This window comes from Candoia aspera, chromosome 7 (assembly GCF_035149785.1).
Source record: "Candoia aspera isolate rCanAsp1 chromosome 7, rCanAsp1.hap2, whole genome shotgun sequence".
NCBI lineage: Eukaryota > Metazoa > Chordata > Lepidosauria > Squamata > Boidae > Candoia > Candoia aspera.
In genome coordinates, this window is record NC_086159.1 from 33,265,553 (window position 1) to 33,337,641 (window position 72,089).

Here is a 72,089-nt window from a genome sequence, read left to right on the forward strand (position 1 = left end):
TACTATGACATGTACATCCCAGAATGTAATGCCTGATAATATGTAGGATTACCTTACTATGGCTATCCCAGCACCTCTACATTCTTCTCTACTAACAAGACTCTAACCCACCCTGATGACAGATACTAACACCATGTACCATAAACAATGGTATTTATTGTGCCCATATACTGCCTCCCTTTACACCAAAGAAAAGGCAACAGTCTGCTTTCTGTAATTTCTCTCTTTTCTCTCCAGGGTCTTCTAGAGGCTTTAGCTTGCCTGCTCCTTTGTAGGTCTGTGCCTTTCTTCATGTTTATCCCAGGTATAGGTCATCATACACGATAACCTCCACAACTGTTACTGTCATACACAAAGCTTTTCTTTGCAGAGGCAAGTATCTCTTTCGGAAGGCCAACAGCATCAGTCTGTTAAACTCAAAGGAGCCCTACCAAAAGTTAACTGACAAGAATCGTGTCAGTTGACAAATTGTCAGTTGACAATTGACAAAGTAAGTCAAAATGAACTCTTCTGCTTGAAACTGTGTAGGATAGGTTAGGAGAAGTAATCATCTAGCAATCTAGATAATCCAGTCTTGTTTTATTCTATCAGCTATATTCTTCCCTCCCTGTCTCACCAAAAATAACCGAGGATATTATATCAACACATGTCTGTTATTCAGAGTTTTGAGCTCTGACCAGAGTCTTCTAATAACTCAGAAAATTAGCATTATCAGTTATCTTTTGACAATTTGTCAAGACTCAGACCTTATAAAGCTTAATCCCAGATAAGTGTGCATGGAACTGTGTCCTTAATTGATGCTTATTTTCAATTGTTTCCTTAGGCATTCACTCCCACCTAATGGCTAAAAAGGGAAAATCTGTTTTTCTGACTTCCTCACCACAGAATCCCAGAAGAGCAATGTAAATGAACAAGCACCCATTTTGTTTCACCATGTAAATATTCCAAATGCTTTATCAAACAAATCTTGAAAGAATAAGGGGCAATACATTTTGAAAGCCAATAAAAATGTTCACAGAGTGAATAATACTCCTAAATGATAATTTGTAGAAAAAATGTTGAAATGTCTCATGCTAAAGGCACAAGAACAGGCAGAGCAAGTTTTTTTTTTTCTTTGCCAATTAGCAGTGTAATCCAGAAAATGTTTCTGATTCCACTTTCTTAATTTTATAATTTTTTTAGAGAAAATGTATAAACAAACACAAATAGAAAACAGATAAAAAGAATGAAAGAGTAAAATACAAATCAATGAACAAGGGATCTAAAAATGTCAACGTGGCTATAGATTCCTGGTATATCATTAGTTAAATATGATGAATGAGTTAATATATTCCTATTAATGACTAAAATCATTATTAAACTTTAAGCAAAGATAAATATGAAGAACCATGGTTAATACAATATAAATCATCAAATAGCTACAATAGATTGAGTCCAAGGTGGGATTCTGCTGTTTTAAATATCCCATAACATTAAAGTATCAACTCTATACATAGAAAAACTCAAATTTTGAATGATGTACAAATACATGAATTAAGCTATAGTCCAAGAATGGTTTCCAATTTGAATTAAATTCTGTATCAGATTTACTTTTAAGGTACAGAGTTGTTTTGGACATTGAATGATCTGATTCCACTGTTTCTGAGATACCCATTGTCCCATATAACAAGCCACTTCATGGGCAATGAACAAAAAGTATTTAAAATAATAGAGATTAGAAGAAGAGACATAGATCAGAATGCTTCTTAGATTAACGTGGTTTTAAATATTTAAATGGAGAGAACATTTATTATTCCATCATGAGCAAATACCTCAACCAGAAAATAAATATGTTGTGTGATTATGTACATGCCAGTTTGCTCAGAGCCCAGAAGGCCAAGTGATTCTGGTTTCCCCAGGAGGGGCATCAAATTATTCCATAGAGCAGAGTTTTGGAAATCTGAGGGTTTATCAGAAATAATGTCCAACATGTCAGAAAGGCAGTAGCTTGGAGAAGGCTGTTTTAGGAAGGGTTTCTCTGATATGCAGATCACATTAAGTGAAATGTAACACCTCTTTCTTGAATAGATCACATTAAGTGAAATGTGAAAGTAAACTGATTGCCCATATATATGCAGACTCCTTAACGCCTTATGTGCTCTTTTGGGAAAGATAAACTCCACAAAATTGGCAGAGTTACAGAGATCTGGAACTGGATGCTGTGCAGCAGCAACCGGACCAGTAGATCTGTGGCAAGCATTGTGTCATGTTAAAAGTTGGATAGGAAAAATGTTGTTGTTTGTGTGAGACAATTTTAACATTAAATACTATCCCACAGTCATTTATGTTGCATCAGGAATGTTTCAAGTGGGGTTTGCATCCATTCCAGGCAGATGTTATCTACAACACAAGTCCATTTAAACAAGATTGCTGCTACCATTTCTATTTATAGGTCTCTTCAAAAGGCATCCTTTCCAAACCATGATGGTTCCTAATCAGGAAACAAGTAATCAGGAACTAGTTGTTGCCAAATTTAGATAACCTACCCCTGATTTGGGGTTAAACAAGAAGATCATGCACAACTCTTTAAAACCCTTTAAAATTAAAATTACTCAAGTAAACTACATACAAACAATTCTATCAAATAAAATAAATAATAATATGTAGTTCCTGAGTTTGAGGTTTCTGAGGGAAAGCTGTCAATTTGAAAACTGTGATACAATTTCTAAGCACCTTTTATTATGGCATTTATATCCTACCTTGGCCTTCGGGATGGCTCTTCATTTATTATAATGAACTCCAAGTGGAAGGCTAGGTTGCATGGATAATTATTAACTTCACCAGGTGAGCTTTCTGGCCAAGTGAAGATTTGAGCATAGATCATCTTTAAGGATCACAGCATATCTGGCAATGCTTCTTCAAGTAATTGAGATATTCTGAAGAGGAACTATGATGGCCCAAGAATGCTAGTCAATGTTTATCGAAAAATGTTCATTTTTATTTTAACAATGAATTATTATGATGTCCTTCAAAAAATCATGGGAATTAGACATTAGATAACATGATCAAATAAAGGGTTTGAAGATAAAGAAAGAGGTCTTCAAATTGAGGGCCTTTGCTGATGATTTAGTTTTGATATTATAGGATCCCTTGAATATTGTTGAACACCTGATAAGAAACTGAAGGAATCTGGGTCATTAGCTGGCCTTAAAGTAAATAAACAAAAAACAAAGATGTTGATCAAGAATGACTATACACAATCAAGAAATGTTGATGGGTAAGACTGGTTTAAAAAATTTTAAAAATGTCAGATATTTGTGGGTGACATTATCAAATATGAATTGTGTGTTGTTTCAGAACAATTATGTTAAACTTTGGAATGATATAAAAAAAGACTTGTTAAGGTGGGAAAAATTACAGTTGTCAATGATGGGTTGGATATCTGTGATTAAGATGAACGTTTTGCCTAGAATGTTGTTTTTGTTGTTTTTGAGAATACCGATTTTGACAACAGATCTACTGTTTAAACAATAGCAGAAAGATATCTCTAAGTTAATCTGGCAAGGGAAGAAACCAAGAATTAAGTATAAATTGTTACAAGATGCCAAAGAACAAGGAGGTTTAAGTTTACATGATTTGAAAATGTACTTTGCTGCCTGTTCTCTGCTTTGGATGAAGGATTGGATGATTTTGAAAGACAAGAAATTATTGGTATTAGAAGGATTTGATCTCAGATTTGAGTGGCATGCCTACTTTTTTTTTTTAATGGCTAAAGCTAATTAAGATTTTAAAACCCATTTTGTTAGGTGTGTCATATTGAGGGTTTAGAACAAATATAAATCAATACTGTCTCCTAATGTTCCTACAGTATGTGGTTATCTCCTCAAGAAGCTTTTTTCAGAAGAGAGATGGCAGGCAAACCAAGCTGGTTGAGATATGAAGATTTGTTGAATTTTGAGGAAGGTGTACCTAAACTTAAAACAAGGAAACAATTAGAACTGGAAGTCATGCTTGTCACTGGTTTACTACTACAACTGTCAGAACGGTTTAATTTGGACAAGAAGGTATATATTTTTGTTAATGAAAAAATACAATTTGAAATGGAACTTTGTACAAATGATGAACATCCTATTAAGAAAATGTATAAAATGTTGTTGCAACTGAACTTAGAAGATGTATATGTTAAAGACTGTATGATTAAATGGGCTAAGAATTTTGGGTATATATTATGCTTGAACAATGGGAGAATATATGGAACAAACATTTGAAATTTACTTTGAATTACAACTTGAAGAAGAATTTTTACCAAATGATGTACCGCTGATATTTAACACCTGTTAAGTTGTCAAAAATGTACAATGGGTATCAAATGTTTGTTGGAAATGTTTACAGGGTGAAGGAACTTTCTATTATTTATTGTGGACTTGTGGAAGAGCTAAGAAATTCTGGAATCAAATATGTATTATTATTCAAAAGATTCTAAAAGTGGATGTACAAATGAAACCAGAGCTGTTTCTCTTGGGTGTGATGGATCAACAGTTCACAGAGCAGCATGGGACTCTGTTCTTACACATGATAACAGCAGCAAGACTTTTATATGCTCAAAGATGGAAGGATGCACAAATTCCCTCAATGGAGGATTGGATGGTTACATTAATGGAACTGGTGCAAATGGCTAAATTGATAGCACTGATAAGAGAAAATACCGTAACTGGATTTGTTTCTACTTGGAAACCGCTTTTGGACAATTTGCTTATATCTGAAAAAAATGAAGTTCTGATTTTGGGTTTTAATGGTTAAATGGTTTGATTTTAGAGAAATAATGTTACTAAATGTTTAATTAATAGTAAGAGATTAATTTTTTAAAATATGCTTTTATATCTGTGTTGAAGAAGGTCAGAAGTCACTCATCTTTTATGTTTTTCTATCTGTTTTAGTTTTTCTTGTTTATTTTTAGTCTTGTATTCTGTCTGTTCTATATTCTATATCTGTCATGAGTACTGATGGCGAGCTGGAAGGGGCCTCTATCCAGGGGGGAAAACGCATGCATAGTACTGAGGAATTAAGCAGCCATTCAAAGAGACACAGATCAGACCCGCCTTAACTTTTGGGGTTTATCTGTCTGGGTTTTCCCACACTTCTTCAGTTTGTTAGATTCTGTTTTATGTAGCAGTAATAAACACTAGAGACCTACTCCTCGTCTCAGCGTGATTTCTGACTGTTAGGATAATATTTTGTATTTTAATTATACTTTGAAAAATTAATAAAACATTAATTTAAAAAATCATGGGAATTGTAACTGGTGAATATTTATTTATCCTGAGAAATTCTGGCATTCCCCCAAACCCTTTACTCCATGCCACCTCTAAGAGCTATACCTCCTACAAATTCCTTGGGAGAACATCTATTAAATGTCTTTAACTCTGTAGGGCCCTTAGAATCTGATTTGCTTCTTTGCTCAGACTAAAAACTACCAATAAATGCTCTCAAAACATCTAAGAGTAGAGTGAATGTCATCATGATTCTGTTATGCTGAGAAGTAATGTTATCTCGCTTTTTTATTACTGAGACATTACGCACCATAGATCAGCTTTAAACTGCAGTTTGTCATCCCTAAGAGAATTAAACCAGAACTGTCTGGATAGCCAACAATTGCTATCAGCATTGTTCAGTCTGTGTGAACTTGATATTGGATTTCAATTTCTATAGTCCCTAGTCAGTATGATCAAAGTCCATGCTAACTGAGGGTTATGGGAGTTGCAGTCCAATATAACCAGAGGAAGAACATATCCACAATGAATGTTACTGAAACACATGTTCAAGGAAACCAGGGTCTTTCCCTTGTTCTTTCTGATAAATTTCTGATTTGGATTCTTTCTATCTATCTATCTATCTATCTATCTATCTATCTATCTATCTATCTATCTATCACATTTCTATTACCGCCCATCTCCCCCCAAAAGGGAGACTCTATCTCCTGGTTGTTCTCAAGCTTTATGTTACCATGTGTGATGGTATGTGGGAATGACCTTGGGAGACAGGAGGAAGAACCACAGCCTAGGCAACAGTCTGATAAGAGGCAACTCAGTCCGCAGCTGGAAGAAAAACAAGGGAAGCATTTCAGAAGGGACCCTCTGTAGTTTTCCAGAGACTAAAAAGAGAGAAGGGGAGAAATGCTTTCAGTCATGCAAGGTTCTGTTTACCTTACAATAAAGATTGTGCTGATACTCCTGGTTGTGCTTCTTGTCTGGATTACCTAAAAGGGCTAACATTATGTCACATAAAATAATGATATTGGTAACACACTCACACATGCCAAATAAAACTGTTAGACTACATTCTGATAAGGTTCCAGCTCAACCTGGACAAGCCAGAATAGTACACCAAAACTGAAACTCTATCAGAACTCAATCCTGAGGCAGGGCTGTCCTCCAATAGCTTTTGTTCCAACTGTACCTGGAATAGCTCCAATTTGCTCCTGAGAATCAGTTGAACTGGTCTCCCACTGCCACTTCCACTCCCTATCACCCTTCTGCAAGAATTAGAAGAGACACAGACAGATTGTCTGAAGCAGACAAGGAGCAGTACCAGGACCAGCCTAACAACCCCCAGAAAGATCCACCCTTGGAATAGAAAAAAGGGGGGGAGGAGGAGGAGGAGGATTTTAAGGCCGTCAAATCAAGATGCTCAAAATTAGGCAAGAGCACGTTGATCTGGCTTGATCATCTTGGGTGGTGCTCAGGAAGGTGGTGCTAAGATTGTTGCAGTATTTGTTGCTGTGAATGCAAAAGCCACTGAAGGGGATCCTTGGCACCTGGATCCGTCTGGATCCCACACAGTCTGGCTCAGCATCAGTGGATTGAAGAAGGCCACCAGCATCCAGGCAATATGGGAACAAGTGTGACACCCCGCTCCATATGCTCCCAATCCACAGCTTGAGAACCTCTGGTGTAAGGGAACAAAATAGGAAAAGTGGGGATCATCCTCACTGAGCGCTATCAAGCTGAAGTTTCAGAGTGGTAAGTTTCTTTTGCTTTTGCTTCCATATATAACTGGAAGCACATGACCCATTTCTCTACAACTGATTTTTTTTGTTAGCACCAACCAGTTTACTCCCTGCCACCATTCAAAAAAAGAAAAAAAAGAGGAAAACATTTTTTTAAGAAAGGTATTTTCCTGTTAAGAGCACCCTGGTGTATGTCAGTACAACCAAACTGATAAGGGAAGACTAATTATGTCTTTATCCTCCATGTACTTTAAAATTCCTGACATCAAAAGTTCTTTTCAGCTAGCTGGATAACATCTTTCTGGTTTACCTAACATACTATGTTAGAAGACGATGTGGCTGGCAAATGAGCTATCAAAATTGCTTGTTATAATCCCCCTTCACTGCAGCATTTACCAGGTGGTCTTAAGGAAGCCATAGATCCCCTCACCCGGCTTTTCTGTCCCATTAATCACAACACAGACATTCACCAGTAACTGTTTTTTTCTGCTGTGGCTTCATGATGGTGCCTTCATCTCATCTCCAGCCTTTCCCTGAGGCAGCTTAGCATCAACTTTAATCGTTTCAGGTTTAAAGTAATGTTTTCCTCTTGTTCTGTTACAATTTTTGCTATGGATACGTTCTAGCATGCTTCCCTACCTCTTGGTCAAGGGTGGTCTCTGCCAACAAGAGGTGGGGTGGGGTCCTCTCTCTCTTTTTCTTGTAATTGCCTCTAAGGATTCATGCAAGAGCACTGCAGCTATCACCCAAACAGGCATCAGTCTCTTTCAGCTGCGGGTTCTTTGGTTGTCATGCAATTCAACATGGTTACTTATATTCCCTTGGTGTGGGGGCAGGCACAATTTTTCCCATTCCATTGTGGTTTTGGCTGGATGAAGTGCCATTGTGATGACTGTTGTATTAACACATGCACCAATCACAATTACACAAATCTGGAATTCCACTACATTCAGCAACTGTTTCCAGGTGCCGCTGGCTATGAGAGAAGAGCAGAATGCCTTGGTCACTTTCTGCCAGAACCAGCATTCCTTTGCAGCACTATTCAGGGATGGAGATTACCCATTTTCAGTCACTCCCTTCTGCTTCCTCCTGATCCCCCCTTGTTCTGTTTACCTATCAGCCAGGCTATTTTTTCAATGTGTTCAACAGATGCAGAAGAGCGGTTGTGAGGGGCACAGGGAGAGTTCCTCCTACTTCAAAAACTGGCCCCATTTAATGCCAACTACCTGTTAGTCAGACAGCTGATAGGTGGCTAAACCTGACATTCTTGCTCCATCCCAAATTAGAGAGAGTGATTGCCGATTGTTTTCCCTTTGATAAGCAGTGCTTCGGGGGGAATCCACCAATTCCGTGCCTTAACATGGGCTGTAATATTTATTTATTTATTTAGTTAGTTAGTTAGTTAGTTAGTTATAAAATTTATATGGCCGCCCAACTCACACAGAGTGACTCTTGGTGACTCTTGGTGGCTTACTTAATAACTAAGTAAGGATCACACCATTTGCTATCCTCCATGCTGTAACAGAATAAGGCTTGGCAATAGAGGCAGCACACTGTCCTCTCAAGGAACAGTGCACAGCCTGTTAACTTGGCCACAAGGCAGAGTGCATCGCTGCTTGGTGCCAGATATTCCAGCAAGAACTAAAGCTGCCAGATGCAGCCAACTACCCTCTGATGTCTGATTATGGAGATTTAAGTCTAATACATATGGAAAACACCATGTTGAGGGGCTTTATGTGCTTGCTATATTTTATCTTTTTATTTTAGATAGCCTTATCATACTTTTACAGCAAAAAAAAATTACATAAACTACTAAAAACAAAATGTTGCAGTGTGGAGGATGCAGGGCCTCGTGTCTCATTCAGTTCAACTGAAAGCAGTTCCAAGAGTTAGATTATTTTTTCCTGCTGCCATTAATTTGTCATAATCTGCATAAGCAAAGCCAGCAAGAGTTTGTTTTGCATGAATTCATTTTAAAAGTGCTTCTAAATTGAGATTCATCATATTTTGCAAAAAGTGGAAGTTCTGTTGCTTTTGAGGCATAATTTGGAATGAATTTACTGTAGCATCTCAATAAATAATTATTAAGCCATTAAAAAAATCAAATAACTGGAGATCTGGAGACCACTGGCTTTCCTCTAAAGCTAAATCGCTGAGTTAAATGCCTTGCAAGAAAAAGAGAGAGAAATGGACTTCACTTTCAAACTTGGAGTTTCACATGATGCTGACAAATACACTTGGGCCTGAATTTGTTTTCTTCGTATAATTTAATCTGCACTGTTGTATTTTATTTATTTTGTTCAGTTTATTATACTACTTAATATAATTTTATTTTATTTTATTATATGTTACTTAATTATTAGAATTAAGATCTCACCTATAGGATTCAGTACTATGTATTATAAAAATGCAGTGTTCTTTTTAAATTTTTTAATGTTTCTTCACACAAGTGAATAAACTGGACTCCACTTTTCAAGGCATCGGGGTGCCTCTGCGGTGGGATCTCCCAATCAATTATCTCTGAGTGCTTCTAGACTGAAAGCTTCTAATAATACCCATCCAAAGGGATTGTGTTTTTTTACTGTTTTTTTACTGTTTTTTTCTTCTTAGTAGATTTTTTTAAAAAAATATGATGAGTGATGGTTTTATTGTTAGGATAAAACAGGGGGAATGAAATCACCTAAAACTTTTCTAAGATTCCTGAAACAAGGTAGGATGATTGTGCAAGAAAAGTGGAATCACCTTTCATGGCACAATCCAACCTAATAATGCCTTATACAGCTCCCATTTCAGGGATGTGGTTGAATCCACCAGATAAATTATGTTGAGCTGTCCCTCTGGATTATGCACTTTGAATGTGGGGCTTTTTAGTTCCTACTGAGTCATTTCCAATTTCAAAACCTCTGAAGTGGATGGTGTCTTTCATACTCTCAAATCTGTAAAAACTAACTGTATTTTTCCATTTAAAAAGGTAGTTTCGGGCTAGAAATGCACATCTCAAGTTTATCACCGAAGAAGAATTAAAGAGACAAATAAAGATTACAGTCCGGGTGAAATAATTTTGTACTCGAGCCAAAAAGAGGAAGGAAAAACCCATCATTTACAGTCTGCTGCTGGTTTTGAACGGATTGGGCCTGTTTACTATGCTGATAGGTGTCCTTTCTTCTAGATGTCCATAAAGAAAAGGACTGTTTTTTTCTCTAAGATATATTTAACCGAAGAGACCAGTAGAGAACTTGAAGGTTGGAGGCAACAGAGTTGCACCTGGTGAACTGGGAGGCCAGTTCCAGAGTTCTTCTATCAGCCTGTGCCTTTAACTTCCTCTCTTGTGGTGTTTCTGTTCTTCTGAACTCACCCCTTCTCAAGGCTACTGGAGAATCCTCCCTGAGAAATTTTATATACACCTCATATACATCTTCACCTGTATATGAAGCTGTGAAGAGCTGTGGCATCTCTGAGAGACACTGGTGGAGAATTGCTTTATTTCCTGATTTGTGCCTTGGCTGGCTAGGACAAGAAAGACTTCCTTAAGCCACTGCTAGGAACCATGGATTTAGCAGACCCAATCCCAATTATTTCTAGTTCAGGTTCTCTGAACCGGCCACTTCCTCCCAGCCCGTACAGTAAAGGAAATGACTGAGGGACCAGCAGAGGATGTTTTGTGGTTTGCAGTGCTAGCTTCTGATTGAAAGCCAAGGGAAATCTTCCCCAAGCTGATGCTCACCAAATGTGTTTCAACTACAGCTCCCAGAATGAGAGAGTAATTATGGGGGTTGTAGTGCCAAAACATTAGGAGGTTAGGGATAATTGTTCAGAAAGCAAAGTATGGGGAACCAAAGAATTGGCTGTAGCAACAACCATCTGAGCAGGCTTTTTAGATGTGATAAAGGCAATACAAACCCAGACTCCAGTATTAACATTGGTGCTGCAAATACTTATAGCACTGGAAATATTTAGTTATTTTATTATCACTTTCATTAATATCAACAACTTCCCAGTTCAAATATTTATCCACTATTTAAGATCATGAGAATAGGAAGATCCCCATTCAAACATGACATGAAGTTTTAAAGTTCATGAGATATCACTGTGCTTAAAAATGATTCTGTAAAAAAAGTAGCCTTTGGATGTTAACCTTTTGTTCTGCAATTTCCTGTTCAATTTCTCATGTAAAAAGAAATTATCATAGGATATCCATTATTTGCATTGTTGTGCATGAAAAGGGATAAATAGTGTATTTGAATCTATATATTCACATGTCAAGGGATCATTTTGGAAAGGATAAATTTCATAAACTGCAAAGTAACATGAGACAAAACTAAAAGGAATTGGGTGAGGCAAGATGTAGGCCCAGTCATCTGAAAACGATTTGAGCTTTCTTGCCAAAAGAAAATTGAGAAAATCAAATACCATGAAGGCTTTAAAAATGGGTGAAGTGTAAACAGGTAGAACTGTATAAACCTGTTCCCTACAGACCCAATTAGACAATATAGCAGAACTTTATTTCCTTGATGTTATAAAATTCTAGAATGAAATTCTAAGAAAATTCTGTACTGGGGTGACATGAAGAACAAAAAACATCAAAGAAAAAAATAATATGAGCACTTTTTTTTTTCTTTAATTGAAATATGGAAAGAAATGTCAGACCTACCCGAGACAGAGATTTTCTAAACTGGGAGTATAAGAGTTCCCCCCACCCCCGCTCCTTTATTCTGTATCCAAAAGAAGAGATTGTGAGAAAAGATTGACACCTACTGCTGAGATAACTAACTGGCACCATCCATTTTAACCTTTCCTCACTTTTCTAGGACTGAGTTTTAAGATGCAAAATGGGTACTTTTCAAATTATTTCTTATTGTTTATAATAAAGAAAAAGAGACTACAGCATAACTAGAACAGAAATAAAGAAACACAGAAACAGCAGACAGACACACATAATAAAATACATGAATGAGAAGTATTGGTCAAATCCTCCCCTGTATCAATACCAAACAAATTCATAAATAGAGGGTCGACACATTTCATCAATCCAAACTTTAAAATCAAATGTGAGAGTTTTCACTGAAGTAAGTCTAATTTTTTAGCTACAATCCAGATCTGAATCCATGGATTTTCATAAGTCATTAAATTCCAATTAGCATCTTAAATCTTTGAATTATATTTCTCTCTCCAACATTTAACATATGTATTAATGCTGAACCAAAAAGCAGCCACAAAGGAGTAGACCCAATTTATATGTATTGATGTCCTTTCCACCATTTTGCACTTCCAGTATTTTGGGAATGAAATCCAGCCTTTACTAAACATCGTCTGAGGAGTCCAGTACACTCCTTCTCTTTTATAAGAATCTTTGTTGGATTAAGCACATGTTAAGATCGAAAGGTATTTAACACTCTTTAACACATTTTTTTTTATTATTTATATTTATATTATTTTTTACTGTATTTTACTTTTTGTATTATTGTGATGGTTTTAATCGATTGTTGTAAACCGCCCAGAGTCCTTCAATGGGAGGAGATGGGCGGGGATAAATTAGATAGATAGATAGATAGATAGATAGATAGATAGATAGATAGATAGATAGATAGATAGATAGATAGATAGATGGATAACCCATTGATTAAAAAAAAATAGTCCAACTTTTTCCATTTTTCTTGTAAATTACCAGTATCTACCTTAGTAATAAGGGATGCGGTGGCGCTGCGGGTTAAACCGCTGAGCTGCTGAGCTTGCCGATCAGAAGGTCGGCAGTTCGAATCTGCGTGACGGGGTGAGCTCCCATTGCTAGTCCCAGCTCCTACCGACCTAGCAGTTCGAAAACATGCCAATGTGAGTAGATCAATAGGTACCGCTTCGGCGGGCAGGTAACAGCGTTCCGTGTAGTCATGCCAGCCACCTGACCACGGTAGTGTCTACAGACAAATGCCAGCTCTTCGGCTTTGAAACGGAGATGAGCACTGCCCCCTAGAGTCGGACACGACTGGACTTAATGTCAAGGGAAACCTTTACCTTTACCTTACCTCAGTAATATGCTTCAAGTGTCTATAAAAGAAACTATACTTTTAGAAACACTGAAAGCTTTTTCCATTAATTCTAACAAAATAGGAATTACAAATGCTATTTATTCATCCAGATCAAACTGTATAGTCAAAAGATGTTTTAACTGGATATAGTGCCATTCAACAGTTTTAAACAATCCAAATTCTTGTTGCAACACTGCAAATGTTTTAAAAGACTGATTAAAACTAAGCTAAAAATAAGCACCTTTAGATTTTCAGATGCTTAGGCATCCTATAATCCCCTTGCAAATGGGCCATGACCCCTTAGGGCAGTTCAGCAGCCTTAAGATCTGTGGACGTCAACTCCCAGAATTCCCCAGCCAGTCCTTGAAACAGAAGAAGTGGTAATTTTATCAATAGTTGGGTCTCTTGTTATCTACTCAAAGCCAATGGGTCTGCAAATAGGCAGTATGGCATATGCATTAGGTTGTCAATAACTTTACCATCCGTCATGGAAAAGTTGGTGCATCATCTATCATTCATCACCACCCTTCCCTGCCAGCTCTGGGAAGGGAGATATTAACCACCACTAAGAAAAAGACAATATCCATTTAACATCTTTGGATTTGTCTAGTCAGTCATAATCCAAAATTGAGGTGGTGGTTATGGTTTTTAAGACCTTCCAAGCAGAAAGATGTTGCACAGTAGCACTATTCTTGATTCTCCAGCTTTTCTCTCCAAAGTGTTCTTTCAGTCCTCATGGTTTACTGACAGAGAGAGAGAAAGATTGTGCAAGTAAAACTGGGGACTGTTGCACAAGAGAAGGATGAATGAGCCAGACATCAAGCTGAAGACCTCTTTATTTATCCTGTCAAAGAAGCCTCATTTCCTTCTCTCCTCCTTTGTTTCTCAGAGAAAATAAAATGAATACCTAGGAAATACTTGACAATGAGGACATGCCTTACTCTCCTCCCATTTATGACTATTTATGAAAGAATACACTGCGGTTTGGAAAATATTAGGAAAGTGACAAACAGCTTGGTACTATTTATTTATTTATTTATTGTATGGCAGCACATCATACATATTACAAATATATTATATTTTAAAAATTGGGAATATAAAATGGTATATAGAAAATATACATTGGTCTTAGGGCAATTATAACTTAAAAACCAACATTAAGATTACCAATATAGTCTTTTGCAGCATCAGTTGCCATCCAGAAATCAACAAAGTTCCCATCGTAGTCTTACGTTCTTGTATTATGTGTTTAACAGTTTGCCTGTCAGCCCCGCAGTCACACCTTGGAGATGGTATCTTACCCCATTTATCTGCACACCTGCCATGATTAGTGTGCACTCTATTGATAGCTGACCATACTCCGTGTGGTTGATCAAAAGCAGGAGGCTTCCTTGTAATACAGGGTAGGCGTTGACAGTACTGATCTCTGTCCATTAATAAATGCTGGTTGACTGTTCCTGGAGATCATTTGTGAGAACAATGAACACTGACAGTTGGACTGTTTAAACTATAGCACTTACATATTTGGAAGAAATTTAAATATGACAAAATGTCACAATTCATCACCTTCCAAAAGAAATCAAACCAGGGTCAAAGCTCACTCCAGAACTTTTCAGCTCTTAGAGGAGAGTTTAGATAACAGTATGGTCCACCAGCATAATGAATTTTGGGAGCATTTGAGGGTCAGACTGCGATAAACACACAGGGGAGTGCTAAGACCAGGGAGACCCTATGTTCAAATTCCAACGCTGTCATGAAATTTACTGGGTGTCCTTGGGCTTGTCATTTGTAAGGTAGACTGTAGTCCTTGCACAAGATGCTTATAATTAATTAGTCCTTAAGCTGTCATTTTTTGTTACTGTCCACAGGGTGGGGGTGTGCTGATGAAACATGCATCACAATGTGATGATGCAAACAATGTCCCTTAGTACTTATGTCAGATGCAAATTATATAACTGAATCATTTGCACAAAGACGTCGTGATACAAGTTTTGACATTTTAACGTCATCGCCGCTTTTATGTGGATGTATGCTTGCAACCAATATAAATGATACAATTCTCACTGAAATTAATGGAAATTAAATAAACATCTCATATTGCTTTTAATAGGATTGAAATGGAACTAATTAGCTGAACAAGCCCAGGTGGGGTTTGTACAGTACCTGTTATCATATCCCAAACCCTATTGTTTCACCTTGCTTTCAGTGAAAGTGCATGAAGTTGACCTGGAGGATCTTTATACTTTAATTCTTCTACCACTGAAAACAGTTGGTAAAGGTAGGAGGAGACCATTAGCAAGGTCAGTTGTAGGCTAGTGTTTACATGTCTCAGTTGGCCCCCTCTAGGGGAAACGAATAGCTTTGGATCCAAAGCCAGATCCTCCCCGGCCCTGGAATACTCATTTCAGGGCTTTATTCCATCTATCTCCAGCTGGGATACTGCCAGCAGCACCTGTTGTCCTGCCAGATTCTCAGTGGGTGCAGCCACAAGATTAGTAATATATCCTGATCCCCTACAACAGGAAACATAAGGCGCTAGGATGCTAGGAATTATCTACTCAAACCATTCTATCTTTGCATTTCTCCTATAATCTATGGACAAAGTGAAATGAACTGAAATTATTTTTAAGCTTGGGAAGGACAGAATATACATGTTTACACAAAATAAATACATGCATATTTGTTTAAAATATGGAAAAAGGTAAGTCACTGAAGAAATGCTGATACCCACACTAGAAGGTTGTGAAGCCAATTCAGTGGCCTGCTAGAACCACTGAAATGGAGCAGAGCTTAACACAGCTTAGAAGCTGGGACAGAAAAAGAAATTATCTTAGATAGCTTCAATGAGCATGCCAGAGAAACACAGGTTATTGCTCTTACACATTCAGCCCTCCCAAGCATAAAGAATCACACACTTAGACACATTAGGTTAAGATAAGTAAAAAGAAGCTTACTGACTTTATTCATTGTTGTTCTGTAACTTCCATCTTGGTGGAAAAGATGAAGTTCCTTTGTTCTTCTTTTCTTTCTAATTACATAGTTTGCCCTAAACTCACAGCCCTACAGCTGCCAAGAGGTGTGTGAAAGAAAGGGGCAGAATCCCTCATCAAGGCCCAAGCACATGGCCCTGATGAAGAGAGCAGCATCCATGCTACCTCTCCCTGGGTGGAGAAGGGGGAAAGAGGAAGTGGGATTGGTAACAAACAGCTTCCTCAAAGTTGCATTTTGGGCAACTTAATTTACATGTTAATGAGGCATGCTGGATTTGCCAAAACTTCCAACAGGTTGGAATATAAAACTGACAGAGCTTGTGGAAATGGCAAAGCTGGCCAGTTTGGTCAGGGAAAAATAGACTTCTTTAAAAAACTGGAAGCCCTATATGGAATTTTTGTTGAAAGAAGAAAAAACTGAACTGATGATTTATGGATTATGGGAATTAAAAAGGGTCAAAGAAGAAGCAGAAAGAATAAGGTAGCAATTATTCAATAAAAAGAATGGCAGAAGTCATAATTCTATGTTTTCTTTCTTTTTTTACTTTTCTTTTTTCTTCTTTTCTTCTTTTCTATATTCTTCTTTTCCTTATTATTTTAATTTTTTATACTTTTATTGAACTGAAAAATTCTAATAAAATATTTTTTTAAAAAGAAATATTAAAAACAGTGTTAAATGTAATATACCTCTACATTGGCTAGGAGGGATGGCAGTTATAATCCAAGTTATTGTATAAGAACTGACATTTCCTTCCTGTACTGTTAGAGATTTGATCGTTATGGTTTCTTCTACTGTATATGAGAAATGCCATGGCTTCATTGAACATTCACCTCTGCCAGAGAGAGAGGCAGACATAAAAATCTTGGACCTTTTCTCACTGCTGAGTTGAAATACTATCTACTATCCTGAAGTTGGCAGAAAAATATCCTGGCATGAAATCTGTGATCCTCATTGCCAATTCCTAACCTGCCTCTAGAGCCTCTGTTCTGGCTGGCAGCCACATGATGCAGCGCTGATTGAGTGTCCGCAGGGTGTATTAACAAAGCCATTGGTTGACCTTTCTGGCTTTGCTACTCATCCCTGCTTCTCAACGTTACCAGCTGACAGGAAACATCTGCCATACAGTAACACAGGGATGGGGCAAGGTTTGACATCTGAAATCCTATTTCTTTGTGCAACTTCACTGTGTGTCAATTAGGCACTCTTTAAATATTACTGTGACAAATCTGTTTAACTTCTTGTGATGTTTGCTGTAAAGGACACCCAGGCTGACAGCTGAAAGAATTGGACCAAATGGCCTTTTAAGTTCCTCTGATGAATGCAACATCCTGGCAGATAGACTTGAATGATCTCCCTTGCATGATATTAATTAGTGCTGATTTAGAGAGAGGAGTGGAACCCTTAATAAATCATCCCCTCCCCCCCTTGATTTTAATTAAGCAAAACAGCCAAGCAACTAGGGAGTTGTGGATATTTGGCATTTTGAAAACCTGGCATCTCTGCTAGCCCCCTGATCAGCTGTTCAGCAGCTTGCTGAGATTTAGGATTTTGAAAAAACAGCACTCTCCTGAAAGCAGAAAAGCAGGTCTCTTTCAAAAACTAACATCTCCCAGGAATATCTGCAGAGAATGGTAAAAAAAAGTCAAGATGTTGGCAACAACAGTGAGATTGAAGCTCCATTTGTTTTTGTGTCTTACATACTGTATGACACACATACAAAATGTGCAGAACTTTGACCACTCTATCATGGCCACCATCTTGTCTTTTTGGGCTGTATCATTTGCATGCCCCGGGTACTTCCCCAACTCTTTGCTCAGTTGGGAGCCCTGCATGCACCACCCTGAAGCACCATAGGCCCTTGATAATTCTGCCCCTACAGTCTTCTGGACTAGTATCACCAACAGTATGGGTGGTGTAAGGGTGTCCCATGTGGCATACCATAAAACTGCCCCTGGCTGCTGTTACCTTAAGAAAACACTACTTTTAACACCAGCACAGCTAAGGACGACTTAAGGCTATCTTACACATGGGTTGAGGGGAAGATCATGGAGACGTGGCAAAGAAATTGCCAGGGGACATTCATGCAGAGGTTAGATTAAGTGTGGAATGGCCATTACTGATTTTGGACCAGGCACTCTTTGGGGATAGGTGCAATTCTGCAGCAACATTGTGTATTATTTGGCCCTTTTTCCATTGGAGATCTTCTACTGGAGTAGTATGCTGGGTTACATTTTTGATACTGAGATTTCTTGTTCCTTCTGTTCTCACTTTTAACAATTGCAATTAAAAGTATCCTATCCTAACTTAGTTTCCGTGCATAAAACAGTAAAAAAAAGTTAGCCAGCCTTTATTGAACATCATAGAAGGTATGAGTAGTGTCTGAGTAAGGACATTTTAACCTGAATCCTGATAAAACTTCCAGGAGTCTCCTTGAGGACATATACTATATTTCATTTGTTTCTTTGTTTGAAAGTTTGTGTATACAGGACTGAACAATTGGGTCGGATATAGTAGCTACAAGTGTACCTGTTGAACAGAGGGATGCGCTTAACTATCTTGCTAATACAGCATGGAGTTTTCTTCCATATCTATCCAAGTAACCCAGGTAAGTTTTATGTTTGTTTATTTGTTTGTTTGCTACAGTTTATATGCCACTCAACCCAACAAGGCCTAAAGCAGCTTATAACAGAAAAATAAATAAATAAATAACCATTATAAGCTGAACAGAAACAAAACAACTATCCTGTCCCTGAGGGACAGTTACAACATCCAATCCTTAGCAAGAGGGGTCCCCCTCATCGCCAGTCTATCCCAAGTCTCTCCAAATCAGACAGCTTTCCACTGCTAGATGAGCCACTGCATTCTGGACAAATTGAAGCTCCAGGTGGTCTTCAAGGGCATTGTGGAGTACATTGCAATAGTCCAAATGAGAGGTAACTAAGGCATGGTGAATATGAGCAGGGTGCCCCAATCCAGAAAAGCCTGTAAATAGCACACTAGATGAAAATGTGCAAAGGCCCCTCCTAGCCACAGGTGCCACTTGCTCTTCAAGCAGAAACTGTAAATTGAAAAGGACCCCCAAATTATGAATCCCCAAATTACAAACAAGGCAGTGCAACCCTATCTAGGGCCAAAGATGGAATATGTCTTATATCTCAAGGCTTCCAAACCAGTAGCATTCCATCTTGCTGTGGTTAAATCTAAGCCTGTTTATCCCTATCCAAACCCTAACAGGAACCAGGATAAGTCTCCTACCACATCTCCTGTTTTTGAGAGGTATCTGCAGACTGATAATACCTGACAACATGTTGATGGATTCACCCAGCGGTTTCATATAGATTTTAATAGGAAAGGAGGCAATGCTGAATACTGTTGCACCCTCTAATGGAGAAGCCTAGGAACATGTCCACTCCACTCCCACTGTCACTGACTAGAACCTCCCTTTTAGGAAGGAGGTAATCCACTGCAATATAGTGCTTCCCACTCCTACCGCTTGAAGGTGGTCCATAAGATACCATGATCAATAGTATTAAAAGCCACAAAGATGTTTAGCAAGATCAGTTGTAGTTCCACTGTCCCAGCCTTGCCACAGGTTGTTCACAAAAGTGATGTGCTCTTAGTACCATACCCAGGATCTAGATAATTTTTTTTCCCCAGGGATCCAGGCATCTTAAGGATATGGCAAGCCTGATGTTTGTACATTCCTCTGTATTGCTGAAGAAGTTACCTGCTTTTTTCAGTTCAGGATTTCTTATCAGGAATTTGTGAATTCCATAGTAATATCAGGGAATCTAACAATTGCCAGAGATTTGCTGAATTACAGTCCCTAGCAACACCAGCCAGTATGGCCAGGAATGATAAATGATGCCAGGGATTGTAGCTCAGAAACATCAGATTCTCCATGTCTTGCTTAGGACAAGTCACCTGAGTCACCTTTCCAGCTCTGAGAACTGTATCTGGTAGTCAGCAGTCACAGGCTACAGATATGTGGGTATACTGTATGAGCACATACTGAGAGATCACTGGATCCCCATTCTTTCCTCTTTCTGCAATTATGCTGCAGATCATTACTTCTCCATTACCATTAGCAGTCTTTAGTGTGCTTGCTAGGAAGAAGAAAATGTTCTCTCTCTCTTTTCCAACAATCCTGTGCAGTGTCACTAAGGGGGGCAATCTGTTTCCCACTCTTCAGGCTGATCTACTTGGTGGCAGGGAAAAGCAGGCAGACCATGGAGGCTTTGCAGGCCCCAGAGAGAGTAACCAATGGCCACATTCAGTCCTTGTATTACATATCTGTGAATAACAGATTACATTTCCTTTGTTTCCTTGCGATTGCCCATCATCCATTATTGCTAGGGGTGTGTGAGAATGCTCACTAGTTGCTAGAACTGGACTGTGCAGTACAACCACACCCTACCTTCCATATGTGACAGACTACTAGTGGTTTGGTAAACTGGGTTAGTTGCCTGCTGAGACTGCCAAGATCAGATCAATGATCAAGCAGCTGCCAGGCAGCCAACCACAGCTGATGGGGCAGCTTTAGTTTTGGTTAGTTGCAAGTTTTCACTAATGTCTTATTTAATGAGGGTAGGGGGACACAAAGAAACTTCTGTCCATTTATCTCCTTGATTTGTTTCTTCCAGTTATCCCAAATATGCATCATCTGGTTTTACATGAATTATTTTAAACAATTATTTTTGAGGCCAGTTTGTATCTTTGGAACTGTAATCTGGTAATGTGATAACGTGCCTTGGCCCCTCCAAGTGGCTATCATTGACTACAAGAAGTCTGTGTTCAGGCCTACCCCAAGGCAATAAGGGAGGCAAAGTGTGCTTACTTCTCCTCCTTTATTGGGTCCGATAGCTGCCATTTAGTGGCCCTGTACAGGGTGGTGAACTCCTTGCTGGGGGGGAAACAGTCTTGCAATCTCCCACCCAGCTGCTTTCACCAATTTGCACAGCATTTTGCCAATAAAGTCTGGATTTGCTGTAGCCTTGACTCCATGCTGACAGAGTTTTTGGTGGTGACTGGGGCATCCTCTTGCTGTTATCTGGTACTCCTTTTGATCTGTGACCTCCAAGGAAATGGACAGGTTCTGCTCCTTCCTTAACAAGCAATTCAGGTATGTGTTATTGGGGGAGGTTGACCCAGCAGCCCCTGACTTGTGGTGTTGCAGGGGTCAGTCTTGTCTCCCCATCTTTTTAATGTCTATATGAAGCCAGTAGAAAGGTTATGCAATGGTTCAGGATACAGTATCATCAATATGCTGATGATACCCAATTATACATCACTACCCTGGACCCTGGAGGCTATTAGGGTCTGGATGGGAAAGAACAGACTGAAGTTGAACCCTGGCATGTTGGACTTGCTGCTGATATTCAGGGTCCTCGGTCACTCCTAGAGTTACTTTTTGATGGGCAACTGATCAAGGAGCAGGTTCATGACTTGGGGGGGTTCTTCTGGACTCAAGGCTGCTGCTAGTTCAGCAGGTGGAAGCCATGGCCAGACAGGCCTACAGCCAACTCCCATTGGTCTGCCAGTTGTTCCTTAGCTGGGGCAGCAGTAACTCATGCCCTTATTATGACCTGTCTAATAATAGTCTAGTAAAGCACACCGTAATGTACTTTACCTCAGGGCACACTTAAAGAATATTCAGAAACTGCAGTTGGTTCAAAATGCAGTAGCCTGCACATTTTCAGGCTGTTGACACTGAGAGCACAAAAACTGGTTTTGTGGACCTTGCACTGGTTGCCAGTTGGTTTCCAGGCCCAATTTAAGGTCTTGACCTATAAAGCCCTTCATGACTTGGCACTCAAATACCTTCAGGATCACCTTTTACAGTCAACTCTGGTTCAACCAATTAGATCCAGTAGGAAGAAAGTGGTGCAAATTTCATGCTTATGGGAAATTTGGGGAGCTGAGGCAGGGAGGTGCTGCCTTTTTGTTGCAGTGCCAATATTGTGGAATAGCCTCCTTGGAAAGAGGCCAGCTCCCTCTTTGCTGGTCTTAAGAGCCTTCCCCTGATTTGATCTGATGTTGCCATCTGTCATCTTCTTTCTATTCTTATAGCGTTGTTGTGTTTTTATTTTTGTATGTGGCTGTTTTATGTTGCACATTTTTTTTCCTATGTGAACCATTGAGTTGTTTTTGATTGTGACAGCATACATATATGGTATGTTTAATAAATAAATAAATCTTGGCCCCTGCTGAGTCTATCCTGATGACAACAACATCTGATGCTGTTCCAGTGGTGGCAAAGGACACAATGGAAAAGACCAGAACATGCAGGAGAAGCTGGTTAGTCTCTTTCTGTAGCAGAATGGTCACAGTGGTAAGAACAGGGTGATGGCTACACATTGCCATTGCTGCTTCCTCAACCAAACTCACCTGTCTTATGCTTTTCTTTCTGCTACTTAATAGCAATGCCCTTTCCTGCTTCAGTTCCATCTCCCTGACTGGGGACATTTTTGCTGGTTCTGATATCACATTCAGGATGTTTAAATGAACAAGTTAGAAAGCTCCACTTAGAGGAGAGGGAAGTGGAAAGGCGGTAGATAGGACAGGGGAGAGGCTAGCAGGAGATATTCAGATGTGCTAGCTGTGAGAAATATGGCACATGGTATGGTGCAGTGAAGGATTGTAGAAGCAGATTGGGCCTGGGAATCAGACCGTCTGTCCAACGCCCAGTGACAACTAGAAACAATAATATAAATTGGCTGGGAAAGTATAGGTGGAAGACTCACAGATACATGGTGTTAGCCATGACCTACATTCCTAAAAGAGTAAAGCAAACTTGTGGCTTCAAGATAAATGTTAGCCACATCTCTTATTTGTACAAAGTATAAAGAAATTTGTGAGTCTGGTATATTACTTGGGTATTACCATGGCCCATTATCCCCAGAAAAAGTGAAGAAAATTTGTGTGGCCTAGATAATTATAGCTAACACCAGATATTCCCATAAAGAATAAAGGAAACTTGTGGGATTTGGCATAAAGTTACCCATTGCTCCTATCTGAAGAGGCCGTGGGCTAATATTAACCATAGTTCCCTCTTGGAAGGAGTAAAAAAAATATATGGGGTCAAGCATAATGTTAATCGTAGTCCTTTATTCTCAAAACAAAATAATTTTGTGGGATGTGTCCTAATGGAAAGACGAAGAGAGGATTGTGGAACTTGGCCTAAAGTGAACCATGGTCCCATTCCCAGAATAGTAAAGAAAAGTTATGGCCAACAAAGAAACTGTGTAGAGAAATGAGTCAGCTGGAAAGCTGAACATCAGAACTGATGAGAAGACTCTAGGCTGCCAAGGAGATACCAGGAACACTCACGTCTGAGAATGGCTAGTTCTCTGTAAGCTAAAGAATTAAAAAAGTTACTAAAGAGCTGTAATATGAAAACAGCAGGAAGTATTCTAGAGCTAAACTGACCAGGTCCAGGAATTATTTCAGGCTGCAGTTATATCACCAAAGTTCTGACCTCTTAAGAAATCTACCATATTTTGAAAGAAGGCCTCTATTGTATGAGAAAACATGTGTGAATCTCAGTAAGAAATGTTACTAATATATAATAATCTCTTTAATCAAATTGAGTTGTGCTACATTTTGATATGGGTTGCATGCTTGGGTTGTTCAATATCCCACACCAGTGATCCTGCACTGCAGGGCTACTTACTCCAGCTTGCAAAGGAGATAAGATCTTTTAAACAGAAATGTGTCTTTATTGTGTATAACACTTCTGTGCACAACAATAATATCTTCAGATTGAGCATTTAAATTGCTATAGTCAGACGCTTTTAAATGTATAAAAATTTAAAGCCCAATTTCCTGTCCAATTTAGGGGCTTTTCTGCACTGCAGCCTTTAAGCTGCTTGACTCCTGGGCATAAACCAGCTGAAAATGTTACCGTCTTAAGAAATCCCTTTCTGGATTTCCGCACTATCCTCTGCTTTGGATACAGTGATATTCTGTTGTTCTGTCCAGACCTTGCTTACCACTGCCCTCTGTTACGGATTTCCTGCTGCTTTAACCCTCCCATCCCTACTGGGAAAAGGGTGGAGTCTTCCCATCTCCTGTGTCCTCCAATGGATCATGGATAAAAAAGGCAGCACCATCAGTTACTGCTCTTCTTTCCTCTTGGGCTAGAATGGGAAACTGGCCAAACTCATATCAGCTTTACCTGGTCATGCGAGCCAGCCATATTTATGATTGCTATAGATACAAATTTCATAAAATCACAGTAGGTGACCTGTGCAATTTGCTGCAAATATAGAGACACAGAAAACAATACTGTCCAGGATTAGTACTGCAGAAAGCATTTGAAGGAGTGCTTCACAAGCCAACTTCTTTGAAGCACTGTGGCAGTCTTATCCCCTGGAAAGCTGTCATGTAGTCGTGTCGTGAATGTAGTTCCCTTGCCAGCCAGCCAAACTTGTACATTCCCAGTAGATGTATGTATAATCTGAAGAAGCCTGAAGTATCAACATTTTCCTGAGGGAGAGATGCTGTTTGTCACATACAGACAAAGAGATTCCCCAACCCAAGCTTCTTCTGGAGTTAAAAGAAAAAGTTCATTTTAAAGCAACGCAGAAGTTGCTGGATGGGGGCTGGAAGACAGGTGGACTGCACCATTTCCTCAAACAATCTCTGATTCACGTCTGGCATATCCAGGAATCTCTAGGGAAGTCCAAATAATGTAAAGAACAAACATCTCTTTGTAAGAGTCTTTATGAGAGTCTTTTATTCCTATCGAAATAGGTAGAAAGTCGAGCAACGAATTTACATTATGATTTTTTTGTGTGTATGCTATGATTTTTTACTTCTCTATGTGCTTGGGGCTTTTCTATGGGTTTCCAAGATTTGATAGAAACTCAGTGCAAAACACCATTTCAGAATTTTTCGCCCTCATTAAACAAATAAACAGAGTTTGGGTTGGATTTCCCAGCTAGCTTTATAAGCATAATTTACAGCCAGAACACTACATTCCACAATTCAGCCCTGATCTTACCTACTTCCAGATATACAGTAAGTGGCCATTGGCAATTACAAGTTCCACAGTGACTAAACTTTTTTCTATTTAATATTATGCTTGGATATACACGCCCTATAATAATATTGGTTTAATATACTGTATATGTGCATTGTTACATTTCTAGGCCCTACTAACTTTTTTATTTAGAGTTAAGGAAGGACTGATAGGTAAAGGTAATTTTCTCTCTATGAGTGAGGCTGGTAGCATGTTTTTTTTTTTTTTTTTGGACTAGTAAATGTTTTATTTTTTGTCATCTTCAGTCCCCACTATCTGCATTGGATAGACAAGCCTCATGGTGCCCCCTCTGCTTTTTCTTTTGCACCATTCTCCACATCATGCCTCTTTCCACTTATTAGGCTTCAGCTCACTCTCCAGTGAACAAACCTCCAGCATTCCAAACATTGCTCAATCCAACTCAGGTTTGCCAGTCCACACTGTAATTTATTAAGAACAAAGAACCTCAGCATCCAGAGCTGTGCAAGCTTATAATAGTTGCCAGTCAATAGCTTCCTTCTCCCAGTTCTGCTTACAGGTCCCCTTCCAAGATTTATTTATTTATTATTCAAATTTATATCACTGCCCATCTCCCCCAAAAAGGGGGAGTCTGGGCGGTTCACTATAAAATTAGCAATTAAAACCATAAAAATATAATCACAATATCAACAACCAGCATAAATAAAGAATAAAATAGATACAGACTCGAAGGAGTGAAGATGTCATTCTTGGGGAGGGCTCTATGATACCAGCCAATCCCAGGAGGAATTATTACCTCTCCCACCCCAAGCGAGGGGGCAGAACCAGGTCTTCAAGTTCTTCCAGAAGGCTGGGAGTGAAGGGGCCTGCCTCACCTCCAGGGGCAGAATGTTCCAGAGGGTGAGTGCCACTGCAGAGAAGGCCCGCCTCCTGGACCCCGCCAAGTGGAATTCCCTTACATGCCCTCTCTGCATGACCGGCTGGGACAGGTCGATGTTATGGGGAATGGACAGTCCCACAGGTAACCTGGCCCCATGCCATGTAGGGCTTTAAAGGTCATAACCAACACCTTGAATTGGACCCGGAAGCAAACTGGCACCCAGTGCAGCTCACGTAGCAGTGGTGTTATATATGCCAATCTTGAGGCACCAATAACTGCCCGTGTGGCCGCATTCTGGACCAGCTGAAGCTTCTGGATACTCTTCAAGGGCAGCCTCATGTAGAGCGCATTGCAATAGTCTATATGGGAGATGACCAGGGCATGAGTAACTGTTCGGAGGGCATCTCAATCCATGAAAGGGCATAACTGGCGCACAACACGGAGTTGCGCAAAGGCCTTTCTAGCCACGACTGCCACCTGCTCTTCAAGCAGGGGTCGTGAGTTTCATCTGGTAACTTAAGACTTTTTCTCCATGAGAACACTTTCTATGAGAAACTACTCTACTCTACTTCCAGCTTATCAACTGACTAGCAAAAAGGGTTTGTTTGGGTTTCTCTGTTGATACATGAACAGTAGGAGGAAGCTATGCTGAACACAGGTTGTCACACTCTGTATAAATTAGGAAAGTGGAAATAGAGAAATTCCAGTCTCTTAACTGGGATTTTGGGATGGAGAAATCCTACTTGGAGCAGACTACTTCCACCTTGTAATCTACTTGGAGAATTACATTTAAATCAAGATGCTGTTCTCCTGTAAGTAACATCTCTGAATTTCCCCTTTTTACACATTGAATATTTGCATTTTCATAGTTAAAGTTAAAAAGTGGTTTTATTTATCTCTTGTAAGATTGACCATCTCCTACAGAATGTCGGGAGAAGGGTTGAATCCTACAGTCACATGCCTCAATGTCATATGACCAGGAGGTGGTACTATAAAAATCATTTCATTCTTTGATTTTACAACTTTTTAATCACCAGAAAGACTATACAGATGGTGACAACTCTCTCTCTCACACCCACACTGTGTTAGGAGGCAGACACCAGGTGATGTGTCCCTGGAAGCTCAGTGGTGACAGGAAAAATTGCCAAACTGCTACCCTACAGCAGGAGGTGGGTCCAAGGTATGAAGGCTGAGAGGGCTTCTGGGAGAGGTTAGAGACCCATAACCTCCTCTCCGATGACTCAGCCATTCCACCACAGGCTGCTTTGAAGGCTTTTCTGGTTTGTCTGCATATGTATGGGGACAACCCTTCTATTGCATCTGCCAGCAAAGTTAAACATGCCCATGAGGACATAATCTTTTAAGCAGCTGAGATTTCCAGGGAACATAGCTCCTTCAATTATTTAAGCAGAGGGCTCTTTGAATTCTTCATACAAACCTATTTATGAGAGGGGATTTAATAGACATCTATATATTAAAATGTGATTGAAAGGGGAGGTATAAGATATTCTGCTTCATTGATTTGGAATATATATTTATGTTTAGAATATATTAAGGTAAATCAGAGGGCTCATCCCCATGACCTGCCTCTGGGGCATGAAGACATCCCATTAATTCTTTGTAGAGAATGCAGCATCACTTCCATCTCATTGCTAGCCCACTGCTAAGGCAGCCTGAAATTCCCTTTAGGTCATCAAGTGGTATTTTCCCTCTTATACTGCTTTGAACATGGGAATATTGATCACACGGAAGACTGAAGGCAGGTCAGTATTCCCACCGGTAAATAAGCCTAGAAATATTTGCCCTCAACAGTTCCAGAAGACTTATACTGAAGCCCCTTTCCGGACTGGGCATGTGCTTAACCTCACTGCGGCAAGAAATATTTGCCCTCAACAGCTCCAGAAGACTCATATTGTAGCCCCTTTCCTGCTTGGGCACGTGCTTAGCTTCATTGCGGCATTTCTCAGAGAGCAGCAGCACAGAGCAGCAGCCTGAAGTTGCAGAGGGAATATTGATCTTTTCCATGAGAATTAGAGATCGATATTTCCATCACACTGAACTTTTTAAAAAACAGTATGTGATTACTAATCCCTGGAGAAAGACAACCCCCCCCCCCCATTCTAGCAGCAAAGCCTCCCTGTCCAAGTTTTTTTTGGGGGGGGGGTCTCAACACATGGAACTGCTCTTCCAACCCAGCCTTGGAAGAAAGAAGACACAGCAAGCAGCATGGGCAAGAAGCAACCCCATCTACTCTTAGGACTTTCCTCGCTCCCCTCTCTTGTGAAATCACTCCTTGGGTGGGCAGCCTTCTTACCAGGGTAACTATTTTGTTTTACTTCATTTGATTTTTGTTGTTGTTGTTCATTTACTTCTGGGGGCTAAAGCAGAGATCCCACCACAGACCAGCTCCTCCAAGACCCCATTCAGAGCATTATCCAGCTCAGTGGGTGGTCTGCTTCGTGAAAATGCAGTGAATGATAAAAGGGCAAATCAATAATAAAACATGATGGTTCACAGACCTAACCCTGCCCCACCACACCATCAGGAGAATGAGTGGTGGTTGGTTTTCCCACCACTGGGTGAAGCTGAATGGGGAGGGGAAAGGATTGGCAGGGGATCCACCACTTACTGCCCCGAAACTACCCCGTGTCCTTGGTGTGATGGCAGCAACACTGACAAGTCTTACAGCTGCAGCACAATCAAGGTAGGTTGCGGAGAGCAGCACAATTTAGGATGACCTACTTTCTTCCCAACTCAAGTATGGGAGGAAAGCACATAAAACGTGGCTGTGAGGGAGTGCCCCAACAGACAACCTTCATTACAGATTAGTCTAGAAGTGCCATAAATCAATGAGTATCATTCCAATGACACTGACAATAAACCAGGAATGTGGTATAAGCATTAATTAACATTTGTGGAAAACAAAATAATCTACTTCCAGTTTGCCTGGAAACACTGACTCAGCCTTCCATGCCCCAAGCGTTCTGCTTTTAGGTCAGCATTCACAGGTAAGATAAGAAACAGCTTGCTTTTGGGGCTGTTGTTGTTGTTGTTTTTGATAAAAATAGGACCTTTGAACACCAAAGCAAAACAGCTCAGGCAGTAACATTTTCCCATGCTCTTTCTCCCAGAAGAGAAGAAACCACCAAGAGTCTCTAGCAGGCATGAGCATACAAGCAGCAAATGGAATCCACAATTCTACCTCAAAATGGCATTTGAAATATGGCAGTGATACGGAAACTGTTTCTAGACTGGTTTTTTTGTTTTAACTTAGCCTATTTCCTGGTGATCTCTCAACTAAGCACTAAGGAGATCTGTCCCTATTTAGTTCTGGGGAATACGCCAAGGTCAGCTGTGCATTGGGGCAGTGCTCTCTTACAGGTTTCTTAAAGGTACCCCAAACAGAACTTCCATATATTTCAGAGCAGGCAAGCTTTTTTCAGCTGACAGCCTTGCATTGTTTTCATCTGCCAAGAGCTGCAGGAGGCAAGACAATGCTCCACCAGAGACAGCAGGGGCTGAATTTTGGGCCAACTAGTAAGGAGCACTTTAACTTTACATAAGGGGACAACTGGCTTGGAAAAGCTAGACTATGCTGGCTGGCCGCAGCTTTTCACTGATAATAGGCACAGGGTGCTCTGTTCAGATAGCACTGGGAGAAATGTGAATTTATAAAACCAAAGTTTCCTTCTGTTGTCATTTACTTAAATGAGGGAAAATCCAGCATTTATAAAATCCCATCTCAAATGCAGGTGATTAGGTAATGTACTGGTCTGTAAAGATGTCTCCATTTCATTCTAGAGTAAAACAGCTTCAGGACTTGCTAACTGCATGAAATAACATGAAGTTGGTGAGACTCATGTACTGGTTGGCACTGGCATTTTATCCCAGACAACCTGGACTTTTCTCACATAAGATGACTGAATAGTATGGATTTGTTTTACTAAATGGTACATCTAGCTTCTCTTTGTCTTCACTCCAGGTATGTCCCACACTTTGTCTAGCTTTGTTGGGATTTAAAGAATGTATGTCCACATATACAAACTTTCAAGCCTTATTAGGAAGAGTAGCTTTATGATTAACCAAAGGGCCAAAGTGTTACGGCTAAACCATCAATATTCCATAAATCTGATTTCACCCTAGAGACAAAAAAAAAGGTTTCCTATGCATTCTATTCTAGGCAGAAGGCTGTATATGATCACAGATGGTATGAGCATATTCCCACAGCAGCTTCCCATGGCACTTTTATCTGCTGACAGCCCAAGGACTCTAGTTTTATTCTTTTCAAGACACACCTTCATTTGGTTCAGAGAAGCCAGGAAACTCAACTGACACAGAGATATGCTGTACATATTTATTTCTTCTGTTAAAGTTTATAGTTCAAAACAACATACAGACAAGCCTTTTCTTTAAATTGCATAGGGGATACAGGGGGTAAAAACAATCACAGAAGGCTCAGAAGCACCACATGGCATAAATCAAATCTGAGCTAAAAGGAGAAACACAGGCTTCATGTCATCATTTCAAGTAGTTTTCAGAATTTGCCAACAAGGGTTGAGCAACATAAGATTGATCCCTGTTACAGAAACTCTGGAAGCAATATGGATACCACTTTCCCCAACTTGGTGCCTTTCGGATACATCAAACTGCCATGTGAAGCAGCCATGGGAACACACTCAAAACATTTACAACACACTCTGTGTTAGACTGCTACTCCTATGGAGTAGGGCCTTCAACTGAGAGTTATGGGAGTTGCAGTCCAACACAGCTGAAGGGCACCAAATTAGGGAAGACTGTCTTACATGTTTAAGCTTATTTGAAAAATCAGAACAGGCCCAGGAGGTGGCAGTGAGGAAGACAAGTGCTATAAATTGTGCTAACATTTAGTCAAGCTCCTTTCCAACATATACAAATAAAAAGGGAGCAGTAGAGTGATGCATTGCCTCAGGATTACTGTGAGGATAAAAGCTGATGAAGAAACACATTTGAAAGGGGCTATATACAGATCTTGATTTCAGTCCAGTATGAGAAACTTCCCCTTACATTGCCAAGGCAGTAGCCCTGATCCATACCTGATCCAGGAATAAATTGACAGTTCTCATAAAGAAGGAAGGTAAGCAATGGAGTCACAGAAATGTGTATTGGAAACAACTGTTGGGGAAATGGGCAGGAAGTAGCTAGTGAGTTTCCTAAAGGCATATGTTCAGCCAGAATAGGATGCTAGATTAAACAGATCTCTGGTCTTATCCATTAGGGCTCTTGTGTTCTTATGAAAAAGCTGCATCTTCAATCGGTTTTTTTTTAACATTTCAAAGCAAAATTGAGAACATACATTATGAGAAGATGGTACAATCATCATTACCATATTTAATGATAGGCAAGTTCTATTTTAGGAGGTAATACCAAAGCTTGTGTAATACTAACACCAAATGCATCTATCATGCTGTTTCCTTGAGTACACCTGATCACTATTTATATAGTCGATATAGAAGAGCATTGCAACAAACATCCATTGGTTATACAGAACTCCCCTATAACTTGGATAGGCTGATTCTAGATTCATTTGGGACATCTGATGGTCACTGGCCTAACTTTCAGTAGCAATAAATCCCATCTGGCTCTGAATGAATGCATGCATGCATGCATGCAGTCAAGCAGTACATAGCACATAACATCATTCACTGTGGATTATGCATTGGGACATGGAAGATGGGAATGGGAAAAAAGAGTAACCCTAAAAGAAAAGGAGGTAAAAGAGCTGGAGGATCTCAAAGAGTGAAGGATGCCAGCCAAGGGAATAGTGGCAAAAGGCAGAGTACACTGAAATACCTCTACAATATAAATAGGAGCTTAAATACTTCTACAATATAAATAGGAACTTCCTGATAATACTTCATAAATTAAGATGACAGTCTATTTATACACACATACCCCAATATCCCTGTTTAAATACACACATTCAATCCACCTGTAAAGAAGTATGCAGACATGTAATAGCAAACAAAGGGACAAGCAGCTTTCCTTCAAGTCAGGATACTTGAGCATGAACAGTTCAGCTTCCCCAGTGCTAAAACATTGGGGTTTTCAGTCCCCAGTCTTCATTAACTGAAGTTGTCATGAAGTCTGACTGCTTGGTTGTAGATATTGAGCTCCATATTTTTTTTGTCACTCAGAACACCTGAGATACATGGCTAGAACTGAGGTAGGGAAAAGAAGAGGAAGTGTCAGATATACCAGGTCTGGCTTCTGGATCTGAATTTCTGCAAGGCAAAATTAACAGCAACTGCATGTTGGATGTAGGGGAGAAGGGAAGGTGAAACACCAACCATATCAAGTCAGCCAGAGCAGTCAGAACCAAGATTTTCGTTAAACATGGTTTCTGGAATAATTTATAATTAGCTAGGTTCTCACATCGGGCTAATCTATAAACCATAATACACAAATTGCAGTAATTTGAATTCATATATTGTGTTAAACGCAAACCAAACACATAATGGGCACATAATACATGAACTACATAAATCTCTTTGAACCTGCCTGGCACACATGCAGTTCTCCTACACCAAAGATCACAACAGACTACCAGAATGAGCCTGTTCTTGCCAGAGAATACCACTAACTTCAATCTGAACTAAGAGAAGAAAGCAATTTCCATTTAACTGAGTTTGTCTACTTTTTTTCTTTTTTTGAAGAAACAGACTTCCTTTCAGAGATTCTAGCAATCTTGTAATATATGCAAATGCTCTGTGGAAGGGATAAAGGCAAATGGCCAGGGAGTCTCAACCACATTCCCACATAGCAGCTTTGATGTCACTGAAAATTTTTGGTCTTTTTTTATGGAATTGAGGAGTTGATCAGGTGACCAGTGGATACAGGATTCATTCATCTCCCAAAGGTCTCACTGTCCAGTCTGACTTATTTTCACTTTTTGACCCCAAAAGCACAATACTAAATTGTAGGGGAGCAATTTGGGCCCATCTTTTTAAAGTCTGGGGTGTATTTAAAGGGGAAAATGGAAGCTGTTCACCTATCTGAAACTTTGCACTCCATTCCCATCTGTATTTTTACAGAAAGCAATCAAAATAAAAGACATAAAAATCCACATTTCCTAAATTTAGCTACTATGCCACATTCTGAGTTAAGATAGTTAACTTCTTTGTGGGGGGGCAAATTAAAACATTAATCTGCAATGGCTTACTTGAGGCCTCACTTAAGCAGATAATATAAGTGAGCCACTGTAGAATCAGAACATGGTCAAAACAGAGAAACCCAGATCAAAACAGAGAAACCATGTAGTTTTGCATTTTCTCAACTTCTTTATTCTGCAATTTACCAGAACATCAATTTTGCTTCCTCTTCAATAGAACAGCCAAGTTAATTCTCCTCCCTCTTACATGCACATTTTTAACCCACAAAGAATCTCACCTTCTGAGCAAAATCAATAAATTTGATCCTGGAAAGAATCCGCCTCAGTTCCCCATGATTGATTTTGGGATCTGTGTCTTTCAGAGGTACGTCCCGGCTCTGTGTCATCAAGGCCCACCGCAGGCGGAGCTTACTAACTGACAGAACCCCTGGCTGGTGTTCAGAAGTGGGACTCGTTGTCACAGTAATATAAAAGGCATCTTTTTGAAGATCATTTATTCCAACTAACAGATGCAAAGGGGAACAAACAAACAAACAATGACTACTAAACAATAAATCACATTCAGATGCATAAAGTTAATTTCTATTAGCTGTTCTTAAATGAATTCAGGTTTGGCTTCTAGTTATAGCTAAAAGCTATGCGCAGTGATCAGTGGTCCGAAACTGCTATGAATGCAAATGTCTCTGCAGAACTGATACAAGGTTACAATCACATATAGCATTTCTGGTTGCACAATTACAAACAAGCAAAAACAAATAATTCTGAAATCTCAGCACGTTTACAACAGCAGAAATTGTAATTGCAACAAAACATTTAACACCCATAAACAAAAGATGCAATCAATTTCATTAGAAGAATATAAGAGGCCAAGAAAAACACAGCTTCTGTATTTTAGATTCTTGATGGCCTAGGCCAGTTTAATGAAAATATGCAAATAATGAGCTGCATTGTGCTTTGGAAGGAAAGATCAATATTTAACTAAGAGGCTTAAGCACTACAAGCAGCCTAGCAAAAAAGGGGAATTGAGCCATTATTAGCCATCACAAAAGCTTTCAGCATTTATTTAAGCATACTTGGCTTTTCCTTTTCCATTTTCCCTTGCATACTCACTGGATGAAGCAATCACTGGGTCTGTCGTATTACTCAGGTCCAAAAGGACTGAAGGGAAAGTAGGATGAAGAAGATAAAGATGGTGCATCCTTGGCCTGGGTTCCTAAAACAGCAGCAACAATAGTAGCAGTCACAAAGGGCCCCTGCTTAATTCATCCCACTCATTTCAATGGAATTAAAGCAGACATTTTAGACCAATTTCCATAGCCCCAGCCAGCATGGCCAATGGTAAAGGATGATGACAGCTACACTGCAAAACATCTGGAGAGCACAAGATTGCTTATTGTAATAAAAAGGGACTAAAGCAACATGGATCAGAGAGGGGAGAAGAGCTTCTAATGGTAAAATAGCAGTCACTAAATGAACAATTCTAGTTATTACCATCTTCAAATTCCCATTAAAACAAGTCTGTGTATGCGTGTTATCAGTTATCACTATTTCATCTTGCTGCCTCCTCCACTAACCTCAACACTGCTCCCAAGTTAAATCACTATGATTCTCAGTATTCCTTGAGGAAATTCTTGAGAGTCAGCTTTTTAAATTTTAAATTTTATTTTTTCTTCCAGAAGAAGGCGGGGGGGAGGGGAAGGCAGTGGTTTGCCCAAGTCCATAGGTTAATACAGAATCTGGACTGCATTTTACATGTTTGTTTGCACTGCCTCATGGAAGTTAACAGTGGTAGCAACAGTCCTGTGATATGAGGGAAACTAAACTGAAAACAAGAATTAGAAAAGGTTGCTTTTTAACCTTCTACAGTTTTCTTCTCATTACAGGTATTCTAGTGCTCATGTGTTATCAGTGGAGAAAAAGCACAGACAGGGTGAAGAAGAATCATTATGAAGAGTAGAGAGAAACACAAGGGTAACATATGAAGACCAGCATAACTGAGTTTCTCTACTACTGTGCTAGACCTTTAAATTTATTAAATATATTTTATTCCATTCCTTATATATGTAATGTCTGTGTGGATTTATCAGACTTAGCATTAAGGGTATGGTCAATGTTATGCCTTCTCTTTTACTGTGTGTAGCTCATATAGCTTGCTGAGCTGAATAAAGATTGCTTATGCAAGTTTGGTATGAAGATGATCTCAAGTTGGTCAAAGCTGCATTGCAGTAATATATATTACAGCTTCTGCTCACTGACAGAGTAATAAGCCCCTTTATTAAAAGGCAGATGAAAGCATGAATACTGTTCTTTCCAAAGACTTGCACACTCCTGTGTTTGTGAAAGAATTCACCTAAAATTTAAGGTGAGTTCCCTAGCTTCTTTTATATCTAGGGCAGCAGTAATTCCATAGCATGTCAGGGTGAACACAGGTTCAAAACAAATATGGCTACATCTTCCAACATGTGTGATCTGACAAACAGGTCCAGCTCAAGGCCATTTTGATTTTATAAGTTTTATAGAACTGGCTAGCATTTGAAAAATAATCAACATTCCAGATATGTAAAAGTAAGAAAAACCCTTTCCAAGATAGCTGGTCTGAGATTTCAATGGGAGATGCAACTTGATGTTTTCAGATGGTTTGGACTGTAGCTTCCATAATTTCTTGCCAGTGGCTTTGCTAACTAGGATGCATGGGAATTAATAGCTTGCTTACTTAGAACTGGGATTTGCTTCCAAATCCAGTTTAAGATTCTGATAATCTCATAATCTGAGGCCAGTATATTTATGGATTGCCTGTATCTAGATTACTCTGGCCCTCCTTGTGGACCTGCTATTAAGACCTTTCAAACAGGCCAGTACAAGAGAAATAGAAGCTCCACATGGAATTCCTTTCCTAGGAAGAGATGCATACACACACACACCCTTACTGGCTTTTAAATACTTTTATCTAAAATGGCTTTTAAATGCATAATGCTCTGGGTTTTGCATCAACAGCTGCTATACTGCACTAGGCTGATGCATGTTGCCAAAGGAAGTTGTTCTTCAAATGTAGAGGTACATGTATGGGGGGTGAGGGGAGAAAGAGAGATGGATGTAATGGTTAAGGTACTAGACTAGGAGCAGGGAGACCAAAAGATCTAGTCTTCCTGTAGGCACTAAAACTGGCTGGGTGATTTTGAGCCAGTCTCTTTCTCTCAGCCCTAGGCAGGAACATTTTAAAAAACCCTCTCTCTACCAACCCAATCTACACAGCATGGTAGATTATGGTCCATAATTTTCAGTGAAGAAGCCTTTGATTCAGGCTGAAGAGAGACAGATAGATAGACAGATGGACAGATGTGTGTGTTTAAATAAAGAAATAGACCAGGAAAACACTCACAGAAATAAAAATATTTTTTCCCCAAAAATATTGTTTCAAAGTCCTGGAAACACATAAAAACCAGAAAAGGAAGATAAATTGGGCAAAATGTTTTTTATGCCCTGACATAACTACAGCTTGTTCCCCAGCATAAAGAATTAGACAGTGTGGCTTCAGGGCAATTCAAACCCTCCAAACTGAAGAACTCCATACTCACCAAACTTTTGAAGAGAGATTGCTTCTCATTAGCCCAGAAAAGAAAGACAGATTTTTGGTCCAAAGTCAGCACTGACAGCGCATCTGATTTTCTCATGTGATATGGCAATTCATAGCTCCAAACTGGCAGTCCTGACTTACCATCCACCACCAGCATCTGAAAACAGAGAGACCCAGAATTAGCAAGATAAAACTTTAGTGGGGAGCGGGAGAAGTAGAATCAAGAGTGTTTTCTGGGCAGTATTACAAATAAAGCAGCTAAGCTCCAAGCTATCCAAACTTCAGGTGACTATCTCTCTATACTGTATATAAAGTTTCCTGCACGTAATAAACTAGGGTAAAAAGGGCTAAGCTAAAAAAGGGTTTTCATTAGGATTGCAGAACAGAAAGAAAGGATTAAATAACCTTTCCATATCTGTCGTGGTCCCTTTAATTCCCATTCTTAAGAGATGCACATTAAATGCCAAGATGTCTTTAATGTCTAGCTTGGCCCTTCACCCTCAGGAATGAAAGATCGCATGACATTTGTAGTCAACTTCTTGTGGCCACTGCTTACAGGAAAGGTCATGGCTGTATCAACAGACATGTTTAAATGGCATTGATTATACAATATGCTGCCACTAACCTTAAGATTCATTACCACAACTTGTAGGAATTAAAATCCAAAATACCAGGGGTGGACCATCTGGCTTACCTTGAATTAGAATTCAAGTGATACTGCTCAACACAATGGATCAAATGTAAGGTGCACATTGGGCAGCTACACCAATCTTTCCCAATCTGATGCCCTCCAGATATATTGGATCACAACTTCCAGAATTTCTAACCAGAATTGGGTTGAGGAAAACTGCTATAAACACTTACTTTGGAGCTACCTGCCTGAATAGAATGCACAGGATTGTACTGTAAGAAAGCAGTGGATGCACCTTTCTAGAGATGTTTCCGTGCTGTGCCTGAAGCATGAAGTCCAAGGTTTGATCATCATTGAAGTACCCTGGGCAAGGCTGGCTGCAAAAATGAAGAAAGCAGTCAGAATGAAAAGTGTTATGCATGGAGAAGTAATTTTTCTTTCATTGGAGCACATCTATATTCCTACAAGCCCAGGCTTTGCCAAAAGAAATCAGACTGTTTGTCCACTGAATCTGCTCTCCTAGCCAGGAGACCAATAGTTGTTAAATCAGAGGTAGATCAAAACAAAAATTAGAATTAGTTCTGGGCCCTACCCATATCCTGAAATTTCCTAGTAGCATTTTTCCTCACTCAAGTAGAATCTGATTCAGCTAGGTTTCCACTTCACTGAAGCTTTAAGTCCTTCATGTCCATCATGCCCCTATTCAGTGTAGTGCATGGGGGTGAGTCTTGTGTATGTAATAATATAAGAACAGCTAGCCCTCAAAGTCTCATGACCCTTCCATGCATCCTTTTAACATGGATAGGATTGCCCCAGCCCCCACACAAGTACACCACAACTTTGGACTTGGGCAACCTCAAACCAAAACCTCTTTCAGTGCTGCCAGTAATACAAAGCTACTTGTTTCAATTGCAGGGTCATAAATATTGTAATAGTCATAGGTACAGTAGCTTATTTAAAATGTGTGTTATATCATTTCTCATCTAGTTAGTGCTGATGCCAGTAGTAAGCTTTTGGCATAAACTGAAGATTTACCTGTTCATCCAGCATCAGGGGAATAACTAAAACAAGCCAGACAACTAAAAAGGGGGAATATATTCATTGCTCCCTTGAAGGTGACAAGAGGCCAAACCAGACTTATGAAAGGAGAAACTTCCATTAATATGGGGCAAGAATGCGGCAGGTAAGTGAATAACTGACTAGCCAAAAATAGAATGTGTTCCCTGCTTTCATAATGTTTACAGATGTTAATGTTGATGTCAGTAATTATTTTCCTCTACTTATTTTACTTATTTTACACTGTTGGAATAATTTAAAAAAAACAGCCATCAAATGTTCAGATGAATATATCTGTTTTCAATTGCTCAGAGATCTTCTCCAATGGCTCTTCACAAATATTTAGGTCACCTTGCCCCAACTGGTGACTCAGTAGATGCACTGAATTCCAACTCCCACAATTTCTAGCCAGTCTAACCAGGTTAAGGAAAGCTGATTTAAGAGAAAAACATTCCACAGCTGAGAGTAAGCTCCTATAGATTATCACTAACAAGAACTGTTCTCCACTAATCTACCATTACACATAAGCTCAACAGGAGAAGCAGAAGTAGCCCCACTGCAAAACCCAGTAACCTGTCAATATCCAGCTGTTCTAGATTCCAACGCTGTTCCAAATCCTGACCTCGCAGTAAAGTCAAACCGTGTTCAGTGGTAATCAAAAGGTCACTGCAGTTGCTATCAGGAGATTTCACTGCCTGCAGGAATGCGACACCACCACTGCAGGATACAGAGAACAAACAAGAGGTAACAAAGTACAGTAATGTAAATTATCCTTCCAGTACAGCTTGATTCCTGCTGCCCGCCCGGCATGGACACATTGTTAACTTCTGCAGCAGCACAGAACAGGTTTCCCATTTTTTCTTCCAATGTGCCTTTTCAACTTCCCAGTCTACTGTATAAGCCTAGAACTTTCTGGTGGTCTCTCCTTCAAATATTACCCAGGTCTGGCTCAGCTTAGCTTTTCAAGATTAGCCAAGGCTGAGTAAGTGTCGCCATCCAGCCAAATGTTATTTTAAGGTACTTGCTGATGAAACCAGATTGAGTAAGGCTCAGAGCAGTTTCTAAAGAGTTCCTAAACCACATCCCTACTATAGTTTCTGGGTGCTTTGTCTGAATAATGCATATTCTAGAAATAGGGCTACCATCAACTTTTATATCAGCCAACATTCAAAGCAAATAGAAAAAAATAAGGGAAGTTAAAAAGATTTGCTGGATAAATAACACCATTTCTCAGAAGATTTCTGGAAAGAAATTTGCCACTTGAAATCTTCTCCCAGTCAAAATCAATCTGCCCCAATGAATTTCAGTTAGTTCCAATTTACACTGTTACACTTCATATATTTATAACTTTTGGCCTGGATAATTCCACACACGGATTCTTTGCTAATATTTTTTGTTCATACAGTACTCAAGTCTACAATAGACACAATCCCTTCTGCAGTGCATCAAGGATTCTTTGAAGAGTGCATATGCAGGTAAGCACAAAGTATCCATAACACTACCAATATCAGCATATTGGTCAACAAAATCAGGTGAATAAAAAGAACGATTTCTCTTTGAAAGTTATATCCGGAAGCAAGGCATCTGCAGAAGGGGCAAGTGACAAAATGTGTATCATAGCAACACCATGCAGATCTTGCAACTGACATACAGTACTTGGATCCAATATTGGAACACAAGTACATAAGAGTGGGGTTTATATTGCAACATCACTGGGTGTGTGTTGTCATTTTTCTGTCTTTGTGGTCTCCTAGTTTCATCCTCACAACAGTCGTGCTGAGAGAGAACACCTGAGCCAAAGGCATTTATGCAACTTTTTATAACCCCTTTTTAATAGAAAAAAGATTTCATGTGAAGGAGAACTGCTACTGTGCAAGCATTCTTGTAAGCTAGGGTTACCAAATGCAGGTAACTGCTGAGACAAACTCCCTTTCAAACCAAGGTTTGGACTGCTTGTTAAACTGATCTAAAGGAGAAGGTTCTGTAAATAGTCTGGGGCAACATCTAAACAATTGGTGCATTGCTGGGAGTTTGCAAGAAATACTTCGGACTTCAGGAAGCCTGCCCGAAATATTAAAGCATAATTTCAATAGAAGGAACAAAAACTAATTCCAATATAACTTCTGTTTTGGGCAGGGTTTGGTAACAGTCCTGCGCTTTGCTAAGGAATAAATCAAGAGTATGCAAATTTTTAGATTTTTTTTTCCAGAAAACAGGCCTAACAGGAAATATCCAAACTGATTTAATTTCATTAAGTCAGATGAAACTAACTAAAAGCAACGAATATGATTACAGCCCATGTCTTTAATAATGTTCCCTTCTGCCAGGTTACACATTAGAATTCAGCAATCACTTTGGGGAGGGTTCTGAGGGCGGCATTCAAAGCTTTCAAAGGCTGTGTGTCCTGAGGCCCCAGGTCTGCACCTCTGGAGAAATCAAAGAGGCAGCATGTCAAATGTTCAGTGCTGCATGACAGTCAACCTCCCTGCTATTACATACTGCACTGCAAACTTCTGTGCAGCAGCATAGCGAACACGGCAGACCCTAACAGACTCTAAGTCAGGCCGAAGCAGACCATTGTTTACATCCATGCAGCCTGCAGTTAATTCTGTGCCAACTTCAGGATGTCAGTAGAGTCTGAGGCTTCACAGCCCTACATACTTATCCAGGACCTGGAATGGCATTATGTATACTGTTCTTTGCTTTCCAAGGACTGGACACCCAACAGCATAGCAAATCTGTGCACAATGCTTTATTGCAGCACACACCTTCCCCAACAACAGGTTATTGCTCTGGGTCAACTCCAGCATTCTAGGACTTGCAAGTTGCTGCTGCCACATATATATGCCTTTAGTACTCAGTCCTTTAATACTCAGTACAAGCAAAAGTCTGAAGGTCTATAACGTAGCATACAACCTTTGCCTTTTTCCAAACATTCTAGCACTAGTTGGGATGAGGTGCTGCAAAAGATGTTGTCCTTTTCTAGTTGCTGCTGAGCTCCAGGCCAAGCTCAAGCTCTGTTCTTAAGCATTCTTCTTAACCACCAGGATATGCTGCTTACCGTAGCTTATGGTCCTGGCAGTTGACTGAAAGTCCTCTTGCCGGCCTGTAATAGTTGTCAATCTCCAGACGGCTCCTCCTGCTCCCTCACCTGTTTTCCTATTTCCTTTTCTCCTACACACCCACCTCCCCACTCTATCTTAGCATTTGCTTTTGTGAGCTAAGGGCCTGGGTAGGGTGAGGCTGCCTCTGGACATCTCCTTGAAAATGCCAGGGCATGGCTCAGTTATCACAGGCAGCTGGCTTGGATGCTTGTGAGTAATGTTGTGAGTTAATAAATGAATGGATGAAGGAACTGGGGTGAGAAGCATTTCTGCCTGGCTGCAGCTACTTTTCCCAACTTCACTCCCTCCCATACATACATACATATCTGCATGCACAACCACTCTGCTGGTGTTACAGATATGGTTGTGCCCAGGCTCATAAATATTTTAAGTAGTTTAATCTGAAACAGCAATTCCTATCCCCCAACCTTTTAATTCTAATTTTTAACCTTTAAAGGTTAATCTCCATTTTCAAATTAGTTCTGTTTATTAGTTACCACCGCTAGATGGTAATTTAGACTAATTTCAGCTCTTTTATGGCTCAGGTTTTTATGTTCTTAGTTGTTGGGGTTTTTTTGCTGTTTTTTACTTGTTCTGTTTTGTATAGTTTTACATTGTTCACTTTCAGTTCTTAGTGCTTTTAGCACTCTGCACTGGTCTTGCCCAATTGCAGTTTTAGTTTAGTCTTAGTTTTATATGTATACTGGACTTGGATCACAACAATAAAGACAGTTTGACAGTCAACCTCAATGGTCTACACAATGAAAGGAAAAACACTCCTTTGAGCAATTGCAACATTTAAAAAAACTATATCATCATGCTCATTTCTTGAATCTTTTTCCAGCTGAATCATGCATTTCACACAGAATTAAGACTCAGTGATTCATGAACTGCACTGTAGAGAAAAGAGAGTGTCCCACCTGTAAATATCAATGAACTCTAAAAAATTGACTGATCTGTGTTTCTCCCACTCTGGTTCTTCTTGCTCCAGCACTGGGGGGAAATTATCATGATTTCTGGCCTGAGCAAAGATATCCCGTAAAGCGACTGCATAGACCCGACCTGGATAGAAAGGAAGTGCAAAGTCTAAAATTCTGTTGTGTTTTGATAAAGCAGGTGTGAAATCAGAACAGGAGCTGGAAAGCTAGAGGCATTCAGGTTGCAGTAGGGATATCCCATCCACTCGAAGGACCTTTTTTTGTACAAATTCTAGCTGTTGTACAAGAACCAGATTTCTGTTCAGTGGATCTTGGAGTCTTTACAGTGGATTGTTTCCTTAAAACCCTTTACATCTAGTCTTCATGCTTCCCCAGAAAATACATGGCAAACCCTGGACTTACTTAGTGGAACACATGAGCTACTTCTGCACTACAAATCAATACAAGTTTCAAGATACATTTCTAGCACTTATAAAATACTCCTAAAGATTTTTTGCAGTGGTAATAATGTAACATATTGTCCAAATTATTATATTTTTAATCCACTTTTTTATATGAAAGGAATTAGTACCTTTCTATGGGATAAATACAGTGCTGGTTATACAGTATGTGTTAAATAAAAGGGGTTGACTACTTGTAAAAAGATACTGGATATGGTCAGCCTTTAGAGAAAAGTCATGCCCATAGTGACTTCTTATTTCACCACCATGCCAACTAGATATCCTTTCGGAATGTAAATTGCTATGTTTCATATGATTTTGGCAGTTCATAAATTAAACAAATAAAAATCCTGAAGGTGAAGCTCATGAAACTCTCGTCATCAGGACCAAGGTGATGCTGCCAGAGTTTATGGGTCAAACTCTCTTTGTCTAATCTCAATGTGGCTTAAATAAAAATAAGAAAGCAACTGGACATTTTACCAAAGCCAAACAGGATGTAGACTGCTCCATGGCTGGTGATATAAGTCTGTGGACCAATCAGTTTTCCACTTCTATTGATACTGTACTTCACAGGTCCTCCCACAGGATTTCCAGTTTTACCCGATACCAGGATAAAGCTTAACTCTGGCTACATAAGAAAAAAAGGTACAGGGAATGTGAAGATGGAAGTCCAATCTCACTCTATCCAATGCACATCCAAGCAAATTTAATGAAAAATGCTTTTGTTTATCTAGCTGCATCCAGTTAAAGGTTATCAAGATCCTTATTTAGCCAACCTATTTGAGGGTCAGATGGTACGGGGAGTGTTGAGTATAGCTTATTACATCAGTTTCTCAATTAACAGTAAGTACTTTTTACATTTTTCTGCTTCAGAAAAGAAGGCTGGCACATTGTGGAAGACTATTCATTAGGCACTTATTCTAGTCTTGCCTAATCTGGTGCCCTCTAAATATCTTGGACACCCAGTTGGGAAAGGCTGGAATAAGCTATAAGAAAACAGTGTGTTCAGAACTTCCTCCTTCTTGCCACGGGCTTGGGAAATGCACCCTACCTGTGTTTTTCCAATGGTCAAGACCACCAAATCGCTGACCCGATCTCCATCCACATCAGGTATAATAACAGCTGGAGCAGCAAGGATTCCATTAGGCAAGTGGGAGGAATCAAAGGTCCAAACTGGCTTCCCTAAAGGATGATATACAATAAAATCTGTATCAACAAGACAGCAGCTTACAAACTGGCTAAGGTCTACAAGAGGCTTACAGAGGTATGTGCTTGATTGGTGGGGGGGGCAGGGGGAGGTGGCATTTGAACAGATAAACTTCAACCAAAAGCTGGTCACATCTATCAGATACTCAACCGAGCACTTTCCAGGTGTGTTAGGATTGTAACACCAATAATTTATTTTAGAAAAAATGTTGGAAATGCAATAATCAGGTCAGATCCATAGTTCCCAAATCATGCACCGCAGTGCCCCAGTGCCCCAGGGCTACCACAGCAAACCCACAGGAGTGCTGCAGTTTATTTTATTACTTAACAAACGGAACTCTTAGTGCTGATGGGCAGTTTGGGAACTGCTAGAGGTACCATGAACTAAAAAAGTTTGGGAACCTCTATCTTGGTTCATTTTTTTTCCATATTTGGTGACAATGTTGCAAAGCCGACCAGTTCTGGAAGATGATTTATTACAAAATGAAACAATTTTTAAAGACTCAATTTTCTGACATATAATTCCCTCTATAGAAAAATGGCAAACTAAGCTGTGTGAGTATGCATAAAGGTCAAAAATAATGTAGAATTTAACTTAAGTTGGAAACCATTTATGGATTACAGTTCTGCGTATGAATATACACCACAACCAAAGTTTAGGTTTCTTTTAACGTAAGATTTTAATATGTTTTTTCTTGATTCATGAAATAAGGATACAATTTTTAGATTAGGCAGAAACTTTTGTTAGCTTTTCATTCTGACATATGATTCATATTATACTGGCTATACTGCCAGATTGTATGTTGGTGTGGTTAGCCTGATCCACCATCAGTTCTTGTTTAATTCTTTATGTTTTTCATAATTATTGTATTATGGATCACATTGTATACCAGCCAGAGTCCATTTGGAGTCAGTCAGTGCCCAAATTGAATAAATTAAATTGTTCTGAAATCTTAGATTGATATATGATAATTTAATATATACCATTAATCTAATGACATCTCAATTTTTTATTTAATTTTATATTGCTTATAAATCTTTTTCCTTTTTTGTTTTTCTTACCGTTCTTCTGCTTTTCTACTTGTGTTTTATAAATTTCTACTAAAATAAACAAGCATACTGAGAAAAAAGAAAGGAAGAGAAAGCTATATGTAAAAAGAACTCCCCAAATTCCCAGTTCTCATTGATTTGACCATGCTTCCTTGGAATTTGGGAATGCGCAATCTTCATGCATCTAGAACAGTGTTTCTCAACCTTGGGAACTTTTAAGATGGGTGGACTTGCTGCTGGCCATGGAATTCTAGGAGTTGAAGTCCACCCATCTTAAAGTTCCCAAGGTTGAGAAACATTGATCTACAGAGTGCTAGGTTGTAGCAAGCTGCAAAATATGGAAATAATGTCCACAGCACTATAAAACACCTGGTTTTAATAGTAATACATAGCTTCAGCCTACTGGCAAATTTTGATCCACCCTTCTTGCTTACCTATCCAGTCCCTACTACCATGTCTTCCACCTTGTCTTGATGGGAAACAAGATAATATCCTCCCATCCCAAGTTCCTGACTGTTCAATGAGAAGTATCAGAGAGTTGCTCATTAAGGTACCTTAGATACAGGCTTTCCTATATACAGTAAAGGGAACTGAATATCTGTTCACAGCACTGTAATCTTTTTCTACATCTTTTTTTTTGGGGGTGGGGTGAGAGTAAAACATGGCTTGACCTGCAAAATATTTGGCACTTTACAAATCTCTCAATAATAACATGCCTGATTCCAAAAGCATGTCTTAGAGTGAAGTTATCGAGCCTTTTTGTGTCCATCATTGAAGATTTCATTATTTATTTTAAAAGTAATCCATAACGTTAACCCTGAAGAATGAAAGTTGACAATTCAGTGGCAGAGCAGACCCTTGACACCTCTCATCTACAAGATCAGGTGACAGAAACCAAAGAAGCTGTCCAACAGGGAATCATATTCCTTCTAATCAAATCTGTTACTCAGAAAAGGTGCTAACAAACTCCACATTTTCAACAGTGTGCATTATTAGCTGCACCAGCTCAATTTACCTGATGAGGCACTCAAAAGACTGAGGAATGTAGAGGTCCCAGTAACAAGGCAGACAGGCCCTGCTGAGAATACAGAGTCCAAATTCTTACACTGCACACTCAGAATCTCTTCTTTAACATGACTGGACCAAAAGATGCTGCCGTTCATACCCGAAAGTGCCATTATAGTTACCCATGGTGTGGAGACACCTGAGGACACACGTAAAAGAGATAAATTGATCTTTCTGTAATGAAAAGGGGGAAACTTCTGTGGAGTTTTCTGCTGCTTTCAAATTTTTCCAAGGCTACTTGGGAAGTAAAGTATGCATACATTGCAACATAGCCCAGTAAACTAATTAAGTCAACTCATTGATTCAACCCTAATGTCCATGTAACAGCCTAATCCTAAACCATTTCCTCAGAAATCAGTCCTGCAAAGGGACTCACCTCCTGGATATATTCACAAAGGATTACAGCTTCAGGCTGCTATCCTAAGCACACTGACCCTGTTGTAAGTATGCACAAGATGGAACTGAGCATTTCCAGGTTTTTCCAGTATGCAGCAGTTTATAAACTTCACTTTGTTTTCACAGCTCACAACCACTGTGTTAATTATGGGACAATGAAAGAAAGAACTTCTTTATTCTTAGGTTAGCATCCAGGGCCCAAGAAATAATCCTCCTTGAAAACCCTTTAACACATCAGTCAAAACAAGATTTATTCCAGTTTTCTCTCCTCTGTTGTTTGACCATCTTCTCTTTATTGAAAAGTATATGTTATGAGTGTTTAAACATGCATCATATGGAAGAATCACATAAACAAAATAGAGCTTCAATATTTCTGATTCAAGATCTAAAGGGAAGCACAAAATGTTTTCCATGCACATGCTTTCCCCTACCCCAATTACCATGCCATCTGAATCTAACACTAAATCATGTTCTGAGGCATAGTGCAAAGATCTACAACTTGAGGCCAAAAGTCTTGGGTGTAATCCTCAGAAATCTTCAAAGTTGTTACCAAATTGGAATTTTTAACGTGTCCAAAGAGGAAAGTTACAGAGAAGAAATACATTACTGGAAAGTACTTGTATTGATTACAATTAATTTTATCTAAATATAAATTAAATTAAATCAGTCTAGCTTTTTTCCTTGTGCTACCCATTGTTTTTAGCCTCTTCAAGCTCATTGGCCAAAAATGGCTCTTCATGGAGAAAACCTGTGTGTCTATATTGTAGTACAATATGTGAACCCAACCAATTGTAGTTTATCCAACATATAGTGGTAAAGCAAGCCATTTCTTAGCACAAGGTAAAATCGATTTTCTGCAGCAGCCTTCCCCAGCCTGATGCCTCCAACTTCTAGCCTCTATATTCAGACAACTGTAATTTAAATGCAAATATACACACATTTTAGTTATTTATTTTTGGATGAAGTGTTCTTTGTAGTTGCTCTCCCTTCCATCCGGTACTTCACATCTAAAAAATGCGCAGATAAAGAGATGGGCCAAATCTGGGACCTGCTTCCAAAACACCATTCTGCTATTCTCCTACCAGGTGCACCCACAACACATTAGGAAAAAGGTCTGCCATGAGAATATTCAGTTAACATATATACAACCCTCCATTCAAAGACTTGCATCTAGACCTTATGCAGAAACTTGGGGAATAAGACTAGCGGACAGTGGCCCCATTGTAGATAGAACCTGCATTCAATACTCTATTTCACCCTCCACCCATCTTTCCTTCTTCAAGTGACGCAAAGGCCTGAAATGGCAACCCTTTTCTCCCCATCTATTCCAAAATTCTTGCATGTTTGTGCTTTACAAGCTGCACAAAAGTGACCCTTGAATTACTAAGTACCACATCCAGCTAAGATAAGGCAAGTACAAAAAGGGAGCTGTTTCCTTTAGTAAAATGGCTTAGCCTGTTATTCATCACTCCATTCTCTCCAGTTCCAAATTCCAAAGATGTTGCCTGTATTGGCCAGCCTCATTCCTCAAAAATTTACCAAACTGATTGGAATAAGATCCTGACAGTGCTGTCTTCCATTTCCAAGTTCCCAGGGTTTGCTATCAATTCCTCTACCCATTAAGACACTGTCTTTCATAGCACTACAGAAGCAACACAACCAGCACTAGCAGCCTACAATTTCGAAGTACACCATGTGATGTGGACTATTTGGGAGAAGCATTTGTAAATCCTAAGTGAGACAATGGCAAAAATGTACCCAAATAATAATCTATGGGGTAGGAAATTTACACAATTTTAAATAGCCTGCCACCTTTTTTTTCTGAGCTATAAAGCGGCAAAGGTTACAGCAGTTCCTCAGAGTGTTAGCCTCTTGTTACAGTTGGGTAATCCTTTTCTGCACTATCTCCCCCAAAGTCCCAGTGAGTCTCCCCTGCTAATCTGTCAGAGGTGCACTAGCTTTTGGAGGTTGAGAGCCACATACAGATTCTGCAAAATGATTCAGGCAGGGATGTCAGACCTATCTTTCTAATATCCAACCGAACTTTTTCATAAGTTAGATCCATTCTACCACTACCATCTCCAGTTATCCTACCCTCCTTCACGCAGTACGTACCAAACAGTGGCAGAAGTTTAGGAAGACGTGGCAGCGATACTAAATCTTGGGGACTACATGCAGCTCTGTGTGTGTGCATTTCTCAGGAACAAAACAGACAATCTGGACTACACTCTGGACAATGACCATACAGGGTGTGAGGCCTTTTAAAGCAAGTGACTGTGCAGTAAGACATCAAAGACTCTAAATACTTCGTTTAAAAGCTGTCACCCAGATATGGAGAAATTGTGTCCGTGTACCTTGCAGGCAAGGGAGTTAGAGAGAAGGTAGGGTTTGTGGGTTGCTAGCCTGCTACAATTTAGTTGTGCTCTCAGTTCTGAAATTAGCTATTAGGATCTGCATACTTACCCAATACGCTAGCATTTTTCAAAGCTGTGAAGGAGAGCAAGACATCAGGAAGACCATCGTTATTTACATCAAAAAGTTCTGGTGAAAACAGCACTCCATCTGAAGAATAAAGCAGAATAAGTTGCTTTTCTAGACTGTACTTCCCATCTACCTAAGCATGTTTAGGATGGCTATTGATACAGCTATCATAACAAACTAGACAGGATCTCACTACTTTCTGTAGCTTAGCCCAGACATTCTAACTGACCATTTTAATCAATTCACTTGAGCTAACCTCTCACACAGCTACATTCCTGAGAGGGCTTTGGCCCCCATCCTGAAACTCAACACCACTACCACCATGTATTGCTACAAATGTAAGGGAGAGTTCAGGTAACCTAAAATTCAAGTACAGTATGTAATGTCTACAACATTTCAATATGAGGAAAAGAGAAAGTGGAAAAAACCTGACTAGCCCAAAGTAACTTAAAACTGGAATCTAAGCAATAGCAGTCAAAGATCAGTTAATGAAGTAAAGCTATTTTGAGGATTACTTCCCATCATGCTGTGGTTTCAAGAAACTACAAATACCTGCTCTTCACTCTAGAACATAATAGATCCTTGCAGATAAGGGTGCTATAGTAAATATCAAAGTAGTTGTACCCATTCTGAAGTGGGAAACAAGGAGATCCAAAGATATCAAAAAATAGCATTTAAAAATGGCATCTCCAGCTACAAAAATAGGTAGTGAAACAAATTAAGCAAATTAAGAAATAAATATAATTATTTTGTTTCCTGGAATGGTGGACTAGCTGACATTTAAGCTGCCAGTTTTATTTCTCTGTCCAAAGGTCAAATTCAGTTAACATTCCCAGGTATGACTCAAAAGATACACATATTCACGTTAATTATCTAGCAATTAAAAGATACTGATGTTGAATTGGATAGAACATTTAGTCCAATATGTATAACTGCTATACTCAAAATCAAAGAAAATATTTGAATGTTTAATTCTGTGGTAGTTAAACTAAACATAGATATGTGGAGTCCTTGGTGCTCTCTGAGCCTTGTTGTTTTCTTGCAGACGTTTCATTGCCAGACTAGGCAACATCTTCAGTGCAAAGAGGGAGTGGGCTTTGCTCTCAATTTATATCAACTGAGAGCAAGGCCCACTCCCTCTTTGCACTGAAGATGTTGCCTAGTCTGGCAATGAAACGTCTGCAAGAAAACAACAAGGCTCAGAGAGCACCAAGGACTCCACAGTTCAACCCTGAGCTACAAATATTCGCTTCGATTGGTAAAACATAGATACGTTTGTGTAATTGCTTTAAAAATAAGCTTTAATATGTTTTCTTTAATTTGGGACAACCTAAGATAGCTTTTATTAAATAGAAATAAAACGTTCAATATGGTACAAATAAAATATAACTATATATATTTTATATCAGGGAGTTACGGTTTTGGGGAGATGTTGTGGGTTTTATATCTCTTTGTGTGTATGTGTATGTGTGTTTGGAAGACTAATGCTTGGGTTTTGATCTAATCTTTTTTTATACAGTTTTGTGTGCAATTATTTGTTTTGGGGGGGTTAGCCAGCCCCTCACAACAGAGAGATTATTCACTTCCCTTCGAGCATTCATTTTTGGTAGAACCCACATTTGCAAGTTTTAATGTCTACAAGCCTTAAAGTTTGGGCAAGCCTTGAATTAAGTGTATGTCCTGCCTTTCCTCCAAGAACTTTGTGCATTATCCCTGCACTTATTGTTATCCTTTCAACAACCTTGTGAGATAGATTACTATACAATGATTTGATTAGCCATGCTCATTCATAAATTCCATGGAGTGGCAATTTTACCTGAACCTTCTTAGATGTACTCGGAAAGTCTAACAATTACATCATATTGGCTATCTGGTATAACTTTGTAGAACATTGGTGGGAAAAAGTGCAGAAAGTTCCACTTTATCTACTGATCCAGATTTTGCTTTTCCATCTTCTATTCACTCTTGATTGATATTTCAACCTGTAGGCGTCTTCTATTATGGATGATGGACAAGTAATAACTTAAAGCTATCTATAATTTTCACCAAAACTCTCAATATCTTTCCTGCTAGGTATACATTTCATAATCTAAGGCAGACGTTGTGTTTCCAGAATTTTCTTACCTGCCACTTGACCTAGGTTGTGAATCCAAGTATTATGCATGTCTCTTGGTGGACAAGGAATGAGGAAAGCACACACCAGCACAAGGATCATAGAGATAACCACAGTGAGCAAAAAGATGGCTGTGCGCAAATAAGGCATCAAGGAACTTGCTGTCTTCTGCTCCAAACTATTGATCATTTCACTTGGGTACTCTTCTGTCATATCCTCTGAGAGATGCCGCTTGGCTATCCCAGCTTCCACATCTGAGTCCATATCCTGCACTTCCCCTAGGGGACTTTTCCCATTTTTAACTCCACCATTCTTCTGCAAATTGAGGACCAGGTCATCTTCACTCTCATCACTGTCAGCTTGAGTGAGAGGGTCATATTCCCCAAGGTCTGGACTCTTCTTACCTGAGAAGGTAGAATGGAAAGTGAGAATTAACCATGGTTGATAGGCATGGGTAATTAAAGAATCTGTGGCATTTTCAGGCCCTCTAAAAATGGTCTAAAAGGAAGGGAGGCAATTCATTAGATAAGGCAATGGACCTGCTTGCTGCATGAAGATGACACTGTTGGACAGAAGAAAAGGCCTGTCTATATTTCAAAATTTCAATACAGGCAGAGTTTTCTAAGAAAAAGGGGGTATGGGATTTACCCAATTTCTTTTAATGCCTTCATTTCTATAACGAGAAACAATTTTCTGTGAAGCTACTTCCTTCATAGTTAACCTATGCATGCTAAAGTTCTGTCCTCTTAACCAACTTTTGGTCATACAGTTAAAAATTTGTTCTGACCTTCTTTCAAAGCACAATAATTAAAAATTGTCTAATTGTCTTGTCTAATTGGCTATCATCTTTTTTCATTAACTAATCAGTTTAATTTTATTTATGTAATAAAACAGCATCTCAAATAATTTCCTTTGATCATTATATTTATTTCACTCTACCACTGTACTTGATTGAATAGGAAGAATCACACTAGAATAAGCTTTTTTCCCTCATGTCCAATGAAGACACCATGATAATTTCAACCCCTTTGATTTTATAGCCCATGACCTAGTACTATAAACTTATCAAAGCAATACTTCTTCACAGTTTTCCTAGAGAAATACCAGTGTTCAAAATACAAAAGGGATTAACAAATCATTTTGACTTCATAGCTCAAATAGAGAAGAATATTAAGCAGCTATTATCAGTGCAACCCCATGCATGCTTACCTGGAAGTAAGTGTTACAATGTGATTTACTTCTCAATAAATATGCTTGAGATCACCCTTTAAATTTCCGTGAACAACATCTAACATGATTTACTGCAGCAAGAAGCATTGTGCCTTCTGTTACTGTAATACTTTTTAAAAAGATCTCACACACTCCCACAATCATGTCAATTTCACCAAATGACTAAATTGTCAGTTTCTCTTGCCTGCTTTGGATAGGCAGTGCAAAATTGACAAACCCACACAAAAATAATTTATAAATCCTGGATCACAAAAAGAGTATCTATGTGTGCCAATGTACTCAGTGGCACTCAGTGGCCCACCAGGCTCCATGCTTCATCTGAAGTTATGTTTAAATATCCTTTTAACTAAAACAAAATTAAGTGACAAGTTAACCTATTGCAAAACAAAGGTCCTTCCTCAGGCATCATCATTATTACCAAGAAAGATTAACGTTACCTGAGGATTGAGATATTGTAGCATGAGCAGCCTCACTACTTTGCTTTCTGATATATGAATGTTTTGTAACTTACTTATGTGGCAGCCATGGAATTGTCACATTTCCACTGCCCTGATAATGTTATGGATCCCTATTTTTTTTTAATTTTATGCCATTTATTTACTCCCTCAATCCCTGTGAACCCTTTACTATTTATAGATATTAAAATAGCAATAAGAATTAAAAATACATTTTAAAATGTCAATAATAAAAATCTAACAAATAATATCAAATACTAAGAAAAACAAATGTTTTTCTTAGTATTTGATATTATTTGTTAGATTTTGTTACACAAACATGTTACACAAACTTAACTGGAGTTAAATACTTTCAGTGCCTGGCAAAAAAAGGGAAAATATGGGACAGACACTACATGATTGTATTAATTAATTTCCATGAGGAAAAAAAAAGCTAATAACTAGGGAGAGAAGGCTGTAGTTGACAGAAAGGAGAAAAAATGCTGGAAAAAAAAAGGGAGCATGTGGCTTCTTTCCTAATGAACAAGGTTTCCTAGTGAATGGCTCAGCAGTTGAGAGAATTCCCAAACAGGAGTGCAGTTCCTCAATTCTCCAGGGTTCTCCCTTTCTGGGAATTTGTAGATCCCAGCCAGAGCAAACAAGAGAAAAGAAAAGCAGAATCTGGAGCCAACCAGCTTATTAATCCAGTTCCAGCATAACAGATGGCAAGACTTTCTCTTCTTCAACTTACATTCGTGAGTTTTGTTTTTTGTTTAACTCCTGGCAACTGCCTAGACAAGTTCCTGCAGTTTTCTTGGCATGATTTCGGAAGCGGTTTGCCATTACCTTCTTCCTAGGGCTGAGAGAGAATGACTGGCCCAAGGTCACCCAGCTGGCTTTGTGCCTAAGGCAGGAGTAGAACTCAGTCTCTCAGTTTCTAGCCTAGTGCCTTTAACTACTGCACCAAACTGGCTCTCTTTACATTACTACAGGACCCTTGGTTTTCTTTCCTTAGTTACAAATGACAAGTCAAAAGAATACTGTATTCCAAATTTTTAGCTAACAGCAAGATGTTAACATTCAAAAGAAAAAGTCCGCTTCTTAGGTGTACTTTCTCATTTTTGTCTGGAATGTCTCTGGCTCTAACTCCCCCCAAATCAATTTATGTGCCTTAATGCACCTATTCAATCTGCATTTAACTGGAATTTTTCAAATAATTTTCCAGAATTTCCTTACTAAGGAGGAGAACACAGCTCACTGTTCAATTTTCTCTAAATATTTTTCTGTGCATCTTTAGGCAAGGCTACAGCCTTTAGACCTATTAAAATGCAAAAAAAAAAAAAAAGACAAGCAGGTTAAGTCATGTGACTGGCCCGATGGAAATCCTGGGCAACATATGCCAAGCTGTAGGAAGAAATTTATTATTCATTGGCCTTGGCACACAGCTTAATATGCAACCTGACTCAACCATGAAAAGCTTAAAATAAGACATTCTTAATTACAGGTACATCTCCTGAAGTTTAAAGAGATGACAAACGCTCACAGTTAAATCAACCACAATCTGCCCAGCACTTGCACTAACTGCTGGACAGATTCCAAATGGACAGCTGCTACCACTTCCAATAAACAAGGATTGTACAATTATTCTATCTACTCTGTGTTTTTCCCCTTTTCTGCTAAGAAGCAAAGCAGAAGTAGTAGTAGAAAAACAAAGTATTCCAAACAAACAAACCAAAAAACCTCCCACTATTTAAACCCCTTGAAAATTCCATGAATGAAATTGAAGGTGATTGTGACATAATATTATAGTCAGAAAGTATCCAGCTCTCATTACACTGTCTATCGGGTTCTCAGATAACTTCAACTTCCAAAACAAGTTATTCACAATGAAATGTCAATATTTACAAAAATGCTGGATAGTGATGCTTTGGTCCAAATTGTTCTTAGAACAAAGATTGCACAAACGGGCAGACCTATTTTCCATCTCCTTTGCAGCAGCGAAACAGTCCCCATTCCCTCCTCCATCCCAAAGCTTCGCCCCATCACTTCCCTGGGACCAGCACTGCCTCAGTTTCTTCTGCCAACAAGGTCAGCAGCGCTTAAGCCTTCCGCCCCGCAAAAGAACTGGGTCATCTGTGCACCGTTATTATGCATCCACAAACGCTTAACAAATATAGCCAAGGTTTATTTCACTCGCCTCTCCACCTGACCCTCTATAATGACCCTTATTCATTCAATCCATCCGTCTCTCTTTTTTTCGCTCTTTCATGGTCAGAGATAAGGGGCACCTGCTGGGACCCGGATATACGCGAAGAGGAAATTGGTCGGTCTCTTCTCTAGATGGGACCCGGATGCTCTCCCGGACTAAGAAATCTGGTTCTAAAGTGCCCGAGCCCTGCATACTCCAGAAATGTCATCCTTATCTGCCGCCCCCGCATCTCCTACCCGCGTTTGGCGCGCTGCAAGTCAACACCCCTACCTGGAAGCTTCAGAGCCCGTGACAGCACCGTAGCCATGCTGGCGACAGGAAACGCGCATGCGCCCAACTCTTCTGCCTCCTGGGAAGTGTAGTTTTGCAGAGAGGCAGAATTAAGGTGTTAATGATCTTTAGTATCCGTGCACGAAAATTACGTAGATGGAAACACAGCCGAACGTCTGCGTTTGTAATTTGCTTTGCAATTGTATATATTTTACAGCTGAGAGCGCCTGAAGGGGTCAGCGAGAGGTATTTTGTTGTTCTAAGTAGCTGGATCGTATGACATGATCTAAGCTATCCGCTTCAGCTTACCCTAAAAAGCTGGGTACCAATTCTTTACAGTATCCTTTCCGGCTCGGGCACTAAAGAGATGCGGCCAAACTTTGCCAATATTGGAACTGGGACTTCTGGGAGATAATATTTGGTTGGCGCACAGTTCAGCGCCAGGACTCCCCCTCCCTCCCGCACCCACCAGTAATTCTAATTAGATCAGAGTTAGCAATCAAAGGATTTCAGTTTGCAGATTCCCTTCCGTCGGAAAAGACAGCTGGCAGGCATTGGAAGAAACGAGAGTCGTCAACTAGTGTTTTGCTCTTATCTTTCACGGTCTGATTATTTTATCCTACTTCCCGGCAGAAAGAGCCAGGCCAAATAGAACGCCCCTCCCCGTGATATACGGGGACTGATGGGAGTTTATTTTAATGGGGGTGGGGGCAGCGAGCTGGAAAGATTGCTTGCCTTTCACACGTGGGGGACAATAGGACCATTAGCAGCCATCTTCAAAGGAAGCGCCTAAGTGCATTGGTTCCTAGCCGGCAGTCGTCCAAGGACCGGAGAAAGAAAACGAGCTTTGCAATCAGGATACTCCGTTAGTGCTTCCACTTACACTGAGGCTCAGGATGTTTTTCTGTGACTGGAATTCGTTGCTTCATCCTTTCCCTTGAGGAATTGTGGTGCATCTCTTCTTGGAACCTACATTTTTTGTTCTACAAATAGCACCATCAATATTTGTAGTCCAGCTATATCAACATTAATGCCTTTATATTCAACCCAATTTTGATTTGCAGCCAAGGTGGACTTTGGCTCCAGCTAGGAACCTCTAGGGCATGTTTCTCAACCTTGGCAACTTTAAGATAATATTGAATATCAACTCAAGCTATTACATCAACAAGTGTCAGTGTTGACTGTGAGAGAAATTGAAACAAAACTAAGATATGCTAAACAGACATTTTGAATTTGCTAACAAGCCAGGAAGATGGTTAGCATATAAATTAAGGAAAGAAAGAGAAAAGAAAATTACTTTAAAGATTCAAGAAGGAAATGTGGAATTACTGGATAATGAAAAGATTAGAAAAGCGTTTCATAGTTTTTTTTCTCCAATCTATATAAAGAACAAGAAGTCTCAGTGGACAAGATAGATGAATATTTGAGTAAACAGGATCTACCAAGACACTCAGAATCACAGAAGCTAATACTGAATAGCCCCATAGCTACTTTTGAAATAGTTGAAGTTATAAAGAAAACCAAACGAGGAAAAGCACCAGGCCCTGATGGTTTATCAGCACTATATTACAGATGTTTTGAAGATCAGATCCTGTCACCTTTCAAAAGACTGATGAACTCTATTTTGCTAGGGTCCCCAATGCTGGATTCATGGAAAAAAAAGCCAAGATTGAACTTTTACCAAAGGAAGGACAAGATCCTCCTTAATTAAGAATTACAGACCAATCCCATTGTTAAATAACAACTACAAAATATTTGCCTCAGTGCTGGTGGAAAGAATGAAGGAAATTCCACAGGAAATTATCCATCAAGATCAATGTGGATCCTTACCTAAAAGACAGCTAAAAGACAATGTAAGAGTTGTGTTGGACATAACAGAATATCTACAATATCATAATGAGAGACAGGTGGCTCTAATCTTCCTAGATGCAGAGAAAGCCTTCAACAACCTGAATTGGAATTTTATGTTTAATGTCTTGGAAATCATGGACTTCGGAGAACATCTCACAGGGAATTAAATCCATTTACACACCTCAAGAGGCATATATTATTGTGAATGATGAGTTAACTGAAACATGTCATATACAAAAAGGAACAAGACAAGGATGCCCTTTGTCACCTCTGCTCTTCATTTTGGTACTGGAAGTGTTCAATAGAAACATTGGAAGAGAAGAACAAATAAAGGGTTTAAAGAGGTTATTAAACTGAGGGCTTTCGCTGACAATTTAGTTCTGATACTACAGGATCCACTGGATACAGCGGAGCATCTGATGAAGGAACTGGAAATATTCGGGTCGTTGGCATGGCTTAAAGTAAACAAACAAAAAACAAAGATGGTAATTAAAAATATGACCCTGTCCAGTCAAGAATTGCTGGTGGGTAAGATGGGTTTTAAGATTGAAAAAAAGGTTAGATATTTGGGGGTGATTTTGTCAACTAAGACCAGCACATTGTTTCAGAACAACTATGTTAAAACTTGTAATGAGGTGAAAAAAGATTTGTTAAGATGGGAAAAATTACAACTGTCTCTCCTGGGGAGAACATCTGTGATTAAGATGAATGTTTTGCCTCGCATGTTGTTCCTCTTTCAGACTATACAGATCTTGTCAACAGATCTGCCATTTAAACAATGGCAAAAAGATATTTCAAAGTTTATATGGCAAGGCAAGAAACCAAGAATTAAGTATAAATTGTTACAAGATGCCACAGAGCAAGGAGGGCTGGGTTTGCCCAATTTAAAGTTTTATTTTGATGCTTGCTCTTTGCTTTGGATGAAAGAATGGGTAAACTTGAAGAATAAGAAATTATTATTGCTTGAAGGTCATGAATTAAGATTTGGGTGGCACCTACTTGTGGTGTGACAAAGTCAAATAAGTAGTTCAAAAATCATTGTGTCAGAGGTGCTATATTGAGGATTCGGAGCAAATATAAGGCAAGACTGTCTCCTAATGTACTGTTATGGCTGTCGCCTCAGGAAGCATTTGTTAGGAGAGAAAATGTGGGAGGAACAAGTTGGCTACAGTATAAAGATTTATTAAATTTTGAAGAGGGTGAACTGAAACTTAAAACAAGGGAAAAGTTAGAGTTGGAGGGTTTTACATGCCATTGGTTTACTTACGCACAATTGTCAGAACATTTTAAAGCAGATAAAAACTATAAATTTATTAATGAAAAGACCCAATTTGAAATGGAACTCTGCATGAATGATGAACATGTTACTACTAAGATGTATAAGATGTTGTTACAGATGAATCTGGAAGATGAACAAGTCAAGGAATGTATGATTAAAGGGGCCAAGAACTTTGGATATGATATTGTGCTGGAGCAATGGGAAAATATGTGGATCAAAGGTTTGAAATTTACACTGAATTATAATCTAAAAGAAAAATTTTATAAAATGATGTATTGTTGGTATTTAACCCCTGATAAGTTGTCAAAAATGTATAATGGTGTAACGAATGTCTGTTGGAAATGTTTGCAGGAGGAAGGAACTTTTTATCATCTTTGGTGGACATGTGAGAACGCTAAAAAGTTTTGGGACCAAATATGTAATATTGTGCAAAAGATTATCAAAGTGAACATACAAAAAACCCCAGAAATTTCTCTTGGGTTTGATGGAGAAGGAGTTAGAGAAGCAACATGGAAATGTACTTTTACATATGACTACAGCCGCAAGACTTCTATATGCATAACAATGGAAAGAGCCACATATACCTACAGTGGAAGAGTGGATTACTAAACTAATGGGTTTGACCCAAATGGCGAAGCTAACAGCTTTAATAAGAGGGAATACTGTCTCCAGATTCCTTGCCACTTGGCAACCACTTGTAGACTACATGCGTGTGATGGGGAAAAAAATGAAGCCTTAATTGTGGGTTTTAGTGACTAAATGGTTTGCTTTGAAAGGAACATTATTAATATGGTCTAATTATGGGTAAGAGATTACATCTCAGATTGTATTTATGCTTGCATAGGAGAAATGGGAAACCATCTTTCTTTTCTTTTATAGTTTCTTCTTTGTTCTTTAGCTATCCTTTCTTGCTTTCCTATATTTTTATATTGTATTGTAACTATATATGTTGAAATTGAATAAAGTTCTTAATTTAAAAAAAAAGATGTGTGGACTTCAACTCTGAGAACTCATGGCTGGCTGGCCAGAGAATTCTGGTAGTTGAACTCCACACGTCTTAAAGCTGCCAAGGTTGAGAAACACTGCTCTACAGTCTGCAGAACAAAGCTGACCCTGATCTGAAACTATCTATGGGAATATATGTGATGCCACAGTCTTTTTGACCTGGATCATAAATAGCTTTTCAAAGGGAGTAATGACAGTGTAATGCCAACTGAAAAATAAACTACAAAGAATGTAAGTTAGTGACTGTGTGTTGCATTAAATGAAACCTGTATTAACAGCTTGGATGTCCTTGTAATTTCTTGTTCAGATTTATTCAGCTCACTGGAGAAATAGTATAACAGTGATCTGACCTGCTCAAAAGCAACCGGTGCCAGGATGGAATACAGCAGTGATGATGGCAGCCTAAAGGAGTTTGTTGTTAAAGCATGTTGTAGGAGCAGTGTAGACAATGGAGTAGGTGCAGAGGGTCTCTGGATGCTGTTTGTACCACTGGCAGACGTGGAGGAAGGCTCCAGCAGCTGCTGGAGGGAATAACGTTGAGGGGCTCCAGGATGGCTGGGCAGAAAGATTTTCAGCTAGATCAGCAACCAAGAAGGACCCCAGAACCAGACAAGATGGTGTGGACCAGGCTGACCAAGGAACTGGTGACAGAGTGGCAGCACAAAGCATAGCAAATTCCCCTATCAGAAATAGGCTCACCTGATTTTGTGTGTAGCATCAGCTGCAATTCCAGGATAGAGGCAGGGGTGTGTCTGTTGCAGCCTTTCTCACCCTGGAGGAACCCTTGAAATATTTTTCAGGCCTCAGTGAACCCCTGCATATTCAGGCTCAAATATAGACACGAAGTTGCAAAATTATTGTATTTGTTTCATGTATAGGCCTGTACATATGCATTAACCGTGTTCTTAAACTAAAAATAAAGAATGAAACTTACCTCTTTAATGTGAAGTTGCTCAAATTTGAAATAATTTTTTAAATAAATCGTAATCTCCCAGGGAACCCCTAGTGACCTCTTGGGTTCCATGGAACCCTGGTTGAGAAACCCTGGTCTATTGTCATCCTGTCTCTTATGGTTTCAGGGGTGCTGCTCTGCAGATAAACAGATTTGTGACCCTGTCTGTGAAATTGGGCTCTAGAGATCGGGTGGGATTGCTTCTGCTTCTGTTGCTGCTGCATATACCACTTCATTTGTCCTAACAACCAGGAAACACGCTGAGACAAGAAACTGGTCTCTAATGCTTTATTGCTAGTACATAACAGGAATCCTAACAAACTGAAGAAGCGTGGAAAAAACTCAGACATATAAAACCCCAAAGGTTAAGGCGGTCCCGATCTGTGTCTCTTTGAATGGCTGCCCAATTCCTCAGTGCTATGCATGCACTTAACAGTCTGGATGGGAGCCCCCTGCTCGCCATCCTTACTCATGACATCATTGCTGCAGAGCATCTTCCCTGATGAAGCTGCTTAACTCTCTTGCTGGGTTGGTGATGGAGTTACTTAGAATTATGGCACCAAGAGATTTCAACCTGCCTTCTCTCAGTATGGAGTCCAAACTATGAACCTGACCCAAATCACTGAGGGCCCGATGCGCAGTGAGGGTCATACATTCAATCTGATTTTTGTCTCAGGCAGTGGTGACATGATCTGGAGCTGAAAGATATGTCTGTTTGTCATAGACAGATCACTCTATGATTGCTTTGGACCTCTTCATGGCAGCCACCCGTCACCCCCTAGGTAGCTAGGACTTCTTCAGTCAGTTCACCCCAGGCACCTACTGGACCCTATTAGGCTTCAGAGGAAGGTTGGAGTTGTTCCTGAGGTAGTTCCTGCAGTCACAAGGAGCAGCCATTCGGAGCACATGTGGGTGATCTCCCATCCTCTCCTTATCTGGAGAGGTTCTGAAGAACCAGTCTACTCACTGGCTCTTTGATCTTTGCCACTGTCATCAGCTTCACTTTTGCAGAGATGTCTTCAGTTCATTATGCCTCCCCTGGAAAGTCCAGAAGAAGCCTTCATGGTCCGCCTTCATGGTCCTTGTGAGGAATATTCAAGGCATCTGACAGATAAAGTTGCTCAGATCTACTCTTACCTGGAGTCCACCTGTGCATGTCTGTTGGAATTGACTGGAGCATGGTTTTGCCCAGTTATTTGGGAGAAGTTTGAGCCTGCTGGTCCCAAGAAAATGGACAGAATACTTGGGATCATTAGTTTGACCACCTGTGTTTTTGATCCATGTCACTTCTGCTTTGGTCGCTTTCCATCTGGATTATTGCAGTGCACATTGGGCTGGCCCTTCAAAACCACAGAATGCAGCAGTGTGGGTAGTTACGAATGTGCCTTGGTTTATCCATGTAATAACTCTACTTTGTAAGCTACAGTGGCTCCCAATGGGCTTCCAAATGGAATTCAGAATGGTGGTTATTACCTATAAAGCCCTTCATGACACAGGCCCAGTTATCTGTAGGACTGCCAATCTCTGATTATTTCAGCCTGTCCCATGAGATCTGACAGGGTGGTCATGCTCTGGGTCCCTTCTATCAAACAGTGTCTTCTGATGGGACCCAGGAAGCAGGCCTTCTCTGTCACAACTCTTGCTCTATGGAACAACCTATCCTCTAAAATTCAGATGGCCCTGACCCTGCCAACCTTTCATAAGGGGGTGAAAACCTGTTCTTCCCCCCAGGCTAGGGGGAACATCTAGGCTGTTGGGTGAGCCGATCTTTGGTAATGTGATAGTATATTTATGAATCATCCAGCATGGTATATTGTTTTAATTGTTTTGCTATTATTATAGGGTTTTTTTCTAATGAACTGAGCCATCCAGAGTTGCATATATCAAGTATATATATATTCAAGTATATTGAGTTTAACTTCAAACTGAAGTAGTAAAATAAATAAAGCAAGCTATCCTATGAAAATTGCCCTTGTTAAAGTGTACAGAATATTATGAAACCTATTTCTAAGTAAATGCTCTTGGGATGTTTACTTTAATACAAATTGTTCCTTGTTCTTTCCTTATACAGAAAAGTCTGTACCATAATTCATTTGTTGGTTATTAAGATATCACAAGTCTTACCATCTCTGCATTTTTAAGGTGACATAGGAATGATTTTTCAAATGTTGATTCCAAATTCGACCATTTTGCTCTTTGACTGTTTCCTGGAGTTCTTATTTTGTTCCAGCAAAGCTGACATGAAACAGTTGCCTCTGGCTTCAGTATAGTGATAGGTTCCAAACAACAGAAGCTAGAGTATGTGGATATTGTATATTATTCTCTATAAATTATATCAAATGAAGCATAAAAAAAATGGACATCAAATAATTTTTCCACCTTTTTATTTGCAAAAGATAGAGTAATCATTTCCCAATTTTCCCAGCATAGAGAACTGTTCAAAAGAACCTTGAAAAAGTCTATCCAGTCTTGAGAAATAAAGCACTTCTGCAGTCTGAGAATTTTGCCAGCTGGCTAATGATTTGGGGTTATGTTCCAAGACAAGATCCTTATGTTCTTTAATTTGTGAAAAGCTATGGGTTTGTAGCCCATTGCCCAAGATATATTAGATAACATCAAAATTATGGCATTAATATTGCAGGATCTCGCAAAAATAATCATATTTGTTCACTGAAATAAAAACATACAGGGTAATGAAGCTATTTAAACACTGCTGCTAATTATTCTTTTCCATGTTTTCAGTCATGCCTCTGGCCAATGCTGTTTCAAAATTCATACCTCCTTAACAACAAATGCTCCACATGGGTAAATCTTAGAAGCATAGGAATTGCTGTTCAGTGTGAAACCTTCTGTCATCACAGCTTTATTAAGTGTTCCTTATCTTACTTGTTCAGGTTTTAGATGTTTCCAGGAATTTTGTTTTGCTGAATGGTGATGAAGAAAACTGCACTGTGTTTGCCCTTCTGAAATAAAAACAACTGTAAGAAACCCATTTGATATAGATTATTGTTTGGACTTCTTTTTAAACTATTTGTTTTTCTTGGTTTTTGTTTTGGCAGCAAGAATTGCTGTTTCCTGTTAAACAGAGGGATGCATCTTGACAATCACAGTTTTGGAAGCTTTTAATGCAGTTCTGATCTCATATATTCATTTTTTTAATACTAGTTCCTCGGGCTACTTGTGGCTCTCAGAGACTGCTTTGGAAGCCCACCACAGGAGGTGTCCCTAGAACCTTATCCATCAGTTCAGTTGTAAGCTATTGGAAAGACTGATTGCATTGGGAAAAGTCTCCAGAGTGACAATGGCTGCTTCCTAACAGCCAAATGTGTCTACCAAATGGCAGTGTAAATGTAGCTGCCTGAAGCAAGGTTGTTGGGAATACCAGAGAAGTCATGTGGTTTTCTCTTTCCTTTCAGCAATTCTGGTTAAGGTCATCTGGTTCCCACTCTGCCAAATGGCAGCAGGAACCCAGAAATACAGAACAGATTGTTAGAATGAAAGGGAAGGTCCTGGATCTTCTCTGTTCTTCCAGCATTTCTGCTTAGGACACAGGGGTCTTGCATCTGGGTATGTGTGTTGAGGAGGGAATGGGTGTGATGTGTGTCAAGGGGCTAGAAGTCCAGACAAAGAGATAACATTTGAGAGTGCCTGGGGTAGATGCTTTCCTAATTCACTGAACTACTGTATAAGGAAGAGGAGGAAGTACAGCACAATCAGACTCGCAATATTCTCTTTTTTAGCCAACCTCAATAACAGTAGTTTAGTAGTCTAGTCTAGTGGGGCTGACACTGAGCTGTTATTAAGCAATCAATACAACTATCCAGCAGACTATGCAGCAGACCTTGACTTAATGGTAAACAGTGAACAGTGAGTTGGCCAAGTTTGTGGATGATACAAAACGATTCAAGGTATAAAATCCCAAAATTATTGTGAAGAATTCAAGAAATATCTCTGAAAACTGAGTGAGTGGTCAACAGCACCAATTTGTGGGTATCCAGCTCTGTTCCTTTCCTCTCTCCTGTACTGCTGCCTGAAGCTCCTTTATTAAAAAGATTTTTCATGCAGATTTTGCAGATCATGAAGATTTTGATGATGTTTTGGGGGAAGAGGAAGCATTTACCTTGTCTCCTAATCAGGCATTTGACTATACTGTACCATCAATTTAAATACTTGGAGGCCAGATCCCATCCAAAAGACAATATTCCACACCTACTCAAAAATTAGCCACTTTAAAATAATTTCTGTATCACAATCTGAAGAAAGGATTCATTCACCTTTCTTTCCCTCTTGCATCTGCAGCCTTACTTTTTTATTAAAAGAAAGATTATTTTTCTTTGAGACCTGTCCAGATTATAGGCTTCTAAACTCTGACTATTGGGACCCATTATCCACTACCCATTGCTTCTTATTTCAAACCTGCTGGATCACCTCAGAAAGTGTGCATTTTCATTAAATTGGAGGAGCTTACAATTTCATTTGGATGAAAGACGGGCATGAATACTTAACAGCTTTTGACAGCTGATATGGCAAATTTGAATGCACAGTAATGCCCTGTGGTGTATTTACCTGCCCTGCCTTATTCTCCAGATTCATGAATGAAATATTCTCTGATATTTGGAACAGTTATGTAGTAATTTATCTCGATGACATTCAGATTTTTTTAGATGACCCTTCTCTACATTCAATTCATGTCAGGAATTTGATATAGCACCTACATGAAAACAAACAGTACGCCAAGTTAGGAAAATGGGCTTTTTATCTTTCTCAGACTATTTGGGTTATCAGATCTCTATAAACAATGTGCAGGTGGATCCTACAAAAGTTTATTCCATACTTACATGCAGGCATCTAGAAATGTTAAAGATCTCCAAAATGTTCTGGATGTTGCCAGTTTTTATAGAAGTGTCATCCCTGATTTGGCAGTACACAAAAGCTAAGGATGACAATTTAAATATCTACTCAAGAGCAAAACACCAAGCCACTAACACAACATCATCCAAGCCACTATTCAGACATCCAGATCCCCATTTGTTGTGCAAACCGATACCGTGAACTCTGCTTTGGGAACTGTTCTCCCCCAGGGTTCAGTGGAAGGAGAGAAGGCCCTCTTATCTCACCTTATCTTCTTCCAGCTGAAGGGAATTATTCTTTCTTCATCAAAGAGTTGCTGATGATTACTGCCACATCTCAACAATGAAATGAGGGGATTTTTTTAGAGGGAGCCACCATCTTGTGCGGGTGATGAGAGACCTGAATTTGGAGCACTTGCAGAATGCATAGTTCCTCACTCCACATAAGATCAGGTAGCTGCTACTTCTACCCCGCTTCAATTTTTACATCACCTATACTCCTAACTTGCAAAATAAATTGTCAGATGTACCACCATGCAAACCTGAATTGAAATTTCCTGCCCATTTTCCCCTATCATGATCTTGAAATCTGAAAATTTTGCCTGCCCCACCCACAAAGGACACTCTAAAGAAGCTAAAGGCAGGGAGACCAACAATATATATGTTGGATAAGATTTGTTTACAACAACAGCAAGACCCATATATCAGAGCTTGAATAGATGACCTCTAGGAAGACCCATAGACTGATTCTTCTCCCTCCTCTGTGATTGAAGGACAGCTGTTTCACATTGGTCATTTATATGTTCCTCTTCCTCTCAGGGAAAATATATTGTAATGTTGCCATAACACTAAAATAGGAGGACATCAGGGAGTGTTCAGGTTGCAACTTTTGCTCAGAGAATTATGGTAGCCAAGGATGAAAGGAGATGTCCCTCATATTCAGCACCTTCTCCTCCCCTGTCAAGTTTCATAGACAGGAAAGAGGAATACAAGGTAGAGTGTTTTTTTTTAAATATTATTCTAGATGCAAGAAAGGGAGGCATGAATATTTAATTCACTGTACGGGCTACCCCTGGGAAGTACCACATGCATCACAACTGGTCTAGCAATGCCATCTGAAATATCCATACAAGCACCATTTCCATGAACTGTCTTCAGATTTGCCTGACAGTGAATACCACTGTGAAGACTCCTTGCCTCCTGCCACCTCTCTCTCTCTAGTTGGTGTTGCTTGGCCATAGGGGGAGGGGGTGGGCATTCCAACTTCATCTAAATCTTCCATCTCAGACTTGTCCATTGACCATGATGAGCTGCCAGCCCTCTCTTGTGGGAGGGGAGAGTGATTCTGATGGGGAAGTTAGTGTGAAGGTAGGTTTGACTCAGAGAAGGAGAGGAGTGCTAAGCCATTACAGAAAACAGATTTGAGTCCTGGGAAAGTAAAGCATGAAAAGAAACTCAGAACAACTCCACTTTGATTGGGTTAGGTATAAGTTTAAGTAGAGAGGAGCTTTGACAGTTTTTCAAGATTCTGATGCATTACCTTAACAACATTAAAGTACATTCCAAGACTGCTAATCACTCCTGTTTTCTAACCTTGCCTACCTTGAAGGACTGATAAATAAAGGACTGATATATAAGACTTATTCTATGGAGCCTCTTAATTGCCAGTTCACTTTTGAAAGTTGAACAAGAACACAGAGGCTCATCCACTAAAACTGTTTCTTGTCATACCACATATTTCGTTGGAAGTTCTTTCACTGCAGTTTCATTCGGCTCTATAGGACTTAATCCTAAGTAAACATGTTTAGGATTGTGCTGTTATGAAACCATTGAGTAAGTCTGGTTTTGTTTAGTTTGACAGCCCAGGAACTTTGAGAGTAAGGGAATACATGACCAAAAAAAGAAGCAAAAAACAGAAACACCCTTACTTTCCTTATTTATTTTGACAAAAAAAAGAACAATTTGGCATAATGTGTCCTGAATGAAGTAATCAACAAAGAATTAATTTGGCAAACAGCAGGATCATCCTGGGGAACAGATTCATGGCTGGCTAGAAATTCTGTCTTCCACATAGGAAAACAACAGAGTAGTAGAAACTACTGTGGAAAGCAAGTGGGGTTATATCATTATTGTGGTTGCCAAATGATTGTGAGGATACAACGGGAAGTGGAAAGATGAATCAGAAGGTAGTGCTAGATAGGAGAAGGGGCTTTGAAAAGTGCCAGTTAGTGATATTTGCAGTTCTCTACTATTCCCCTGTACTGGGAAAGAGATGTTCAGCTTGAATGGATGAGGGGGGAGGCTGAGAAAGGAGAAGTTGGAAGAACTCTAAACACAGCTTTGGGAAACGTGTGGATGAGTACAGTAGTACGTAATAGGATACGTCACTTACCAGCTGAGGATAGAAGGGTGGCTGTGAGAGAGGAGAAGAGGAAACAGACTTCTTGAGAGCATTGTCCTGTAAGTCCAGGTAACTTTTACATATAATATCATGCTTTCCTTAGCCAGGAATAATGTATATGTCCAATATGTAATGGGTATTGTTTGACATGTAATCATTATATGAGTTCTCTGAATGAGGCTTGTGCAAATGTGAAAGTGTATGTGCTTCTTTACAAATGTGGCAGTAGCTCAAGTGCTTGGAGAGAGGGAGAGAGAATCTCTGCATAGATGTTGTGTACGTAAGTGTTAGATTCTGGACATATACAGACTGCTTATCTAGGTTATGAAATAACTGTCTGTTGGGACATGTCTGTAGGACAACAATCATAAGGTTTAATTCATTGCAGCCACTTATTTATTTCTTCCAGAGCAACTTATTGCTTATCAATATGTACTCAATAATAAGTTGTAGAAGCTATGGGCAGAGTTGGATCTGTCTGGATCTTATTGCTTCTTATGTTTACCAGAATTTATTTTATTCATTTAACTTTAATTTATTTAATTTACCTGTTTTCTTCATTGCATATAAGAAAGTACATTTTCCAAATCTAAAAATAAAAGCATTTATAATGAAAGCCAACTATCAATTAACATTCACTTCTAGATAAACGTGCATAAGATTGCAGTCAAAGAAACAATGAATATAGCAGGAAAACTAAAAGGCACCATTGTATTTTGTACTCACTGCAACTAAATTAAGTACATAAACATAATACCTGGCTCGGCCATCTCACTTGGGGCAGGAAGGGCAGTAGTCAATCCTGGGCATGGCTAGTGCCTTAAAGTGGGTCCCGTGTACTTATGAATTTAAATCAGAACTTTTAATATTGCCATCGCAGATGCTATTTTATATTTATATTTAAGATATCTTGTTTTTATCGTATCTTAATCTCTTTTTAGCTTTACTGTAAACTGCCCAGAGTCCCTCTTTCTAGGGAGATGGGTGGTGATGAAATTTGATTGATAAATAAATATGCAATCAGGTGATAAGATGTACATCTATAATTGTATTGTATCAAATACTATCAGTAAAACCGTAAATTTGTAAGGATTGGTTCTTGTTCATGCAGAATATGTGCAGTTGTTCTGAATGGGAGTATTCTGAATAGGCTGTAAGGAATTTTAGCAGTACAGGCATTGTAAGAATGATTGGTGCTTTAGCAGCAAAAGCAATTGTGAATGCTATTTTCAATAATAGATCTGATCACTCATCTCCAAATTCCTGTAGAAAGATTTTTACTGGATCTGACTAAAAAGAAAATGGGTAGACAGGTGTTAATCATATTTTGAACATCAACAATATCAGAATATAGTGTACTTAGCTGAGTAAGTCAGAATCTGGTTAAAAGTATGTAGCTCTTTTCCATGACACTATCACATTTTCCTGAGAATTGTTTTCTCTTCAATAAGCACAACCAAGGGCAATAAAAGCAGAGCTCAATCACAAATATATATTAAGTACAGGATGTTCTCATCAAGCTAGAGAAGATAGTGGCCTCTCAGAAATAAATTCATACTTGGCAGTGGGACCTAAAAATTTTGAATATCTGCAGCTGCAGAATTGTGCAGGAGGCTGAAACTGAGGAAGGGGGCTCAGCATATCTTCTTGCTGCAAGATTTTAGTCAAATGCACACAACATCATCTACTTGTTAGATGTGTTTATCTTTCATACAGACAATTAATACGTATTGCAAATGTAGTGTCCTGGGGAGCAAATGTTGAAAGCCAACAAGGAAAGGTGATTGGAAAAGAATGTGAAGATGGAACTGACTGCCCATGACAGAGCCTAAAACCTAGGTTAACTGCAAGTATAATTCAGATACATGTTGGAAGATGAATCAGGAATTGCTTTTTTTATCACATGGGATAAAACAGTAAATAACTAAAGTAGTAGTTTGTGAGCAGAGAAATTAGAAAAATAGAAATAAGGGAAGAATAACTGCAAACTCCTTTAGGGAATATTTTAGAGAGCGCAGATCCATGCTGAAAAAGATAGACAACTGATATCAGTTATTTCTGACTGATTATTTCTGGCTGAATATGAGGGCAGAATAAGCATCCATATATATCTAATAAAAGTGTTTTTCCCATCTTTCCATCAGGTAGACTTCAATAACTAATATTAATTAAAACTAATGCATGGCTTTCCCCCTATTATTTCTCCTTCAATTTGATGGAAGAGAATTTGATTTTACAATTTATTTGAAGGAGAAGAGAATGCTGATAAAATTCTCATGGCTGGAAGGGTGGGAATGCAGCACCCATTCAGTTACAGGACACACACAGAGAGAGAAACCCTTTTATTCTTCAGTCATCTTTCCATTGGTCTGCTAGCTCCCTGGGTCCTCACATTTCCACTGAATCCCAAAGAAAGATATCAAGGCTTGCTCAGAAAGGGATATATGGGCAGCCAGGAGCCTTCAGAGTGATGATAAGATGCCTAAGAGAAGTCAACACCAACAGTAGCACCTTCCACTACTGCAAGCAATACAGTAAGCTCAAGAAGCAACCTAAGAGTAAGGTTAGAATAAGAAGAGAAGCCTCTTTCACAGAGACAGAGAAAACATAGGAAGGCCTCTGAAAATGATGGTGCCAGGACTTCCAGGTGAGGCATGTCGAACTTTTTGGTATTTGTTTTGTTTCTGCCTGGAGTAAGATTTACCATGGTAACAAATCACTTTGACAGAGTCAGAAGGTCAGACTTAATTGTTCTCAGGTTGGGGTGTGGAAAGGATGACCAAATAAGAAAAAGCTGCTGCATTGCCTGGGGGGAATTTGCCTGGACTTGCTACCAGAAGTTTCAGTTTCAGTTTTGCAGCCTCTCTTCCAGTCCAGCTCAGCATGTGGGCGTGAGCTTGTAAATATGTAAGAAGTTTTTGTGCCTATCCAGGGCTCTGGATATGGAAACTGTTTTATGTTTTATGCTTTCCTTAAATACACTTATTTTTATATAAATGTCTGGTGTGTTTTTTCTGATCTCTCAGGCCAAACGCTTTTCAGCACTCTGCAACAGAACTAAACACATCTCCAAAAAAGCGGAGATGACTGCAGCAAAGACCAAAGAACCAGCAAGTAGATTGGTTCTTTGTTACCTCTTCAGACAAGGAGGGGACAGGAGATTACCCACATGTGCTCTGGATGGCTGCTTCTCATGAGAAGACCACAGGAGAGCAGTCTCCCATGGGTTTGAGTACCAGGAGACAAAGGGATCAGCCATCATGCTCACAACCATGGTGGAGCTTTTTAAAGGACACTGGGTTCACTAACCTCACTTTCTAATCACTTTCAGAAATTGCCTATTTAACTATCTTAAAGATATTAGAGGCCTTCAGAACAGCAAATCTGAAAATCCCCCAGTAAGTTTACCTTCATTCTTGAACAAAAGAAAAATTAATCATAAGTTTAAGAATTTTAAAAATTGGAAATAATGGGCAAAAAGATTAAGACTTTGATCTAAGAAAGTTATAAACAAATTAAGGGTCTTAAGGGTCCAGACAAATTTGGAATATTGAGGATTTTACTTTAAGATTTTGGAAATAATTATATAAAATAAACAGACCTTTTTGTGGGAACCAAATTTGTCTATCTTAAGTCATTACAGAAATTTGAGACTTTATAATTTCACAAATTGGACACTAGAGGGAACTAAAGACTCCAGGCAGAAAAGGGAAAGGAAAAAAAGTGTAAACTTGCCTTTAGTTTTTGATTAGTAGGGGGATTTAAAAGTGACACAAAACATTATAACATTTGAAATACTCCAGGAGATTTTCAAAGAATGGGGCCAGAAATTAGTAGCTACAATGTCAGCAATGATGTCTGCTTCTATGGACAGACTACAATATGTCCAAAAGATGTTAATGAAGGAATGACAGATGTGAAACAAATTTTGCCTAATCCAGAAATATTAGAACCAGAAACTAAAATAAAGAAACCAGAAACAGAAAATAAAAAAGATGTGGATTATAAGACAGAAAAGGCAGCTAAAGTGGAAACACAAATGACAAGCCAAGAGAATGACCTGGATAAGGATTTTCTACTGGATATATAAAAAATGTTGGTTAAAGCTTTAAAAATCAAAGTGGCAATTCAAATGATAAACCAAGAGAATGATTTTTTTTTATAGAATTTACAAAAGAGGTTTGCTAAAGCTTTGAAGAAGCCTTTGGAATGGGAAAAAAAAAATGGAAGAGAGACCAAATGCTATGACAATATTTGAATGAATTAAACATCAAGATTGTCAGAAGTAAAAGGAAGATAAAGTCGGTTTGTTTGAAAATAAGACATGTTTCTATAAAGCTCTGGAAACCTTTTACAGACTTTTTGCTGACACCAGGACTGAAAAGTTGATGATTTATGGATTTGTATATAAATAAGGGATGGGTTATAATGTTCTATTGAGCATTAAATCTTCTTAAACCATAGTTGAACTCCCCAAGCCCCTTCTCAGCTTCTAGTGATTTTTGATACATAACTTCAAATTAAACC

The 72,089-nt window shown here is 39.2% G+C and overlaps 1 protein-coding gene across 1 annotated transcript; it reads right to left on the reverse strand.

Moving 5' to 3' along the window:
• Window positions 1-30,220: 30,220 nt before the first annotated feature.
• Window positions 30,221-55,310, reverse strand: FAM234B (family with sequence similarity 234 member B). Its single transcript, XM_063308591.1, has 13 exons — window positions 55,225-55,310; window positions 51,093-51,485; window positions 48,951-49,049; window positions 46,042-46,230; window positions 43,822-43,952; window positions 43,251-43,398; window positions 42,313-42,454; window positions 38,862-39,005; window positions 37,528-37,609; window positions 36,603-36,758; window positions 34,138-34,240; window positions 33,306-33,529; window positions 30,221-32,077 (listed from the first exon to the last, which is right to left on the reverse strand). Exons 1-13 carry the CDS (start codon window positions 55,259-55,261, stop codon window positions 32,072-32,074), a joined length of 1,854 nt encoding a protein of 617 aa, XP_063164661.1. The 5' UTR covers window positions 55,262-55,310; the 3' UTR covers window positions 30,221-32,071.
• Window positions 55,311-72,089: the final 16,779 nt, after the last annotated feature.

What these genes read in the sequence shown, in the direction of transcription:
- FAM234B (XM_063308591.1), bottom strand. Translation starts at nt 55,261, where the DNA reads ATGGCTACGGTGCTGTCACGGGCTCTGAAGCTTCCAG. An exon ending in GAAAAATGCTAGCGTATTGG is followed by an intron (nt 46,231 to 48,950) that starts GTAAGTATGCAG and finishes GTGTGTCCTCAG; the next exon opens with GTGTCTCCACACCATGGGTA. An exon ending in ACGGAAACATCTCTAGAAAG is followed by an intron (nt 36,759 to 37,527) that starts GTGCATCCACTG and finishes CTCTGTTTTCAG; the next exon opens with ATGCTGGTGGTGGATGGTAA.